Here is a 72,089-nt window from a genome sequence, read left to right on the forward strand (position 1 = left end):
ATTTTTCTACTTCAGCGGCGTAGCATTATAAAAATCCAGTATAATTACGTTTCGAAATTTCAAAAATTAATTACGTGTTATTTTTTATGAATACAAAATAATTTTTCAATACTTTTTATGTAATTTTTTTTTCTCTACAACTTTTGATTAAAAGTTTTTCATGAATTTTTTGTTGTTTGTTAAATATTCGCGACAAATCTGTTTTCGAAGGTATTTTTATTTTTTTTTTTTCTCATTAGCCCTTGGGGTGATGGCTTCTTAATTTTAGGGCGTGATTATGGGTGACGTCATAGACCTTCAATTAAATTAGCACCAACCAGACTGGGATTTTTCATAAGCACCTGACAAGGCCCTTATCAGGTTAACCTTATTCCTAATAAGGTCCGAATCAGGATATCCTCACGAGGAACTGATATGGATGTAACGCTTAAGACCCATGAATCCCTTATCAGGATTACCGTATCAGGTCCTTATCAGAATATCCTCATCAAATCTTATAAGGTTTACCGTCTCAGGTTCTCACCAGGACATCCTCATCAAATTTGTATCAGGGTTACCTTATTTGTAATTATTTTCGAAAAAATATTATATTGCGAAAAAGGAAACGGTTTGTCAATTGACCCTGCGGGCCAGCCCGAAAATTCCCCGCTGCTTTCAAGCTCCTTGAGCTCGAAAAATCGTTGTGAATCCATTTTCGAGCTCAGAAATACTATTATATGCCTTGATTAACGAAAAAAAAAACGTTTTTAACCATTTTTTCCCCAACGATATCTCTTGAACGAATTAACCGATTCAGACGGTTAAGGATATGCATACATTGTTCAGTCACGAGCTTGATTAATTTGAATCAAGCTTCGTGAATTTCCGCTCGGTTCGGGAGTTGCCGAGCTCGCTACTGACTGAAGGTCAGAATAGTGCCGGGTCACTCGCTATTTGGGCCCGGCACATACAAAATCTAACTCAGGATCGTGTCAAGACGTCCTGAGAACCCGCTACAAGCTGAACAATCACAAAATTCGTCTTACAGTGGTCAGCCTATGAGAGAGCTCGCTATCAACTGCTACCTGTTGGCGCGCTTTTAAGCCAATAGGAAAATTCGTTATATGCAGCAAGTCTGCCACGTCGACACCAAGCTCCTCGACGACTCAACGACGCTACCAATTTTTTTCCTACAACGTGTCTTTGCTACTTGCAACCTCGTGCTTGAACCGCTTCAGTAAATAATTTGTGTGAAATTATAACTAAATCGCTACGCTAAATTATCCTCAATATTTAGACAGTATATCAAAACTGCTATTTATTGAGAGTAAATAAATTGTTCTTTCAACAATAATTAATTGTTAATTAATTATCATTGACTTAACCGCTACTGACCACGTGTCAATTTTATACGTGAATTATATCTGTGAGTTTGCATTCGCTATCGCGTATAAGTTATCTAGTCGCATTCGCTATTAATCATAATTCTCATAATTTTTAAGTGTAAATGAGTGTAAATAAATCTATAATTTATTTTGTGATAAAATCTGAGTAATTTTTAATTGTTTAACTAACCTCGCCTAAACCAGATCCAATTAGTTTATTCGCTCATTTTACATACATACATATATACATGCATACATTCAGCCATACATACATACATACATACATACATACATAAATACATACAAACATACATACATACATGCATACAAATATACATACATACATGCATACATACATATATGACAGAGAGATTATTCTTGCCAAGTCTGGTCGCACCTAGTATTATAGTCGAATATTAGGGCGCCACTGGAAGATGGACTCGGCCTTCCAGAACCGGTTATTGTATGATTTTATTTTAATTAAATTATATTAATTATTTACTCAGGGTCGTTTGTAATATTTTGTGAGTGAGAAGAGGAATCGTAGAGTTGGCTGAAATAATGTTAATCCAAATTTTATTATTTTAAGCACCATGCTTTATTTCATTAACCTTGTGACAATAATTATTTCTTATGGCAAACTAATATACTTATGACACACTACTGTGTTCCCTGGACATTACTTATGACAAACTAATTTCCTTATGATAAACTAATATTTTCCTCGTCCCCTGGACGGTTACTTATGACAAACTAAATTTTTTCGTCCCCTGGACGGTTTCTTATGGTAAACTAAATTTTCTCGTCCCCTGGACGGTTTCTTATGGCAAACTCAATTTCCTCGTCCCCTGGACGGTTTCCTATGACAAACTAAATTTTCTCGTCCCCTGGACGGTTTCCACACACACACCCACTTAAATTATCTCGTCCCCCGGACGGTAAACCTTAATCTAATAACTCGTCCCCTGGACGGTAAGCCTTAACATTAATTTAAAAACCATCCCCTGGATGTATAATTATTTAAAATAATCTTAACATGTCCACCGGACCTAAATCACAGACACAGTTTTCCTTTACTTAAAATTATTGACTCTACTTTGACTCTACTTATCTCATGACATCACTTTCTGATACTCAATTAATAACTCGATTTCCCAACACAAAAATTTCACTAATAAAATTTCCAGTATAATATTTTCACAATTAATTAATTTTTATTTCTTTTCAACGATTTATTTAATTCATTTATATTTATTAATTAATTAATTTTGGTGTTATTTTAATTTTTAATTAATTAATTTTTCACTGACAAATTACCCATTAATATTCATTTCCAAAATCTATTTATTTAATTTCCTCAATTTTACTAATAAATATTCTCATTACGCTTTCACCACTCAACTTAATTCACTGACAAAATAATCCGTTCTCAACTTCGTACTCGACACAATTTTATCGTAAATTTTCTAGCGTCCTAAATTCTGATTTCCGATTTTATAATTTTAATTGGAATTATTTTAACATTATTTTACAATTATTTTATGACTAATTTTTACGACTAGAATTACGGTTAGAATTGACTAGAATATTCGGCCGGCGAATTGGCGTCGCAAGGCCTTAATATACGATCTTACACGCGGACAACCTTTGTCTAGAGTGGCCGACAGGCCTGAATAATTTTATTAAATAATTGGATTTAACTGAATTTAATTATGGAATAATTTACGCGGAAAAATTTATTTTATGCCAGCCGAGAGGCCTCGAATAGAATAATTTTTGAGTTACGACAGAACGACGAGTACACGACAAAGATTTTACGGAAAATACGAGAAGCGTGGTTAAACTAGCCGACGGGCCTTGAGATACCAATCTAATTTCACGAAACTAGCAGAAAGATGTTAAGTAATTTATTTATAATTAATTCGGCCCTCTAATAATTAAATCAGAGGCCTTAATTAATTATAAATTTTACCTCGAGAAAACTCCAATGACCAAAGATGAGTCGTGGTTGGAATCCGGTCGTCTACTTCTCTAGCCTTTTTCTTACTGCTTAAAATTTTCCCGTACTCTCTCGTCTCTCAGCTCGTAATTGTAATCTGTCAATGATCAATACGCATTAGTATTTCATTAATTTATTGATTATTATAATTATCGGCCTAAAGGCCTAATAATCAGCAGTCCATTATATCGTTTCACTCCCGTTCACTACTCCGGAAACCCATTCCCACTTTCTTAGACTAAGGAAATGACGAACGGACGGGCCTTAGTGATCCATGCGACACCCGGTGACTAGTCGCATCACTACTCGTAACTTACGAGGTCGTTGGCCGGTTATTGGCGGGAACGAAATTCAAATTCAAATTAATTTAATCATTCATGTTTATTAAAATTTACCCTGTTACACATATTTACATACATACATACTTACATACATACATACATACATACATACATACATACATACATACATACATACATACATACATACATACATACATACATACATACATACATACATACATACATACATACATACATACATACATACATACATACATACATACATACATACATACATACATACATACATACATACATACATACATACACTTAGACATCATCTTAAAATTAGTCAAAATAGCTTCCTAGAACCTCGAAACGTCAAGATCTCTTAGAAATTCGATTTTTGAAAATTGGTTTGAAAACAATAAATTTCCAAATTTTTGAAAATCTGCAATTTTCTTAGCGGGAAGTTAATAAGAAATTTTTAATTCGATTCGGAATGTGATCTATTTTACTTAGAGCATTACTTAGAGAAAGTAAACATCCTTTTTAATGATGAAAAAAACCTGATGACTGCTGGGCTGGAAACCTGCATCTTTCCGATTCAAATTCGTCGATGCTATCCACTGCGCTGATACACATATGTGATACTGTAAGTGTAAATATTATATTCATTATGATATCAAAGAATAACTCATGAAGAAGTAAAAAACCCGTGTTGCAATGATTGACTGAATTTATATATTATGTTGTTTTGTACTTTATTCAATTTTTTGCCTGTAAATAAAATATTTAAAGGGATTGGATAACTTTTTTTATTAAGAAGGATATCCTCATATGGTCCTGATAAGGAACACGTCAGGTTGACCTATAATAGCAAATAACTTTTTATTGAATGATGAAAATCCAAATGTGGTCCTGATAAGAAACACTTTAGGTTGACTTAAAAGCAAATAACTTTTTTTTTTAACTAGGATATCTTGATGAGGTCCTGATAAGGAAATAGTCAGATTTGCTTTCATAAGGCACACCTTACATTAAACTGACCAGGTCTTTATGGTACTTCAGGCAAATCAGGAAAAGAACTAGTCCAACTATAGTTCAATTAAACTAAAATCAGATTAAATTAGTCTACCAAGGAAATATTTTTGTTAATAAGATCTCCTGAATATTTTCATTTAGATTGGGCAAAATCGGTTAATACTACAAACGAAATTATAAATTTCCGTTCTGTCCTCCTGTGCTCTCATTACAATTGAAAAAATTCAATATAATTTCATCAAAGTACGCAGTACTTTTTCGTCCATCTTTGTCATTATCATGATTATCATCATCATTTGCAGCCATTAAACCTTGGTTATTGTTTAAATTCTTTTGTTGTGACTTTTCGCTTTATTCTCTATATTTTAGTGAGAGCATGAAGATAAAACCAGAAGATATAGCTGGTATACATAAAAAGCTATTCCCAAATGCTTTGGAACTATCAAAAGAACCATCACATATTCACGGTCAGTGTTGCCATCATCATTTTCATTCGATGTCTCTCATCTTTATATGATATACATATATATGTATATATATATAGTCAATAGATAATAGATGGAGGCGTCGTACGACATGAGTCCCACATAATCTTTCTTTTTTTTAGATATGAATAGCTCGAAGATCAAACAGCAACCTCAATCGTTGTTTGTTTTTCATCAGCTTGTATGCATCTCTTATGGAGTTTTAAGCTTTTTTTCACAATCCACCTTATTTTTTGTCACATGACGCTTATAATAACGCCAGGAGATATATTTATTTGTTAAAGAATAAAAAAATTCTTAGTAATTACAATACCGTGTGTTGACAAATTTTTTACAACTTTTATTTTTATTTTGACTGACTTTATTTTATTTATCTTCCTTTATTTCAGTCTGACGCAGAGATTAAAGAAAATGAACATTCTGTTATTAATTAATAATTAATAAATCTCGGGAAGGAGAAACAGCCCTACGTGAGCCTTCACAGTTTTTCAAGTTTGTTTTGAGATAAAAACGTTGTTAACAAACATACACGGGAATTAGAAGACGGAAAATACAATTCAACAACTTTTTAACTTTCCGTTATATAAATGGAAAATTTAAAGGAAAATTCGGAAAATTATCGTTTTCGTCCCCGATTTTCAAAAATCGAATTTTCATCAGATGTTGACGTATTGAGATCTTGTACTATCCCTGGTAGGAAGAGACCATTGGACAAGGCTCGGACCAGGCATTGGCCAGTCGTCATGCCAGAGTTCCCAGCCTTGGCTAAGCATTGGCCCAGGCCTAGGATGATAACAATGTCCCCAAGCCTTGACAAACAAAAAATCCAGACTTGGGCCAAGCCTTAGGAAACGAAAAATCAAGCCTCTACCTAACCTCGGGGAGCAAAAAATTTACAGCTCACCCAATGCTCGATCTAAAATATTATTATTTAAATTAATAAATATAATTTAAAAAAAGTTTGATCACACTTTTATCGACATTACACTGGAGTGCAATTAACTAATTACTGAATTAATGGGAAATAGCGAATAAAAGTATTTAGGGGCTACCGGGATTCAAACTGAAATCCTTCGGATTACTAGGCCGGAAAGCTTTCTACTGTGCTAAATCTGATGTTCAGATAATCACGGTTTTTTTGCTTGTTTATCATTCAAATACAATTTAATTCAGAAATATTAGATCGTAAAGATGAGGTGAAATGCAGTTTTATTTAATGAACTTTAAATTGTCTGATGATTAATGACATATATTTATTAATTTATAATTTTATGATTAGATATAAATGAATAAATTAAGAGTAAGATTAAGTAGCACTACTATATTGTTTATTGAACTTTACCATTTATGTTAACTTAAGTTTTGTACATAATAATATCTAATTAAATGAAAATTATAGTATATCAAATAGTTTTACTTTCTAGAAAATTTCAACTCTTGATATTAATCGTATACTGGGTGAACCGTTATGCCCTGGTCTTCTCTATGTACATTTATATAGATACATGTAAAGTTGCTAATTTTAATGTTAAATAAAAATCTAACCCTGGCTGAGGCATTGGCCAATGGTCAGCAGCCAAGGCTCGGCTTGAGAAAAATTAACTATCAGGCCCAGCCTCGGCCGATTCTTGGGCCAGTGGTCAGCGGCTAAGGCTCGATTTAACAAAAATCAAAACATAAGGTCTGGCTCTTGCCGAGGCTCGGGTCAATAATAACTACTCAAGGCTCGGCTCAAGCTAATAAAATTATTGGACCAAGCCTCGGCCTAGACTTGGGCCAGTGGTTAGCTGCTATGACTTGGCTTAACGTAATCAAACCATTGGGCCAAGCCCTAGCCGAGGCTTGGGCCAATGGTAAGCTGCCGAAGCTTGGCAAGTGAAAAAAATGTATATTTTCAAATAAAAATCCTTGATGTGAGTATTTTAGTTATTCAAATCGTGTCGAGCAATCATTTTCTTCAGTGAAGTAAAACATTCATGTTTTTCAAGTATTTTGTTTATTTTCCTAATAGAGGGGGGGGGGGAGGGGCAAAATGGGCTCTAAAAATATTTGGCAACAAAATGAGCGCCCCACAATTTTTGTTCAGTTTGAATGATTTATGAACAAAGAACCTTTGCAAAGTATTTGAGATTGTGGTTTGTTTGAACACGCCTAAATAGAAAAATTTTCTGAAGTAAAATTTGGAAATTAATTTTTTTTTTCAAAGTTTAAAAATAGTCTAGAAGTTGAACCGAGACAATGTCAGTAGCGCGCCGAGTGGTCTTTCAGTTAAGCTATCCGAGCTTATGCCATAGTCCGTTCAATATATTAAATTATCTAAGGAAAAAATTCTTGGCCAAAGAAAATAAGTCATCTCACTCCAAAAATTCAACGTTCTAAACGAAAGAAATCGGTCTCAGTTGACCCTAGCGGGCCAGTCCCAAAAATTCCCACTGTTTTCAAGCTCCTAGAATTGTGAATACATTTTCGAGCTCGAAAATACTTTTATATGCCTTTGTTTTCGAAAAATAACGCTTTTTATCATTTTTTCTCCAACGATATCTCTCAAACGGTTTGACCGATTGAGACGATTAAGGTGGCAATCGACGTATATTATTGAGTTCTTAAGCTGATCAAATTTTGAAATTGATTAATCAAGTTGTTCTTAAATAATTTCAAGAAAACCAAAAAAAAAAAATTTTCTTCGAACTCCTTCGACAACGGTTTCTCTTAAACGAATGAATCAATTTTGATGGTTGAGGTGGCATTTGACGTGGCTTATAAAGTTTTGGAGCTGATTAGGTTGTGGAGTTGATCCATAGAGCACATTAAGAGTATAAAAAAAACATTTTTGAAAAAATTTTATTTTTGGAATATCTTCAAACGCACTCTACCGATCAAGTTCAATTTTTTTGGGCTTTTAGATATTAACAAGCCCTATCGAATGACACCTTAACGATTTGAATCAGTTCATCCGTTTAAGAGTTATAAATAGTTACATACATACGTACATGCGTACACTCGGAAATGATCGTGAAGTTAGTTAGGATAGCTTCCTAGAACTTCAAAACGTCAAAATTTGATAGAAGTTCGGTTTTTGAAAATCGGCCCGAAACTAATAACTAGTGTTTTTTAAATTTTTGTTCACGATTATGTATAATCAAGTCAATGTATTTAGGCAGGCATTACTATAAGTGATTGGAATAAGGATTTCAAATTAGTTACTTAAATTTATTTATTTATTTATTTATTTTTTTTTTTTAAGTGTATTGAAGATTTCATTATATTGCCGATTGGTAATCAGTGCTGTAAATTCGAAGAAGTTTAAATGGCGTGTTTATTTTTTTCGACAAGATGATCCCTCATCGCTCTCCACCTCCAAGTAGTTCATACGGAAAAAAAATTCTTTTCACTTAAAAATTGTCAGTGCATTTTAATATCTTCCTTTCTTTTTCTCTTCACCACCCAAGCATCCTACAAAGCTTTGATTCGCGAGCTTAAGAAGTGAATAATATTAATTAAAATGTTCTTTTGCGGCTCGCGCTTTTTCATTGGATTTCAATTTTTTTTATTTCCATTTTCCAAACATTTCTTCTTTCTTCATCTCATTCTTAGTCATCGTCACAGTCCCTTGTCTGATATTTACTCATTCGTATTTATTTATACCTCAAGGTACTCAGACTTTACTTATTTGCGCCCAGTTTTTCTTCAAATGTCGCGCACTACTTTGCCCCAGCACAAACCCTTTAACATTCACCCTCTTTATATTTTATTTTTTTATTTATTTCCAATTCTTTTTTTCTGTCTCCCCTTGGATTCAAGTGGCCTTTTATTCCTTTATTTTTATTTTTATTTAACGAATGGAATGAATTTTTATTAATTGAATCCCACGCAACGAGTGACACGATCTCTCACTCTTTTGGCGGTTCTCTAACCCCTTTTAATAATAAATACATTTTTTTTTCTTTACATCCAGAGATGACTTGTTGCGAATCGTCTTATTTGTTCTCTTTATTTCATTTTTTTTTTTTTGTATGCCAACTTCTTTGACTTTTTCTTTATTCAACAACTTCTTTAGCTTTATTATTATTATTTATTTATTTTTATTCACCCCTAACTCGTTGATGTAACCAAAAAAAAAACTGTCAATTGACGTTTTCCCATCGATGCTCGCAGAGGGTAATCCCCCTGATATATATATATATACTTTTTTTTTATTCATTTTACCTGACATCTAAAGCTTTTTTTTATGGATCTAAACGTAGGGTAAGATGGTTCATTTGAATAAAAGTCCTGAATTTATTTTTTATAACACACAAAATATCGAGAATTAAATTTTCATGTAGGATAGGAGAGAGTATCCATGTAACTATTGTGTGGTAAAATGAACAGTTTTTAATTACAACATTAATGCAAAGAAAAATAGTGAGTTATCTTTAAATAAAAGGGGCTCCACGCTAAATCGAACACTTTGGAACCCGATCCTCTCCAATTTGGCTGAAATTTTTTTCTAATTTTCTACCCCATCAACAACGTCTCTCAGAATTTTCCCAAATTTTTTTACCCAACCAAAAAAGAGTTATGAATTTAAGAAAAGGCTGTTTTTTCGATGAGCAATAATTTTTTCAAAAATTGATTCTTCAGTGCGATTTTTTTTTCTTTATAATATTGTTCTTAATTGTACTTTGAAAAAAAATTGTTCAACACTGTCTTTTATTCTTTTCCTCACTTTTTCGAAGAAAATCGAAATTATTTCAATGATTAAGGGGGTATTCTGGTCTAGAAGCCGAAATTTTAGGTATTTGTCAAAGTAGGATAAAAAAAAAATGAAGAACATTTTTAGTATCCGTTTTTTCATATGATTTTTATTGATATTTCAGGAATGTAAAAAAAAATTTTTTTAAATAAAAAAATAAGAAAATCCTTGAATTTCAGGCCGGTGAAGTGTGGGCTACAAAAAAAACGGTGCTCCCTGGTTGACATGATTTCAACCTTTGTAGTGGTCTAAAACAAACAAATTCAAAAAATTTTTTATTAGTAAATATGCCGCTATCGCATAGACCTTTGCCAAGAAAAGAAAAATTCTTTTCACAAAATGGCGTCTGCCAAAAAAAAAAATTAATACTTCTTTTAATGAATTTCTTTTTTCTTAAATCAAGGTTCCCTGAACATTCCTACGAATTTCTAGAATGGTGTTGTGAAAAATACACCGAGTTCGAAAATTTTTGATTTTTTTACTTTAAAAAAAAATAAAAACCAAAAGAACACCACAGGAAAAATTTGTGAAGTTGTAAAAAATGTAATTTTTAATAAAAAAAAAAATTTTTTTTTTAATAGTAATTATCAAGAAATTTTTGGTTTTTTTTTTTTTTTTCAAAATTTAAAAGAAAGCGATATATATAACATCAAATAGATTTTTTGCGAAAAGTATATTTAAAAACAAAAATTTGATTTAGTTTTCACAGTAAGTAGACATATCATTTTTCTATTTTAATCCATCTTGTTTCACATTGATCAACGATTGAAAATTTAAAAATAACCGAACTTCCATATGGACTATAATCTTATAAGATTAGTCATCATTATCATATTTACTTAATACTTATCTGTTACTTCAATCCACTGTTTTCATATCAACAATAAACACTCGTATTTATTTGTAAAGAAACAAGAGTAAAAGAAAATAGAAAAACCTAAATTCATATGTAAATAGTGATGAAATGATAAAATACCGCGAATTCGAAATTCCGTGGTAGTAAAGCAGCACTAAATCTTGTACAATCAAACGGCTATTGTTTGTGCAGATCTGTCAGTCGGGATTCGTACCAATTCACGAGCTTACAATACAGTAACGTACATATGTAATACAATCCTCTAACACAACAAAAGACGTAGGATGAGGTGGATGAAGGAGTAGATGGGGTAGGAATAGGGAGATGATGGGCTTGGGGGTGGGGACTTTCAACAAAATACGATGAGTATACATATATATATATATATATATATATATATATATATATATATATATATATATATATATATATATATATATATATATATATGTGTATATATATGAATACATATATAGTTTATCTTGGTGGGTTTTCCTTTCGCTTCTCTCTCATCTCGCCTATCACGCCAATGTGCTTGCTAGATGTCGTTATTTCCATTTCTACAACTCTACGATACAGATTTATACTACTACAACAATAGGAAATTTGACTGGTTTTGATTTAACAGGAAACAATGGCGACAGACGCTACTTATACTTGTTAGTTATTGCTCTATTGTTAATTCAATTACTATCATTAACTCTCAACGGGTTTTATTAACGTTGGATACTAGTATTTTTACGGAGTTTTTTTTTTACAGTTAATGAAAAATAATTAATATTGTATTGTCGAGGCGAAATACATTTTATGGGTATTGCTGGGTTTTGAGAAGCTGAAATATATATTTTTAAATTCCGTAGACTAGGAGTTTTTGTTTGTGTACCTGCATGATGAGATTTCGATAAAAATGTGATAAGATAATTTTGATTTTTTTTTAATCGATTTCATAGAAATCTGGCCATCAAATGCAATCATTTGATCTCATGGTAGAATTTTCCAAAAATTTTGTCATAACCTACCAGAACTCGTTAAGTAGGTTCCAAAAATACTATTAGTTAAAAAATTTATATATATATGGGTGATTCCACTAAATAAAGTTATTTTTACGGGGCGACCCTCGACGATTTGATTCAAACTTTGTGGAGTCTTTCCATGTATTTAAAAAAAAATTCTCTGAAAATCTGAGCCTTTAATATCTAGCAGTTTCAAAGTTATGATTTTTTGAATTTTTAAAAAATTTTTGTTTTCAACTTTTTCATTACTTTTTTTGAAGGAAACAATTAAAAAAAAAAAAATAATCACATATTAGTTTTTCATAGGAAAAATTCTCAGCTTTCCAACGAAAATATTCATTTTTTATTCTAAGTTACAGAAGACCCTTTAAAAGACGTTTAAAATAGGAAAAACGATTTTTATGACTGTGCGGCGCTTGATACATCTAATTTGATATTTTTTTCTGAAAGCTGAGACCTTTTCCGACAAAATATGTAATTTTCACGATGTGCATATTTTTTATTTGAACAAAATTAAATGAAATATAAACTCCCAATGATTAAAAAACTTTAATTCTTAGGTTTTTTGAGGATCTTGATACATTTTTAATACAAGTATATCCTTGGCTATTAACAATAGGTAAGAAAAGGTGTACTGCTTGTGTTTCTTTCATCGTATTTGACTCTAAGTATCGTACGTCTAAAACATTTATTTTCTATAAAAAGTCATTATTCTTTGATTAAAAGAAACGATTCGAAACGATTTGTAATGTTAAATGCTCATAAAAAGGGTGATTAAAAAGTATTCAAAGTATTCAAAAGCATTAAAAAGTATTAAAAATTTTTTTTCCAATCGTTTTAAATCGTTTCTTTCAATAAGAGTTGGCTATAAAAGTGAAATCAACGCCGGTAAAATTTTGAATAGCCTGGATGCATAAATCTTGCGGTGTGAGGATATGTTTTCTAGTATGTATATGCAGTAGAGCTCTGACAACAAAAATTATAAAACTATTTTTCATGATACCAGCATCAAAGCTTCAAGTTTAGGAATTAGTGATTTGAACTTTGATTCTTGGGTTTAGTTCAAAAATGATTTCAGGCTATTGATGTTATCTCCCTCAATGACAGTTCTAACTTTGTCAACAAGTTTTATAAAAATTTGTGTAAATAATAAAGAGCATTTATGGTTTTTATTTAATTATAAATTGCGAATCATAAGCTACGCATAGACTTATGGTTTAACACACCATCGATCTTTAATTAACTTAATTCTAACTGGCTGCTGCCACAAACTAATTTTTAATGCAGGTAATCATGAAAAAAATAGTGTGTAACACGAGATGAAACACGACTTCAGATTGCAGTTATTGTCAGCTTTTGCCTACGGCTTGGGCAGCCTACTTTACTCTTGTCTGATATCGTTTTGTTTCATCTCTTGCCACACAATGAACCAATATAGTTTGATAAAACGATAAAATCAATGACTTGTATTTAAATGATTATTGATTTTGTTCAAACAAAAAATATGCACATCGTGAAAATTTCATCTTTTGTCGGAAAAGGTCTCAGCTTTCAGAAAAAAATATCAAATTAGATGTATCAAGCGCCGCACAGTCATAAAAATCGTTTTTCTATTTTAAACGACTTTTAAAGGGTCTTCTGAAACTTAAAATAAAAAATGAATATTTTCGTTGGAAAGCTGAGAATTTTTCCTACGAAAAATTATTATGTGCTCATTTTTTTTTTAAAATTGTTTCCTTCAAAAAAAGTAATTAAAAAGTTGAAAACAAAAATTTTTAAAAAATTCAAAAAATCATAACTTTGAAACTGCTGCATATTAACGGCTCAAATTTTCAGAGAATTTTTTTTTAATATTTGGAAAGACTCCACATGGTTTGAATCAAATCGATGAGGGTCGCCCCGTAAAAATAACTTTATTTGGTGGAATGACCCATATATATATATATATATTGTAACATGAAGTCATTCGATATAGACCTGTGGTTCAATATTTTTTGAAAAATAATGAATCGTTATTCGATGAGCAAATTCTAGAGCCACCTATTATTCAAAATTTCGACTTTGACCAAGTCGAAATTTTTAATAATAGATGACCGAGTATCGATCCAACGTTTGGATTGTGGGAGAGATCTGATTGAGACGTTGAAGTGAACGGATTGAAGATATTCCCTCTTCATGACTAAAAAAATAATTATGTGCAGATTCATACGCACACACAAGTAGGGAAAGTGTGAGGTATGGCGGGTGGCTACTGAGCTGAGGTGGGGGTACAGAAATTCTTAGAATTATACTCCTCTACACCCCTATAAGCGGATTTATAACGTGACTAGATTGTACTCATACCCTTACGATTCGATAAAAACAAATTTTTTGAATTTTAAAATTAATTTCATTACAAAAATATTTTTCGTCTAAGTCTCCGTTGAAATTTTTTCCAACAATTTTGATAAAAATCTTTTTGTAATTAGTTTTCAAAATTTAGACAAATTGCAAGAAATTAAATATCGATATTAAACGTCACAAATTAAGTCAGTTCATGTCCATGTTCATAAATTAGTAATACTTCACAGGAAATTCGTTGGACAACGAATTTGTTATAGAATGATTCTTTCATTATTTTTGTATGACGTTTCGTTCCTTAGGGAACTTTATCAAGTACTGCAAACAGAAATTCAATATTCAAAATATATAACATTCATTATTGTTCTTAGAAAAGAGGTTAGTAAATTCCATTGGAAGGTTCAATTTTAACTCACTCTTAATAATTAATTTGCACGTCTCTTTTCCTATTGTATGCTTAATGTCATCAAGGATTATTGTAGTTGATAAATTAAATCGGTTTATGTCATTCAAAAATAATAAAACGTCGTACGAAAATAATAAAAGAATTATTTTATAACAAATTTGTTGTCCAATAAATTTCCTGTGGAATGTTATCAATTAATTGTCATATTAATCAAAGTTCACGTCAGTGATACAAATATATAACAATATAGATATTTTCAGGTTTAGTTAGATAAGAGCTTATATTTGAGTACCCATATCAAAATTGAAATTATTATTAAATTCAAAATTATTTTTTATTGCAAATATTTTTTTTGCTTACTTTTCTGTTGAAAATTTTTACGAGAGTTGTAATAGAAATTTTTTACATGTAGAACCATCAAAATTGAGAGAAACCTCAAAAAAATAAATATCAAGATTTTATGTCACTTGAATCAAATTTACGCCATTAACATAAATCTATGATAGTATACATATTTTGGGTCTAGTTCAATGAGAACTTTCAGTTGAGTACCCACATACCTATATTAAAAAAAAAATGTCATTTTGTAATAATTATTCAGTACTTACGTCCCCGCATACTTTATCATTATAACTACATATTTTGTTCAAAAAAAAAAAAAAACACAGAATTTATTTCATAGAAAATAAAAATATATCACATTTTCGGTATAATGCCCATCAAGCAGATTGTATGTTTCATAAAACATAGATTTTCATATTCATTGCATCAATGGTTCTCATTAGAGTACTCACACGACCATACTTCCATCAAAAAAAAATTTTCGACTTTTCATCTGTTATTTACATCAGAAATCACGAGTATCATTTCCTTCAATAAATATTAATTATCAATTTAAAGCTCAAGGATCTGCAGAAGTCAAAGGAAAAATCCCTGTAATAAAATAAATATTTGAAGGTAAATAATTGATTTCTCTGGAAGGAGAAAAAAAATATCTTAAGAAATATCTAGCCAATATCCAAGTTGTCTGAGTGGATCCTTAAGAAGTCAGAGTATTCGTCGAAAAGGGGAATCAAAATTCAGTATTTGTATAGTCGTGAATACTTGGGATTCTCCCGATTTAGCGAGAACCAATGAAGGGAGATCAGCCGTCTCATGTCCTTCTCAATCGAATTCTCCCTCATCTCATCACAACAGTAAATACAACAACAACAACAATAACAACAACAACAACTACCACTATAATACCAACAAACACTGGCAATACTGAGCTTTCTCGTTGGAATTGTCTAGATTCCAAAGACACTCCATTTTCTTTACGTCGTACCGTCTTGTTTGCTTACTAACAATATGTCTTATGATATTGTTATTCCCTATTGGATATTCAAATTCTTCTGACCACTGTAGTAAATTCTTGCCGTTTCATTTTGAAAATACTTATTTGACAGATGACTACTGGACTACTGACTGGACACTTGTAATCTAGTGTTAGAGTTTCTGGTTTTTGTAGCTTCTGATAGATGGAGCCGTATGTTCTATAATCTCAGGAATTCCGCTACAAGGCTCTTGCCGTTAGCTTAAAGAAAAAAAATCATCCAAGGTCTCTGATAATCAGGAGGACTGTGAGTAAAAAATAAGACTAATGAGTCCTAAAAAATGAATGCAATAAAATGAAATTCCACTGTCTACCCTAACGGAAAAACCTAATTAACACTAATGCACACTATTCAAAATTTATTAGTGTTTGTTATTACTCTGGCTATTGAATCACCCAAAATTATTGAAAGTAATTAGTGTTATTGTTTAATTAGTAGCCCGATTCGTAATTCTATATTACTATTGGAAGTGATGTCAGTATCGATCATGTTTCAAATAAAAAAAACTTGAACCTCAAAATTTGACATTTAATCTCTATATAAATACAGTGAAAATTTATAAATTGCTCAGTTATCACGATTAATATTATTTGCATTGTTAAGATTGTTGAGATTACGATGATAAATAGATAGACCGACAGAATAATACTATTGAATCCATAGTTTGGCAGAATGACACAAGCTTTGATTGACATGGTGATATGAAAACCATCGAAGATTTAAGATCATCGAAGATTTGTAGACATCACTGTAGCTATGAAATCATTGATGATCTGTTGAAATCATCAAAGATTATCTGAGATTGATTCCAAATTTTAGATCTACGATTTATGGAAATTTACGGTAATCGTCAAGACCTCTGGTGACCTTAGTTGCCCTGACAAGGAAAACTATTGTTTCTAACTTTGGATCGGCATATATGTATGTAGATATCCATTGATATGATTGCGAAATTTTCAACGATCTGCTGAGATAAGTAGAGATCATTTGAGATCACCATAAATGTGGAATAGCCGAAGATTCATAGTCATTTAAGCTCTTGCAGCCAATCAAAAAATCAACAAATAGTTTCCATGCTGATGTAACAGTAGCTTCAAGCCTTCAAGTAATTTTCTACTAATTCAGTCGTACACAAAATAACTAATTATTACTCCCTTAGCAGACGACATTTCAAGCAAAGATTAAGTTTCACAAATTCAAGCCTGAAATTTCCAGATACTTGGCAGCTAATCAATACTCTCTTAAAATCAAACAGATTTAAAAACTCACTTGCGTATGAAATTCACAAGCCCATAAATTAAACTACCTCCAACATGCCTCACATCCAAGGTAACTATTTCTCTGCAATAACAGCCGATGGGTGAAATCAAATTTCCATTCCGTCGCATACAAGTCGATAGTTCATCAAAGGAAACGTGAACAAGTCTACCGAATAAGAGTGTGATGGTAGCTCTTCGTCATCAGCGAGCTTTGAGATCCCGAGTAAAAGCTTGAGCTGAAGCTAATGCTAATGCCTCGTAGCTTGTGAGAGAGATGAAAATTTAGTACACCGCGGAAAAGCTACAGAGATGAAGATGTAGATGATAGGTACCATGCTCTGGTTCCTCCTGCCAGAAAGAGTACGTCGTATCTTGCGCCCTCGTAAAATGGCTGCTGCGTATAACTGATAAGGCTACAGATCCTGGTTAAGGGCTCGTAAAAAGGCTTCAAGACAAGAGTACTTAACTGATCCTACTGCTCTTGTACGTACTCTGGATTTGCCAACGGATTTATTTGTTAATTTTTTTATTTTACTTTATCTTATTGATTTTATTTTTTTTTTTATTTCTTTCGAATGGGAGAGGTAGCAATGATAATGAATTATATGTTTAAGTGTAAGAGAAAAAAAAAAACAAATGCAACATATAGACATGTGGGATGAGTATACGATAATAGCAGAGCTACTAAACTCACAAGTTTTATTGTCGAATTGCATGACTAAAAATCCTTTGTATACTATACTTTATTTAAATTCATTTTTCATCAGCTCTTTTGCTACTTCTTTGCTCTTCGACTATGATTATCACCCCAGAGCCGGGAAAAAAAATATTTATGGGATATATAATTATTAACGGTTTGTTACTTGATTTTGAGTCGGAGGAGGGAAATTTATTTTGTTCAAATGATAGCGATTATAATAAATCATTATTTATTTTTAAATTTATGTTAAAATTGGACTTAATTTTCATGTTTTCACTCGCACTGGTATTATACTTGAGCATAGTTAGGAATAGCGAAAAAATGATTTTTTATTTACATGTTCCATTCTGTCAAAAAATTAATAATGAGAAGTTTCATGATAATTAAATATATGTCACATTTTCTGTAAAAAAAAATTGATAAATTTTTTTTCCACGTAACCACCTTGATTAAAATCTCCGATGGAATCTGTTTGGAAAAGTCTCATCAGATTTAATCTGAAATTTCCGATTGACTTTGAATCAATTGTAATCGGCAAGTTCCGAATAAATCGGATTTAAATTTAATCGAAAATCGAAAAAAACTATTGTTTTTCAATAAAATCCGATTAAAAAATTTCTATCAGATTTAATAAAAATAATGATTATTTTTTTCCGTTTAAAATTTAATCGGATCCTTGGAACGCATCCGGGTAATTTTGATTGAATGTTTGTTTTTGATGGAATATGATAGAAATCTGATTGAGTTTCAATCAGATTCAATCGAAGATTTTAAATATGGCAGACTAAAAAAGGTAATTTTTTCTAAGTGTCCTAAATTTGATTCAGCTATTTTTTTTTTAACTATAGTAACCTGCGTAGTTCCTAAGTTACAATAAAAATATTTTGTATATTCGTAGATTTTAAAATACTTATACTTAATCCTCATACTCCGATCGATGTTAAGTAGTACATCTATCCCTTACTAGAGAGAAGAAGAAAAATATTAATGAACGCTATTTGGAAACACTATTAAAAAACTAATGAACTAGAATTTTCGCATTCTAATGTTTTAGTGCCATTAGTTCGTTTAGCGTTCTCGGTATTTTAGTGTCAAAACCTATATGCACTGAATTCTTTAGTATCGATGGTCTAACTTGATAAAAAAATGAGATTTAATCATGAATACTTAGATTATTATTTATCTGATATCTAGATGTTTGTTAATTTTTTTATCCATGACAAATTAGTCGTTGTAAACGAGGCTTGAACTTGCATTTTTCTACATTCCACTTGAAACTTGTGCTACTACCTAACCATGGACTCAATAGTTGGGATTATTATTAAGCTTTATCTATTTATCATAGAAATCTCGTACTTGAAAATGCAATCGTGATAATTGAGCAATGAATTTTCACTGTATTCATATAGAGATTAGGTATAAAATTTTAAGTTAGTTTTTCTTTTATTTGAAACATGATCGATACTAAAATTACTTTCAATAGTAAGATTAGACTCATCAATCAAATAACCCGAGGAAAAAGTTTTGGATCTGATCCCATATAATTATATCTGAGCAGATCTGATAAAGGAGATCTGTCCAGATCTCGTCAGAGATAATCTGTTGTTTAGTTTAGATTTGGTACAGATATAGTTCGGTTATATCTGATCAGATCTTACGCCGATCTGACTGGATATACTCATGTCTGATAATGTGTCTAGACTAAATCTAATTGCATCTGATTAGGTCTGACTGGATGTAAGTGGTGGTTAGCCAGATATAATAAGACCTCATCATGTGTACATATTAGATCTGATCAGATATAAATAGATCTGCCAAGATATCATTTTATGTGATTAGATATAATTATATCTGATCAGATCTAAATCATTTTCTCCGGGAACTTATCAATGTTACTGAGAGCGTTATCAAAATTAATTTTTTTTAATAGTGCTGAAGACTCACTAATCAGACTAATGATGACTAATGAAACACTATTCAACACTAATTCAATGTTTGGAGTACTTATGTTCTTTAGAATACTGTACATTACTGTATTGTGCCGTATTTCACCTATTTTATTGCAAATTACCGTATTCCGCCGTAAGTTGCTACATATTGCCGTAAAATGCGACAAATTTGCAGTAGACTACGGTATTTCACGCTAAAATACGGAAATGTACAGTAGTTTAGATCAGCTAGGGCACTAATGAAATTGCGGTTGTGCTTAAAATTACCTCTTCCCCTCACTTTCACTCAGTAATTGCATACAAGACGTACTTTTATATGTATAATCGATTTTTGTAAATGATTCTTACGGTAATAAAGCTACGTAAGCCGCCAGATTTTATATTAGAATCGATGTAACACCGATATGTGTACACACGTCAATAACAAATCACTTAATTAGCTAATTGATTAACTGATAATAGCGTGATTCTAAGTTTTATAATACTGTAAATTCACTAGTTAACAATCTTGAAAGAATAAAAATTCATAAGACCCCAAAAAATATTAGGTCTCATCCTAGTTGTATTAGTGGAATCGTCAGTGAGACACCTCCATCACATCCTGTCTCATACCTGACACTGAAGTTATTAAAAAAATATAAATTGGTTAGACCGAAACGCCACTGTCATCGTACGATTTTAAGTTCAATTAATATTGAGTATTCAATCTTGATTCCAAGTTATTGATAATTGATAAATTAATTGATACCATCTGTGTGCACATATTTCGACTAGCCATTGTCTACATGGCTTCATCATTCATGTACTGTACTGAGTAATGTGTGTTTTGAGTTATAATTTGACGCTTTATCGAAATATTCGGAGAGAGATGGTTTTTGGGAGTACAGCCGAATTTTTAATAGTATTCATTAGTTTTTTTTCCGTTAAGAATCCTATATGAATTTTGTTTAACTCAGCGAAAATCCACAGACATTTATAGAGTCCAAGATATTTTCAGCCAACCCATATAGATTCTTCTATATACTTCCAAAATAATGTTTAATCTGTATTCAATGGCTTATATTTTTTTCTCGAAATTTATGCTCTTATTAGTTACGTAATACTTTAATTAATCTCATCTAACAACATCTAAAATGTAGTAGTCTAATCCGTTGTATTAGTGATTTATTCAAGTTTATACCTACACTCTTTACAATACTCGACTAATGTTAATTAATTTCTACAATAAGTAAGAAAACCCGTAGAGTATAGTTATCGATTATGTGATACAATCTATTAAATTTAAGTATAAGTATAAATGCCAAAACAGTATTCCGCGATTATAATAATACAATAATAATAAAAGAGAAAACGGGGCCAGTGTCGCTAGCTGGTGGTGTGAATCTCACGAAGGCTGAAGAAAATCCGCCTCATGCCCTTCGATTCTCGAGGGTGTTAGCTTTTGCTAACACTTAAAGTTGTTCTTGGGATCCCGTGACGTCATGAGCCTCTTGAATGCCTGGGAAGGAATTTTATGACCCAAAGAGTACGATGGTTGACGGCAAATTTTTTTTGAGAATGGAAGAATACTCCCACAAAAATTACAACAATGTTGGAATTGACCAAACATTTTTTCAAAAATTTAGAACTGATTGAGTTTAATGGCTCTTATATTACTAATGATGAATTTCTTATAAAAGAATGTTGCATAATCAGTTTACCTTTACTTGAATCAGTTGAATTTAAAATACAATATTTTTTATACAGAGAAACTCATAAATATGATAAATTACAAAATATAAAAAAATACCGCATGACTACTACGATCGTCATGAAATCGCATGGAAAACAGGCTCTGTATTGACAATTGAGCAACAAAATCATCTCAACGCGATATTGAAACCGTCAATCATCGGAGTGCAATTGGAATAAAATTCATCGATGCAATTGGATACCAAGATGACTATAATTAATTGATGATTTGTAGCTATCACGACAGTTCAGACGCAAATTGTTCGAAAGATCATTGCGGATGCATAAAAAATTAGTCGCTAGATCATCAATTAGATAACATGCCGTCCTTCGTTAATTTGCCACCTAAAAATATTGACGTTCTTAATAAAATTTACAAGCATAAAGATTCCCATGTATCCACGACTTTGCCCGGGTGAAAATATTTTAAACTGAAAAAAAAAAAAAAAAAAAAAAAAAAAGTTTTTTTTATCGGCCGAAAAAAGGTCCAGATAGTGAATAAAAGGCCGAAACTCGCTAAGCCAAAAAAGGCCGACAATGAACCTTAAAAATGTTTCACGTAAGAGACGAGGGATTATATATATTATATTGTATTTATATATTATAATAATACTATTATTATTATTATTCTATTTGATTACATTCCATAGAAGTAATTGTATTCATCAGTTATTTAATCGTGGTATTTCTCATGTTTGCGCAATAAGCAGAGCTTTTAAAAAATTTTTATAAAAATGCACTGAAACTAGAGATTTCAAGCTAAAAAATGCTTTTTTAAAATTTTAATTCAATCATCTTTTACAAAGTTATAGCCTTCCAAAAATCTCTAAAAAGTTTATAAAATTTTTCTGTTCCTTTAATTTTTTGCGTTAGTATATTTCGAACAATGAATAAAAATTAATTAATATTAACTAAAAAGAAATAAATTGTTTTGAATATTTTAAAAGGGCGAAGTCTACCCAGACTAAAAATAATAACTGAAAAATAAAGTAGTTCAAAATGTATCAATTAAGTAAAAAAGAATATAATTCCATTTGATAAGAACAAAAAAAAACTAACATCAGCAACATAAATAAATACATTTTTTTAGTGTCATTCAAAAGAACTGTAATGTTTGAACAGCTCGTAAACACAATATTCAAATTCATGGCATTTTTAGACGAAATCTGCTCCAAAATTTTGGATCTATCATTTTCTTGGTCTATCACAGTGATGTTCATCGGTTCTTCAGAGGTTTTTGCAAAAATTGGGTTGTTTGAGTCCGAATGTTCGCGTGAAGTAGATGGATTTGATGATATGGCACGTGCAATTTGCTCACCAATTCGTTTTTTATTACCTACGAACCTTCCACGTATTCTTTAGCAACGGAACTGAATTTCCATCCTCCGTGCCTTTTTATTGTAAGAAGATGAGCACCAAAATCTGCTTACAGAGTAGCTGACTCTCTTCTAAAAGTATGGCCTGTGTAAGACTCCGGATTCGCTAATTTCAAATATTTAGCTACTATTTTTGAAATGCTACCGAACGTATTAATGCCAGTATTTTGCCTCGTATACCTGCCGTTTCGATAACCAACGAAGAATCTTTTGGTAGCTAAGTTTGTTGGGCGTCAAGAGGAGTATTTTTTATAAGTTTGATAAAATTCATCCGTCACAACAAAAGATCTCGCTTCGCCGATTTTAGTTTTTGGAATTTTCACTAAAAACATGTCACCTTTGTTGATTATATTGTCTACTGTTAAATCACAAAGTTCTTGACGCCTACACGCACCTTAAGCCCCAAAAATCAAAGCCACCTAAATAATTAAATAAGTATAAAATGTGTATATAAATTAATTTATTCAATAATAAAGAGTATTCAGAAATATTAACATCTACTAACCTTAATTGTCGAGAACTGATTATCAGGAGCGTGGTGCAGAAATTGATTGATTTGCTCAGCGTCTAATGTTTCAACTTTTTTTGATTTGAAACCGTTATTTTTCCGCTTTAAAAAAGCAATTGAACTCGAATAATTAAATACATTAATTTTGTGTTTGATACTCATACTTCGCGAAATTGAGTGAGTGGACCACAAAGTTAACTGTAATTTAGTTTCGGCAAATTTACTAAAGTATCTCAGAAGAATGGGCTCAGAAAAACTATTGACATTTTTACTTCTTCGCCATTTTATGAACTTATTGTAAGCCGCTTCATATTTTGATCTCGATAGTTGAGAAACTAAATTATTAATTACTTTATTGGCTTTTTGCAAGATTTCAGATGGTATGGATTTGTCATTAGAGGTTTCTTCAGTTTCCGATAGTATTTGCGGCTCTATATTATTTTTTAAACTTTTTTAATTTAAATTATGATTTTATTTATTAAATTCAACTGTCTGATGAGTCAACCTCAATTCAGTTTTAATATTTTGTAACGGGGTAGAATTTTGTGATTTATTTTGAATTTAAAATCGACTCGCGCCAAAAGTCAAAGCAACCTCCTCCTACAACAACGGCCGATCAAGTAGACTCCTACTTATCATTGGGATTGCTCCCGTCGAGTGTCGACGAAATTTTATTTTTTAGAAGTTGGTAGGCTGTCAGAGCGAGGGTATGAGGCTCAGAGTCAACGAGCAATCGGTCTCTTGGCTATTGGCAACCACGTTGTGCGGATGTTTTTCCTGATCACACTGCTTTCATAAACTACTTCTACCATCAATTACTACTACGAGTTACGCTATTTTACTTAGCCAAGAGCTCATAAGCCCTCGTTTTGGGGAAGCTTATTTTACTCAGTTTATATTAAATTATTCAAATTTTGGAGAATTGTTGCTGAGTTGGATTTGGAGATTAGATTTGTTGGAGAACTGTAGGAGGATGGGAGGATATTGAATTTGAGAGGAAGTCAGAGCGTCGGAAGGAGTTTGTAAAGTTGAAGTGCGTGGAGTTATTGTCGGTTGAATTTATTGTTAAAATTTGTAATAATTAATCAGTAGAGTCAATAATAATAAAATTTTGTCAGTCGAGTCATGTTGAATATTATAAAATAGTCGAGTCATGTTGCATCAGCCATCTTAAATTTATTGCTCATTCTCATTTATTTAATTGTAAGGCGACTTTGTATGAATAAATGTCAGCTTAAATTAAATTCACATAAATTTACCAATTAATAAATTTTTCCTAAACATTTTCATTAAAAGTATAAGTAATAAAAATATCTCTCTTCTAAATTTTATATTGCGTGGCCCAGTACGGGAAAAATCCAGTCCTGAGGCTGACTAGCTGAGCAATGGTTGTGAAAAACCTTAAGTATTACTAATGTGTGGACCCTTGCTTAATTAAGGCCACAACTTAATTCGTTGAACAAGTGGACCTACTACAATTTCGATTATGTTTTTTTTTTTTTTTTTTTTTTTTTTTTTTTTTTTTTTATTATTTCATTTCATTTTAGCAATTTTATTTTATCTAAAAGTGCGCTTGTCGCACTCAAATAACAGTTTAATTTACGAAACAACTCACGCGTAATTATAAAATGGGCAAACAGCTCTTTTTCAACCGCAATAGCGAGGGCCAAGATACTACTTTTTCCGCATCAGTACCAAAAAATTTTTTACAATTTTGTAAAAACTAATTATTTCATGATAATGTATAAGACATACAATAATTAAAATCTTACAAAATTATAGACGGCAGCAAATGCAATGATTTTATGGCATTTTGTACAACTTCATGAAATTTCATAAGCTCTACAAATTCTCTGCAGTAAAGATTTATGTAATTATATGAAATTTGACAGATTAATACAATCTCGTAACATTTAATAAAAAGATTTTTTCATAGGTGGATTCAAATTCTATTCTATTCCAGGAACTTTATAAAGTATGTTGTATACTTCATGATCTCTACACTTTTGAGATATTTATCATATTAATAATAATATAGCTAACTTGAAAGTGACGTCATAAAAGGAGGTAATACATTCGTTAATGGTTCGAATAATTGAGTAGAAACGTACTCGGTCCATTTCAAAAAAATTTCATAATTAACTATGGAATTTTATAAATATTGTTCAGTAAACTTTTTTAAAATTTTATAAGATTTTACAATTTTGTGGGTAATTATAGAGTTCCTAATTAGTTTTCCAAAAGTGTTCAATTTATGACAGAAAAAAAAAGGAATTCACAATCAATTTTTTTAGTTATACGGCATCTTAAAACATTTTTTTTTTACCACGTTAAAAATTACATGAATTTTCTCTATTAGAACGGTAAAGCCGAATTGGTTTCATGCAGTTGAATAATATGATCATGAATTTCATTCTTACGATCTGATTTTTTTAATTTTAATGACTTTATTAGCGGTGTTAGCCAAAGTCGCATTTTTATTGCCTCTTCGCGAGCACATTCCGTGAAATCTGGATTTTCATGATAGCCGCATCTTTCAGTTCTAGCACTTTCAATCTCAGTGTAACCTAAATCACTTAAACAATTGATTTCTACTCTTTTACCAACAATCGATACTAATAAATCATGTTTCTGCGGATCTCGTACGTAAATGAGCTTAAAAAATTTTAAGTAACGTTTTAAAATTGTTTTTTGTATTTTTTTTCTGTACCAACCGGTTTTCCAATTAATTCCATATTTTTCTATATACTCATTGATTTTATTTTGCTTAACAGAATCCACGTGGTCCAAAATATTACTCTCTTTGAATATAAAAAGTTTTTCGATTGGATTATTGTTGTCCAACATTATACTTATAATAAAGCACTCTTTCATTATAAAATTATTTTCATTATCCAAATAACCGTTGAATTCGATAATGCCATCTATTTTATCTTTAGGATCTATATGATGGATCCTCATTCTTATAAAAATTATTTATTTTAGTACTGCAAATTATTATTGTTACTTGTTTCTTTTATCTAATAATAGCAAATATTTAGAAAAAAAAGTTGAAGGGGTAACAGTTTAATAATTCACTTAAGCCGGTTAAATATCATAAAGACATAATATAATTATTTCATGTAACAGCTATCCTGTTTTATCTAAAAAAAATTCTTAGTGACCATTTATCAACGTCTGTAGTATCATCAAAAAGTAGGCAATGCAGATTTCTAGGTTTCTCACCAGCGTGGCATTAAGAACTAGAACGACAGTCTTTCGAAACCATGTCGCTTGCACTCGTTTCCAGCGTGAAGTAAGCACTCGTCTTGAACTCGTGCGTGAGTGCTGCATTTCCAAAATTTTCCTATGGAGTCCCACTTGATAGGGGTAGATAACATATGAAAATGTTATATAATAAGATGAAAATTAGAACCAGCACTCGTGAGAGATGCATGAGTAATTATTATCATGAAAGTGAGACTCAGCCAGTACATGACTCCTCATTGAGGAATCCAAAGTCAGATGTTAGTCGAACCATGCACATATCTAACAACTTTATTATGCTCATGTATCATTGACTATATGAAGCAAGGAATAACCTATCAGTTATGAACAAAAATGTCATAGAAATATTCTTAAGAAAGAATCATGAATAGTAGATAAGGAGACCAAGAGAAGTGAAGTTCGCGTAGATGAAACAGTGCTAATAGCTCCAATATTAAGACGGCGTATCGATCAATGAAGCAAAGAACGATCTAGATACTGCAGTTGCATTCTGAAGGAAGTGTTGCATGAATTTATCATCGAATTTTAGCGAATCTGCATCATCAGTCTTGGACAAGTCTGACGCAAGATGCTTAACGTAAGATATGTTAGGTAAGCCTGTAGTCATACTTGCGTACGACAAGATACTTGCTTCAGATGCATCAACTCAGACTTGCAGCAAAAAAGCTCAAGATATCTGGGCAAAGCTGTTTCCTTTGTTTTATCCTGAGTCGTCGATCTAGAATTGGTATAGTAAATTCAGTGGCACCCACTTAATGTTCAATACAAATTTATCGAGCAATAATATTATTAACTCGTAACATGTCAAGTTTGAATGAGAACTACTAGGTTTGTTACAGAAATTACGTTAAAACTTAGAGTGATTTGGAGAGAAGGAACCCCGATGTCTTCAGTAGCTCTGCACCAATTCAGCAGTTCTACAGCAACTCTGACTTAACATTGTTATATTGTACGTTTATTGCTTAAGAATAGCAGCAGATAGTTTCTACAGAAGTCTTATTCAAATTTTCCGTAAGAAACTTGCTGGAAGATATTCCTCAACTAGCTTGCTTAAGACAATGCTACTAGAGAATGAAGATTGTGTTACCATATATGTAGTGTCTAAAATACAACTCAGCAATTTTATTTTATTTTATATTTTTAGTTGTAAGATTTTAGTTTTTCGTTTAAACTTAAAGTTGTGAATTTAAGGATTAAGACGGCCATAAAGCAATAAAACAGTCGGACAGACTGTTACCAGATGTTGAAGTAATATCGAGTCCTTTAGTTATATCTCTTAAAATAAGTAAATACAGGAATATTGTAAAGAAAGAAATAGAGAAAAACAGTACGAGGTATGAAGTATGAGTATGAGGGTGAGAAGGGGCAAACAGGCCCAATAGTATTAAGAATAGTTGTAATCTGAAAGTGTTAGATGAACTACCGTGAGGAGCAGACGTGCTCACCAATGTAACCTCGATTTAAATAAATCATCTTGTTATTTCTTAATTACGATAATAAACTTTGAGAATTGCTTTGGAATGTTCCATTCGATTTTTATGACTGCACCAGTCTCTATAAATTGAATGTTTTTCAATAAGTTCACCACGCAAATCCAACGATAAATTCACAATGTAGGACTCTTTGATTGAGAAAGTTTGTGATCGATTAACAAAACCATTAAAATAGATAAAAACAGTCAAGCCTTCAAAATTGGGATGGTTTGGAAGCATTTTATAAATGTTGCAAATATTGTCAATTAATTAAATAACTAATAATACTCGGATATATTTAAAAAAAATTCAAAATTACAGTACGTAATAAATGACTAAATGACAGTTACACCTATAAAATATTTGTATATACTAGCTTTAATGAAACAAGCTCAATATTGTAATGGGGTGCAATGCTTCCACATTACATTTGAATTTGAATTTCGACTCGCGCCAAAAGAACCGGCCTCTTTTTTCAACAACTGCCCAATTATGAGAAAATATAAACACTGACCCGCTGGGGTCGCTTTGGTCGAGCTTCTCGGCGTTCGGTTTTAGGTGTTAGTCAGCCTGAGTGCAGAGAGGTACGAGACCCAGAGACGAGCTGTCGGTCTCTTGGCTCGCAGCAACCACCGTGGACGGCCGTGCTCTACCACTACTACCACTACCATCTTGGTTTTTCAATACAATTACCATTTACTATTACTACACGTGCTGATATTCTATACTTATAATGGGCCAAGAGCATATAAGCCCACCTCAGGTGGAAGCTTATTCATGCTTAAGTTAATTAAGTTTATTGAAATTATATTATATAGTAATTATTGTGCATCGGACCTGGTGGATTTGGAAAGGCTTGGAATGGATTGGTGGATTTGGAAGGAACTGGTTAGAGGTTTTGGTCATGGAGGAAAAGGTTTGATGGAAGGAAGGACTGGGTTGCGATTGGAATCGTTGGATTAAGTGAGTCGTTTTGTAATTGTCGGGTTAACATGTTACGCAGCGATTCAAACGTGAATCGCTGCGTGCGCTTTACCATCTCGCCGTGAATTTGACAACACCTCCTAGCTCAAATCAAGCGCATTTATTTATTATAATTTATTATTATTTAAATATTTATATTATTTTGATGGATTATTTTACTATGATTTAATTATGCATTTATTGATATTATTGTTTATTATATTTATATTTATGTTTTGATAATTATCTTGAGTTCATGTACTTAATCGATATTTTCATTTCAGTTAGTAGCACACGTGCGCGTATATTATAGATAAAAATATCGACCGAAGGGAGAGTAAGTCGATATAGTGGGGATAAAAATCAATATTTTCATCCAGCCACGTGGTGCACTAAATTAATTATTATTTTGTTATTTGAGATAATAATGATTATGTTTATGTTTATAGATAGAAAATGTTATTTAATTTATTATTATGATATAACTCAGGTCGTGTGACAAGTTTACATATTTTATTTTAATTGATAATTTCGGGTCCGAGGTCATGAGAGGGGATAACACGTGAGTGATTACCCTCCCTTGGAAAAATCAATGAAAAATATAGTCAGAGGAACGGGATTTTGTAAAGATAGGACGCATTGTTGTCCGTGGTTATTTTTGAGTCAATTGTTCTGGCCCAGTTGCCGTAGTAAAATAATTACATGGTTAAAGTTTATTTAATTTGGATAATTAGTATCTTGTTATATTAAGTCAAAAGTATAGTTTGAGTATTTTTTTTGATTAAATAGTTCCAGAAGTAAATTATGATCAACGCCGGTAAGTCAATTGTGTCATCATTTGTTGCATCGGCTATCGCTAGTCCTTTAGTAGAGTTGATCGTGGTATTAGTTTCATAAATAATTGAACCTGAGTTATTGTTATAGTAAGTTGAATATATTCGGCGTACGCACAGCATTTGGGTTCATATGTACTAAGACTCGTCAAGTAAATTCCTTAGGAGATTAGACAAGGATAGCGTATGTAGCTCCTTGTCTTACAACAGTATTTGAAATATTATTTCTCTGGGTAAAATTTATTTCATAATTTAATGGTATGCAACCCAGTGTTGCAAAATATGTATTGAGTACCCCCGTCTTTCTCTCCCCAGAGTAAATAATATAAAATAAAGAAAAATGCTGGGAAACCCAAAATTGCATACCTCAATCGCTCATTTTATTTTTAATCATTACTTTTATTATTATTTTTTTTTTTTTATTATGAATTTTTATGCAACTTTTGAGTTATTGATTTGATTTTTTATTTCTTAATTCCAGTCTAATTTTTTTTTTATTTTAATTTCTTCTAAATATCCTGCATTTTTGTTGTTGATGTTGCTCTTTTTTTTTCATTCCTACTGTTTTATGCTAGTGCTGCTACCAGTAGTTGATGAGGAGAAAAAAAGAAAAAAAATTTACTTTTGTAATAATAAAAATAAAAAAAATGGCCGTTAAACTTTTCGTGAATAATCAGTTTTACGTTTTTAATTAATTACAATGAAACTAAAAGGATTTAGGCAGTAATTTTTAATAGGGTTCTTGTGATCAAAAATACAAAGATAATAAAAAAAAAAAAAAAAATAGACCGATTAAGTATTTCCTTCGAGAGTTATCGTGCTTACGAAGATTCATACGTAACAATTGACAGCACTAGTTTCTTGGATTAAAATGATTAATTTAAAATCAATGAATTAACAAATCGACTCAATGTTGAGTTTAAATTATTCCCTAATGAATTATCTGCATGCAAGTACACAATTTAATATATTTTTCGTGCTATGAAAAGGGTGTAGAAATGTTCTTGTTTGAGTGAAATCGTCAACGAGGAAGAACCGTCAGTAAAGCACCCTCAGCACTTTCGCGCATGAGGTGTGCGAAAGATTGGAATTATTTTATTCGTTTACAATCTATATTAATTATATTGAATAAAAAATTTAATAAAAATTCATCACAAAGAATTAATAATAGTAAATTGATATTTGGTATTGTAATCATTTATTGCGATTATAAATATATTTAATTAAATAATTTAGAAAAAGGAATCCAGTGATAGCCAATATTTATTTATTTGTTTCCTGGATATATTAAGTAGTACTTATTCCTTATTATTATTTTTGTTCGTAATATATTCATTTGGTTGTCATTCCGCTTGGTGCAAACATTCTCGCTCAAGATTTTGTCCCGTGATCTCTCCCCAGATTTGTTATTGTTTTTGTCCGTTTTGTAAAAACGGACTGACGCCCTCGTGCACTAACTCAGCCTGAGGAGCTGGTCCAGGCACACCAATATTTTGTTTATAATTATTTATTATTTTTAGTTATATTTATTATTATTATTTATAATTTTTAATACACTTGGGTGACCACATACGACTCCGGATTTTATTCGCGTCCTCGTCGTGAAAATAAAAACGGTTTACGTTATAACTATTTGTTTGTAAAATAATATTTGATTTGTTGAGATGTCGTTAGTTAATAATTTAGTCAGTCGAGTCAAATAATTTAATAAAGTCAAGTCGAGTCAGCTTCATCTATCATTTATAATTATTATTCGTCGTTTCATTCATTTCTTTGTAAAGCGGTTACGTTTGAATAAATGCCACAGTTTCATATTTCAATTTGACATAATTACTTAATTAATTAACAACAACCTTCCTGATAAGTTTAGTGTAAGATCTCTCTCTAATTTTGATACTGTGTGGTCCGTACGGGGTTATCCTCGTCCTGAGATTACTGAGCATAGCTGGACAGATACGTAAGAAACCTTTAAGTTTTACACATGTTTGGGCCCTGTTTTATTGAAACCACAATTTAATTAATATGACAAGTGGACCCATTACAATATAAATAAGTACCCTTTCAAAAAAATGCACATGGGAATTCAACCAAGATTCCTATGTGAGTCCCCACATGGCGTTTTTGAATACGCTCCCATATGGTTTTTCAATAAGAATCTAACACAGATTCTCCCATACTTTTCTATGGGAATCTACACGATGTCAAATCCATATGGGAATCAAGTATAAATTCCCATGTAGTTTTTTATGAACATTTCCCTTGGGGATATGCGCCATCTTGATATCTATATGGGAATCTTACATGGATTAAGAATTAGGAAAATTAACAATAAGCGTCTCGTTATTGATACAAATACCATAAAAAGCGTGTAATTTTTTGATGTGTGCTTTTAAAAGTGAATTGACTATTAAACTCACGATATAGTGTTTCTTTATTAAGATATTTTTTTTTGGTTTATGAAACCATTAAAATCGAGGAATACGGTAATTTTTTCAAAAATAGATTGGTGAGGAGGCATTTCATGTTTTGTCTAACTACCGAATCTTACAAATTACTTTATTCACCTCATGCGCGCTATTTACGTTTTATCATGCCTAAAATCCGAACCCTAAATGGCCGTTTACCGACTGGTGAAAAAATTATTTGTCAAAACGCAATAAAGATGTCTACTATCCTGGCCATTATGACGTAACAAGAATAAACGTAACTATCTTTCGGGCTCTAACTGAATATTGGGTAATTACAACTCTCTGTTGTTACCCATTGAGCAGCTAAGATCATGATGCCAAATATATTTAACGTGGAATTGAAACTTTGACTTATTGAATTTGGATTTCCGTTGGATTAAATCTACATCCTTATAATTGTGTCATATTATTAATATTATAAGTGTTTTTTCATCATGCCAATAAACAACTATTTAGACTTCGCTTTTTAGGCAATCGATCAACCGTAATTAGCGCACATGAGTTGAATGAAATTATGGGTGCAACATGTAGGTTATGTCATAATCCGTCATCCGCGATGTGTAAATCCGTATGGGTATGGGAAGAACTTGCACCCCACCACTAATCTTAGGCAAGCATGTTGACCAAAGCTGGTAGTTTGGTACCACGGGGGACTTTTCCGAGCTCACTGTGACCAGAGTCTCTCTATTTCCTGAGATGGAAGCAGTGTTTGGCCCAAAAAAGGTAGGACTCGTGGTGGCTGTGGTTAGATACCACACTCGATGAGAATTTTTGATTATACTTCCGGTTAACGTCCACTCTTGGCCGATTTTCGACTAAGAGTGTCGTCTGGGTAGTAAATGAGGACACCTCGCAACGCGAGTGTGCCTAAAAGGGTGTGCTATCGGCCTCCCGTCAAACGGAGGTGGACAATCGTCCCGTTACACTAATTAATTTCACTCGCAATGTGTTAGCACTCATCGTCGGTGCGCAGTATGCACTCGCTTTGCTTGTGCCTGCGCACATACTATTTATTTTATCGACATTTGCAGAGTAGCGGTTGATTTACTGAAAAACCAAAAAAAAAAAGTCTTTTTTTTTGTACTCACTTCTAATGGATGTTAAAAATAAAATTTTTTTTTTTTTAACTTCCCGCTAAGAAAATCGACGATTTTCGAAAATTTCGGGAAGTTATTGTTTTCACCCCGATTTTCGAAAATCGAGTTTTCATCAGATGTCGACGTTTTGAGGTCCTAGAAAGCTATTCTGACTATTTTCAGAATGATGTCCGAGTGTGTGTATGTATGTGTGTGTGTGTGTGTGTGTATGTATGTATGTAAACTCTTTGTAACTTTTGAACTAATGAATCGATTTGGATGGTTGAGGTGGCAATCGAAAGAGCTTGTTAGCCTTCAACTTTCCTGAAAATTTCAGATTATTTGATCGAATAGACTCGAAAATATTTGCGAATTACGAAAAAAAAAAAATTTTTTTTTTAGTTTTTTATTGATTTCTCAAAAACGATTTATACGATCGACTTCAAAATCTAATCAGCTCTAGTACTCAATAAAACGCGTCGATTGCCACCTCAAACATTAAAATCGGATAATTCGTTCGAGAATTATGGTGGGAGAAAGAAATAGTGAAAAACGGTTTTTTCTAAATATTTTCGAAACGACTGACGCGATCGATTTCAAATTTTAATCAGCTCTAGAACTCAATAAAACGCGCCGATTGCTACGTCAACTATCAAAATCGATTGATTAGTTCAAAAGATATCGGCGTTAAAAAGTTAAAAAAATAACATTTTATGTTATTTTTTCCGGATAAATCAGAATATAACGTACTAAAATGTGCCTGATATCATACCAACACATCTTTTTTATGGTTTCTTTCGATCATATAATGTCATCGAACTTGGTTTTTAGTTTAAATCATATTATCAACAAAAAAATCGATAAAACGTAGTTTTTAATATTTTTGTCGGATATTTCATATCTTATTGTTTCTTACATGAGTCAAAATTTATTTAAATCTTGATTTTGATCCCCGACATTGATTTCTGCCTCAATACACTTATTTTACTGAACAAAATCAGGAATTAAATTTTAAAAACCGCTTCATTGATGATTTTCGATTCTTAAATTTTTAAACTTCAGCATAACAGGTAAGTTGTTAGAGCTTGAAAAGATCATAAAAAAACAATTGCATGTGATAGCATTTTCGAGCTCGAAGAGCTCGAAAATATATCTACACTAATGTTTTCGAGTTCTTTGAGGTCGAAAACAGCGGGAAGTTTTGGGGCTGGCCCGCAGGGTCAACCGACAGACCGATTTTTTTTAAAGTGTTGAAAGGGTCTTGTAGAGAATTTATTCAAGTTTTTAACACAGCCCTTCAATTTAGCGTGAGTTCATTAATACCTGAAATATCGATGATCAAACCCAAAAGGATCATTTTTTGTTTGAAGGCTGATATCTTAATGACGAATTATCGTACGAATCTAAAAAAAAAAAAATTCATATGAAAGCTGATTAAATTTCCTAATCGACCTATGCGTTGGTTCATTTTTAATTCGCAGTATTTTTTACGTTTGCGCAATGGCTGAAGGTCAAAAAACATTTGATGAAAATGCGCCAAAACTAGAGATTTCAAGCTACAAAATGCCTTTTTTTATTTTTCACGAAGTTACAGTCTTACGAAAATCGCTATAAAATTTCTAAAATTTTTCTGTTCCTTTAATTTTTGGCATGAGTGTATACAACATACATATATAAATTTCTTAACAAATGGTATTTTTGAACTGTACTCAACTAATTATGATAGTCTATGACGAAATTCTTTGAAAAATTGACCATGAGGACAAATACAATAGTTAGATTTTTTAAAAAATCTACCTAAAAGTGCAATGAGGAACCTATCAATGTTAATATTAAGAGCTCTAATTTGAACAGGCATCTTTTCATATCTAAATGAAACTTTTGACTCTGTTTTCGAGAAGAAAAAAAAAATTGTAATTTTTTGAATCACCCTAATATCTATATTATTTTATACTTTTTTAGTTTGTAAGGCTTAATAAATATACTATTGAAATACATTACAAAAAAATCTCATTACATATTTCATACATTTTTAACACACAAATACATCATTTGAATACAAGGTCTTAACTAGTATTTGGGCCTGCGCTGGGTATTATAATTTCAAAAATGGACTATCTAAAACCGAAAAATTTGGAAGTTTTAGATTTTAACTATTGGTTCATTTGACATGGAATAATGACCTATATACATATTATTTTTATTTTCATATTTCTAAAAATGGCCCTAAAGTTAGCCGACACCTGACTTTTTTTAAATTAAAACTTCTGTAATTTAAAAAAAAATTTTTTTTATTTTTTTTTCAAATTGAAAACAGTCCTTATGCTCATTTTTTTGAAGTTTGCACGATTAATATTTTAATCTAGTAAAAGATAATTATCTCCGTTATAATTCAAAAATTGAATTTCAAATCCTTTATTTCTAGGTAATAAATTAAAACGAAAATAAAAAGTTTGCTCCATTTATGTAACATTCTTCAAGATGCATACGAGTATGTTTCGATTTTTATCGATTGTCAATTCTAAGTGCTGGACTTGACCAATATCTGAAATTTTTTAAATAAAAAATTATGTAACTTTTGAAACAGATGTTTTTTTTTTTTAAATTGTTATATTGGTTCATAACTTTGAGATAAATAATTAGAATATTATTTTTCATATTGTAACTTTAATTTGTATATATTTTTTATAATTAAAAATTACTCTTTTAAATTACAAAAAAGTAAACAGGAGTAATTTTTTCAATTTTAAAAAATCAGTCTATCGGTTGACCCTGCGGGGCAGTCCCAAAACTTCCTGCTGTTTCCGCGCTCCTTAGGCTCGAAAACGTTGTCAATACATTTTTGAGCTCGAAAACACCTTTGTCTTCCTTTTTTATGAGATTTTCAATCTCAAAAGGGTTATGTTTTATGTTAAAGTTTAAAAATTTAGAATCCAAAACAATTAATGTACAGTAGACTCTGGTTATAAGTTACATCAGACGCTGTACTCACTCTCACGTCAATTTCATTTTTTCCTGTAAGTAAGATTATAAACAGAAATATAACTTATAATCAGAGTTTACTGTATAAGCGTTTTTTATATATTTATTCACAGATATGTTCAATAATTTGCTTAAAAATAAGTATTTCCGTGATAGGTTGTAACTATATCGAGTAACTATATCGTCAAACAAGCGAACATGACAATTTTTAAGCAGTCACTTCCAACGACTTTCATAAAAAAGAACATATTAGTTTTGAGTTATGTTGTTCAGTAATTATGATGTTATTCAATAAAAAAAGCAGACATAGATTTTACATTTATTATTCTGTTGACGATATCTCTCAAACGGGTAATCTGATTGGGACGTTCTTGGCAGCAACCAAATGCTTTTATTGAGTTCTAGAGCTGATTAGATTTTGGAATTGATCGATCCGAAAGTTTTCAAAATATCCAAAAAAATTGAAAAAAAAAAAAAAAAAAACTTTTTCATCCACTGTAAGACGAGATATTAACAGTCAAAAAGTGCATAATTAACATGCTGGAGGTCTACCAAGTATAAGAAGAACATATAGTTTTCTGAATATCGGGGAAACGGTTCTTACCATTTTTTTAAAAAACTTATCCACTGTTAAATGAAAAAATTAGAAATTTTTTGAAAAAAACTCTGAATTTCTTGACCGATTTGTTTAAAAAATATTGACTTTTAAAATATAAATAATTTTAAAATACTTGACGTGTGGTAAGGTACAGCAATCACAACTCGGCAACGTCGCAGTCGTCATACTTAACCCGCGGAAATTTAAATGTCACTTAGCTAGGTTAATTTTTGAGCATTAAAGTATTAGAGGTCAAAACATTTTTGGAAAATTTTTCGAAATAATTTTTAACAATGTTAAACATTTATTCAATGATTTTAAACAAACAAAAAAATGATTTTTGATATTAACTTATATTAATGATAGCTCGGCTGCCCAATTCCAAAACACAGAAAGTGAAAAATTTTTCAAAATCGATTTTTTAGTATTTTTAGTTCCAATGGAGTTTGTGAACATGATTCTATACACGTTTCAAAAATTTTATTTTTGTCAGTTACAGTGTTTTGAAATTGGTCAGCCGAGCTTTTCAAATAGTTTCAAAATTTTTGAAAATTATGATATTGAAAGTAGCACACATCGAACAATTTTTTTCTTTATATTTGCGATTTTCTTGTAAGTTTAAAAAAAAATTATGAAAATATGCCCAAAAATTAATTCTATCCAAAATTTGTAGTTATCAATAATAACAAACTACATGTATACTGAACTTACACTATATAAAGATTGCTACCTATACGTTTAATCTATAGACTATTCAATATAAATGTTTACAGCGTTGCCACATTTATTATACTGATCAGTGTAATTGTATTAGTGTGTATCTGTATATTTAAAACTAAAATGGATACAGTCTCTCACAAAAATAAAATATTCTCGCATTGAGTATCTCTAACTTTTTGTAGTTACGATTACGCTATACTTTTGGCTACGAATGTTGTGAGTGAACTACCTTAAAAAGATATGAGAGGTTTACATCCACACACACACACACACACACACAGAAATCGCTCTGAAAATGTTTGAATACCATCCTCGCACCTTCAAACGTCAACATATGATGAAAATCCGATTTTTGAAAATCGGAGTGAAATCAATAACTTCTTGAATTTTTCGAAAATCGTCGATTTTCTCAGTAGGAAGTTAAAAAATTCTAAATTATTGTATATACATTTTTTTTCTGGATGGTGTGAACAAAGAAATTGAAATTGTGAATGTCTAAGTCTAGCTCTCTACACGTGTCTCTAAAAAGTGAAAAAGTAAAAAAAAAAAGTTTAAAAATTTTTAATTAAGCTAAAATTCACATTTTTTTAATTAGCAGCGAATCTTATCACCGTGAATGAATAAACGGAGGATGCCTGCATTTGATGTGAAACGTGTTCAAGAACTGGAATCTTAAGTTGAATCTATACATCAATTGTCGGGATGCTGGTCCTAACCAATTTCAGTGCGATGTAAGACAATCTTGTTTAACTGACGTTAAGATTTACCAACCACTTGAATCCTACATCCTTTAACATACTCTTAAGCAAACGTTATCCATATATATTTCAATACTTGTGCTTCCTTCGTAATTCAATACGGGCTCATTGTCCGTGTCTTATCACAATCTCACATAATTAATATCGCAGTATTGTAGTATAGATGGATGGAGGCTGGTTCAGTCACTGATAGCAGTTTTCCTCTTCTGTCCAAATTAAACATGTCTCGCGCAGAATTCGCTTGCAAAAGCATTTGAAATGTGTGCACTACAATTCAATGGAAATTTATTGTTGTTTTAAATCAATGTCAGCAGTATTCATTAGTGATGATAATGTCTTTTGTTTTACTAATACATCAAAGGAAATACACAAGTTCACTAAGAGCTACTGATTTGGAATCAACAATTTTAGATTTGACTGCAGTGACAAAGATTCCCAAAAATCAATTATCATATTTAACTACAGGGGAAGATTTGGACCCATCGTACTTAGGACACATTCGTACAGTAATTATAAAATATGAACGCAAAGTTGTGCTCACATAGGATGTATTCCAGAGACATGATTTCTACAATCGATTTCTCCAGTTTGCATATCAATTTAATTAGAGATTATGTTATATTATTGTTTGGTCGATAGGGCACCTTCGGACAGAAACAAGAGGGAGAAATTAATACACGTAGTTTTTGATCAAAAAAAGATGCTTAATTTTATTTTTGTTTCATGCTTTGAGGGCATTGACGATTATTAATATATGATTGATTTGCTAATTTTATAATTTGCTTATTAAGTAGAATTAATAGCTCATGAATAAGTATGAATTGTTTATTGTTTTCAAAAAAAATGTTAATTTTTATTGACTAGAAGAGCAGTCATTTAATTTCTATTAAATTTGTTCATAAGTTTTATCATCAAATGAAGATTTTTGAGTTTATTTGCAGTTTTGATTTATTCTACGATACTATTCCGCAGTGTCTGAAAGTACCCTCGATGCTGTATCAAAGTACTCCATACATAGTGAACGTTCCTACGAATTCCAAATTAACTTCGAGTTATTATTAAACAATAAATATATGATATAATCAACTGATAATCTGTTTACATTAATTTTAGATACATATACAATTTATAAATACAATCATTTAAATTCTCGATAGAAAACAAAAATGAGTATGTAAAAACGTACAAAGGGTCCCCACTTTCCCCTATATGGCTTAATATAATCATTAGGGTGTCCGCTATTTCTCAAATTAAATTTTTTTAATTGGCCATGATATAAATCATTCATTTGTGATCCAAAAATAATGAAGAAAAAATAAAAAATGTTATTCTAATGCAGTTTAACCTTGCCTAAGTAATGATATTTTCCCATTTAAGTTGAAAAACATAATTTTTTGAATCTATCGCATTTGAGCTTCGAAATCACTTAAATGGTTAAGTTTACGAAGAAAGTGGAAGAAACGCTTCTGAAGTGCGGTAAATTTTTTACAAAAATATGCATTAATCATTGCTGTACATTTATCTCTAAGCAAGTAATATAATTTTTCTCATTGTATTTAGGAATGGGAAAGTATCATTACTTAGGCAGGGTTGAACGGCATTAGAATAAACTTTTTTTTTTTTTTTATTATTTTTGCATCACCAATAAATGATTTATATCATGGCCAAGTAAAAAAAAAAACTAATTTGGGAAATAACAGACACCTGAATAATTATAAATTATTATAACAATCTGTATAATTATATCTAGTCATAGTTATATATAAACATGAGGTTGGCCCAAAAAACAAGCTATAATTTTTTTACGAGTCTCATTGAAAACTTGTTGATTTATCGTGTTTTAAGAATTCTCTCTAGGAATCACCGTGAAGGGAAATTCCCAAGGACTCGCTCGATTTCCAAAAATTTCAATAGTAATTGAAATTGGGTTTCTTATTTTCGAAATTTTTCGTTTTTCGTGTCCGTGCTCGATTTATCTCTGACAAAAATTTGAGTTATTCACTGTAAAAAATCACCGGACTAAGTCCAAGCGGTGTAGGTGTTAAAATCAGCGGTGTTAAATTTCAACACCGAAAGCGGTGTAAAAATAACGCCGCCGCCGGTGTAAATATTCTGTACCGGTGTTAAAACAAATTCTCCGGTATTAAAATAACGCCGTCACCGGTGTAAATATTCTAGACTGGTGTTAAAATAACGCCACCGCCGGTGTAGATATTCTTTACCGGTGTTAAAATATTTTATTTTGTGAATATTTTTACTTACTCGATCACTATACATGTTAATAAATGATATTTTTAATTAATTTTCATAAAGAACTGACATTTTTTGTGTTTTATGATCTTTAAAGTTCATTCTCCAAGCAGACGCAGTTTACCCCGCTTTTACACCAGTTACCTTGCTTTTACACCGATATTACACCGCTTTCACACTGGTTACCCCGCTTTTACACCGGTTCTACTCCGTTTTACACCGGTTACCCCACTTTAACACCGGTATTTTTAACAACGGTGAATTACTCCTCCTAAAACGGTGTAATTTCATTTTTACACCGGGCGGAATTAAAATGAGTCCATTTTTAACACCGCTCTTTTTACAGTGTTGGAATAGATAAAAAAATTTTAAGTCGTTTAAGAATTTATGAATTTAAGAATAATTTAGAAAATTTGATTTCATTCGAATAATTTGGAAGTTCAAACTTTTCACACACCCCTAATAGATTTTTATCAATTTTATCTCGTAAAATTTTACAAAATATTACAGGATTTCCTACAGTTTCCTTAAATTTCATGAAATTTTATAGAATTTTATGAAAAAGTTTTTTTCGGGTAATTATATGCAGTTAGACTGCCAATATTGGAATCAGGTTACATTCAACTAAATTATCCTGAAATAATTACATATAATCAGATCCAACCTTTTTATCTCGTGATCGACTGTTTTTAATTTTGTTTAGGTAACAAAAAATTAATTACAAAAAACAACAAATAATAGTTCCCAAAGAAAAAAAAATAATTGATCTTTAACCTCTAGCTTAATATTAATAATTACGAGCTACTGGCTGTCACGACTCGAGCGATTTAAAGCATAAATATAACACACAAACTTAATTCACCACTTAACTTCATAAATGACGAATTATTTAATCGTGTAATCGTGTATGGACCAAAAAGCATTGCAATTAACGCAAACGAACTTGACAACAACCAACGACTTGTTGTAGATGCCGACAAACCGCTCGAGCTAGTGAATTATATACCCCCTATGTGTAGTCGCCTGTACACGGCAATGCCTTCGAGCACCTTCTTGACTGCTTCTATACCTTCTATACGTCTATTATAGAAATATATATTTTATTTTTTCATTTTTCACCCGTTTATAATTTAACGTGCATCACTGAATTCATATTTAAATTTGAAATGAAAGAATTATTATGAATTTAAAATTAATAAATAAAAAATATCCCACTTAATAAAATTGCTATTTTATTTATATTTTATTTCTTTTAATATATACGCACTTTTATTCTTTATTGACAGAGGGGTTGATAAAGTAAGGGTTCGTTGGTTGTACGTTAAAATGAAAATGAGAATGAGAATGATTGATCGTTTTATAGCATGTTGGCAAGTGCAATTTTATTTCATTTGATTTAACTCCAACAAGGGTAATTGGTGTTCGTTTTATATTTTTTGTGAATGACGGAATGATGCATCGACGTCGGAAACACAATTTTTATTTTTTATTATACTTACTTTTGACTTATATTAAAAATTTATAGACGAACGAGTGTTTCACGCCAAATACGCAATTCGATAACAGAGTGTAAGGCTACTGTATTCATTTCTAGGGATCATATCTTCTATATTTTATATGTATTATGGTAAATTTTCGACTTATTACATAGAAACATGAAGACCCAAATCCTGCAGTAAACAATTTTGACTTTTAATTTGGATAACAATATTTGACGTTACCCACCGGTTCATTCGTGGAAGAAAAATTCCTACATGAATCAAGTAAGAAACCCTTTAAGAAAATAGAACAGATTTTATTTAGTATTTTCTAAATCCTCACCAGAATCATATAAGATTCTTACAGGAATCCCAAAAAGATACTTATAGGTATCCCAGGATATCTTTACTGGAATCCTGTAAGATCCTAATAGCTATTTCAGATTCTCTTCAGTGGAACCCCATCGAATCCTTATAGATGAACTATAAGATAGATACCTCAGAATATCTACACTGAAGTCTTTTGAGAACCTTATAGGCACCCTGCTAAATCCATGTAGATACTGTATAAGGTCCTTACTGACACCTTATGATGTTCTTATAGGAGCTCAATAAGATCCTCTGTCATCCTTATAGGTATCTTATAATAAACAGGACTTTTCCAAAAATAAGATCTACGTTACTGCTAGCAGACCTACGGAGATCAAGGTACATCTCATAAATGACAGAGCTTTTTTTCGAGAGATCTTCAAAGATCTTTAGAAATTTACGTTTTGAGGTTCTAAGAAGCTATCCTGACTATTTTCGGAATAATGTCCGAGTGTGTGTGTGTATATGTGTGTGTGACCGGTTTTTAACTAATGAATCAATCTGAATGGTTCTTGCGGCAATCGAAAGAGCATGTTGGCCATTAAATTTCCTGAAAATTTCAGATCATTTTATCAAATCGACTCGAAAATATTTGCGAATTACAAAAAAAAAAATTTTTTTTTAGTTTTTTATTGATTTCTCAGAAACAAGTCGAACGATTGAGTTCAAAATCTAATCAGCTCTAGAACTTCATTAAACGCGTAGATTGCCGCCTGAACCGTCAGAATCGGTTAATTCGTTCGCGAGATATCGTGAGAGATAGAAATGCTCGAAACAGTTTTTATCGAAAACAATGGCAAACAAAAGTATTTTCGAGCTCGAAGAACGCAAACATGAATTCGCAACAATGTGTTTGAGCTTGAGAAGCTCGAAAATAGCGTGAAGTTTTGGGGCTGGTCCACAGGGTCAACCGATAGACCGGTTTTTTGTTGTCGATTCTCTTAAGATTACTCTGAAACTGTGCATGATAAAGAATTTTTAACTCCAGATCTGAAAACTAGGAACTTGAGGCTACAATTTGATTTTTTCATTTATACTCAACGACCACTTTTTACCGAGTTACAGCATGTTGAACATCACTCAATAACTTTGAATTTTTTTATATCCTTTAATTGTTGTAATCGGTGGCACGCTTAGATATCCGTGGACAAAATGTACGTGATAAAATATCCGCAAAATAATATGCGTCAACAAAATATCCGTTTGACACAATGTCCATCAGACAAAATATCCGTGGACAAAGAATTTATAGCCAAAATATACTTAAAAAGATTCCATTGATCAAATACTTGTCGATAAAACGGTTTTCTCTTTGATAAAAAAGTGAAAATTCACAACATTTGTGAGAAAAGAGCGCTATGTTTTGCACTGTTTTATGTGTGGGTACAGTTTTACACACCCGCAAATGCGTAAAACAAGAGCACGATTTTTTACACTTTTTAAAAAAAATGTCAAACAGAAACTACTTTACAGTCAAAAGTAGGTGGAGCTCCAATTCTAGACCGTTACCGATGTTTCTTTGGCAGCTGATATTTTGCCGTTCAGATTATTTCTCATTGTTAGTTCCTCAACTGATTCTTATCTTTCCGGTTATTTTGTCGCGCGGATAACTTGTCGTGAGGATATTTTGTTCGCAGATATTTCGTCGTGTGGTTATTTTGTCTGCTGATGTATTGTCCGCGGACATGTTGATACGTAACCAAAATTTAAAAAAATTTTATGAAATTATAATAAAATCATGAGATAAATTCATAAAATTTTATGAAATTTCGTAAAATTCCGTGAAAAGCCAGAACTTCAAATTGGTTAAGTTGCATTGAGTTATATCCAATTTCATGTAATGTTATAAAATTTTGTAAAAATAGATAAAATTCCAAAAAATTTAGTTTTACTTAATTCTTATCGAGATCCTGGGAGTTAATGGTATGAAATTTAATAAATCTTTTTAGAATTTTATAAACTTTTCATAAAATTTTGTAAAGTTTCAGAAGAATTTGTTAAATTTTACATATTCATTACCAAGATCCGGAGGAGTTACTGGTATAAATTTTTAAAAATTTTTAAAATATCAGGAAATTATATAAAATTATGCAAAGTTTTATAAAATTTCAAAACTATTTATTTCAAAAACTAAATCAGGATATAGTAGACCAAATTAAATTTATGTTTTTTTATTTATTATTTATTTCAATTACGACGTTTCGTCAGCATAATTCTGACGTTTTCAGGTAATCTATGTGAAATTTAATAAACTTAATTAACAATTACAAGAACTAATTACAAAATTATAATAATAAAAACAAAAATACCATCCCTTACAATTGTCAATAGTTTTTTCCCCTCTTTTATTATATACAGCACAAATATTTAAAAGTTACTAATTAATAAGTAGACTATTATTAATAATAACCTCCAAAACATACATGCTGCTATTGTCCGTTGCTTACTACTGCTACTATACTATAAAAAAAAAAAAAAAATAATGTAAACTACAACCCAAAACGCCAGTGATATAACTTTACTCCGCTGGATGGCGCGAACATTCCCGGTTACATTTGAATTTTTCAATGAGACCAAAATACAAGCAATTGAGATTTTCTGTATCTGTCTTGCAATTCACCGTTTCAAATAAACAAATCTGAACCATCTCGCTAATGTTCCTCTTCAACCAGTTCGACTCATAGTCAATAATTTTAACATTTTCAAAGTCAAAATTATGCTTCGTATAAAAATTATGAGTCGCTAATGCTGTTTGATTTTCTTTATTCTTATTCTTATCTTCACAGCTATATCGATGTTGGTAAACTCTCTTCTTCAAATATTGCTTTGTCTGACCGTTGTAACACAAACCACAGCTGCAATTAATTTTGTAAATAACTTCAGACCTATCTTCAGTCTTTACTTTATCTTTTAGCCTTGTATATATGTCACCAATTTTCATAATGTTGTAAAACACTGGTTTCTAATCTGTTACCCTTAAACATCTCCTGATATTTTGTGACAAGCCTCTGATGTAAGGGAACCTGAATCTATTTTCTTGTTTGTCAGCTATCAACATATCATTCGTACCCCTCATATGTTTGTTATTAAATTTATTAATACAACAATTGATGAATTCAGTGAAATAATTATTTCGTTTCAGAATAACTCGCACTTTGTTAAGATTTTCCTGATGATAAAAACCGTGGCTCAACGTTATAGCACGATACAACAAACCTAGTGCAACATCTTTTTATGGACAAGCTATTCTAATTACAATTGTATCCAGGAATGCCAGCTCCCCATTCTTCTCTTTTTCCATTGTAAGCTGAATTTTATTATAAAACCCGTTGAAACGATCTAATAAAGTATCCACCACATTAACTGGCACAGCAAGTAATGTGTCATCGACATAAAGTTTTAAAAAAGGAACATGAAACGGAACACTATCAAGAATTTTCTTTAATACATAATCCATGACAAGATTGGCTAAAACTGGGCTTGCAGGATTCCCCATACTTGAGCCATCCAACTGAAGATAAAATACGTTAAAAGTGAAGTAACTCGTCTCAAAGCAAATGCTTATTGATGAGCATAACGTGCTTTTTTTTACTTTTACCAATTTTTCAATAATCTCCCATTCCTCATTAATGATTTCCAAAGCAAATGCCTTTGGAATATTAATGACTAAAGACACCATGTCAAGTGAAACCACCGACTGAAGATAGGTCTGAAGTTATTTACAAAATTAATTGCAGCTGTGGTTTGTGTTACAACGGTCAGACAAAGCAATATTTGAAGAAGAGAGTTTACCAACATCGATATAGCTGTGAAGATAAGAATAAGAATAAAGAAAATCAAACAGCATTAGCGACTCATAATTTTTATACGAAGCATAATTTTGACTTTGAAAATGTTAAAATTATTGACTATGAGTCGAACTGGTTGAAGAGGAACATTAGCGAGATGGTTCAGATTTGTTTATTTGAAACGGTGAATTGCAAGACAGATACAGAAAATCTCAATTGCTTGTATTTTGGTCTCATTGAAAAATTCAAATGTAACCAGGAATGTTCGCGCCATCCAGCGGAGTAAAGTTATATCACTGGCGTTTTGGGTTGTAGTTTACATTATTTTTTTTTTTTTTTTATAGTATAGTAGCAGTAGTAAGCAACGGACAATAACAGCATGTATGTTTTGGAGGTTATTATTGATAATAGTCTACTTATTAATTAGTAACTTTTAAATATTTGTGCTGTATATAATAAAAGAGGGGAAAAAACTATTGACAATTGTAAGGGATGGTATTTTTGTTTTCATTATTATAATTTTGTAATTAGTTCTTGTAATTGTTAATTAAGTTTATTAAATTTCACATAGATTACCTGAAAACGTCAGAATTATGCTGACGAAACGTCGTAATTGAAATAAATAATAAATAAAAAAACATAAATTTAATTTGGTCTACTATATCCTGATTTAGTTTTTGAAATCTTAAAATGCTTAGACCTAAGAAAATGAATATTAAAAAATATTTATGAAAATTCATTAGAATTTATAAGATAATTTTTATTAAATTTCATATAAATTAATCATATTTTATAAAATTTTATGACATTTAGTGTACGGCCAAAACTTTAATTTTGTAAAATTATCTGGGTCATTCCATGTTAAATCGACCAATGGTTGGAATCGACCTCTTTTGATTTGGACGAGTTTTCGTCAGAAGTTTCCTATTACCATATAACGCAATTCTGCCAAAGAAAAAAAATTTGAAAATTTTTCTTTAAAATTTATGCGAAATTCAAATTTGCGCGATTTTTCCAATTTTTTAACTTTATTCTTTCAATATCTCGAAAACTATGATAATTACAATAACAATCCCAAGTTTTTTTTTAAGGGAATACTTGAGGCTATGAACAAAAAAATATTAAAAAAAAAAATTTTTTTAAATGACAAATTTGTCGAATTTTGAATTCTTTAAACTCGTCAAAAATGACGATTGAAATTAAATTTTTGGCTCAATTTTTTTCGTATAACACTTTGTACTTATTTCAAAAGATTCTGAAATTTTCAGAACTGTATTTTTTTTGTTTTTGCAAAAATATGAATTTTTGAATTCTAAAAAAAAAAACTTTTTTTTTTCTTGATTTTTTTGTTAAGTAAAGTTAAGTTATCACGCAATTGGGTCAATTTCAGCTGTAAAAATTTCACTTATTGTCATAATAATGTGAAAAAGACCATTATAGATGATTAAATTCTTATTTATTTGATATCTATCAACTGTATTTTTTAATTATTAAAAGATATGAATTTTTTGAACTTTATGAAATAATTTTTTTTTTTTATTTTTTAATTGAGTTAAGTTGAAAAATCAATCAATTTTGTGAATTTCAGCAGTAAAAATTTTGCTTATTGACATAATAATGTGGAAAAAGACTAGTACTGACGGGTATATTCTAATTTATTTGAAATCTATCAAAAAATAATTCTAATATTTCATATAATAATGTGATAAAAGACCATTAGTGACAGTTATATTCTTATTTCTTGATATCTATCAAATAAATAAGAACATAAACGCCAATGATGGTCTTTTTCACATTATTATGACAGTTAATGAAATTGTTACTGTTGAAATTTACTCAATTGCGTGATTGCTGAACTTTACTTAACAAAATAATCAAGAAAAAAAAAATTTCATTTTTTCAAAATTCAAAAATTCATATTTTTGCATAACCAAAAAACACAGTTCTGAAAATTTCAGAATCTTTTGAAATAAGCACCAGGTTTTATAAAGAAAAATTGAGCTAAAAATATTATGTCGATCGTCATTTTTGACGAATTTCAAGAATTCAAAATTTGATAAAGTTGTCATTTTTCAAAATTTTCTTTTGGAATATTTTTTTTTCCATAGCCTCAAATATCCCCTTCAGAAAAACTTGGGATTGTTATTGTAATTATCATAGTTTTTGAGATATTGAAAGAATAAAGTTGAAAAATTAGAAAAATCGCGAATATGTGCTCGTGTGTGTGAATGTGTTCAAATGTGTGCACGTGTGTGCAAATGTGTGCAAATGTGTGCGAGTTTGTGCAAATGTATGTATGTGTGCAAATGTGTGTATGTGCGCGTGCGCGTATGTGCGAGTGCGTGATTATGAGTGCGTGTGTGTGTCCGAATATGTGTGTGGGTGTTTGCGTGCGTATTAGCTTATCAGTAATTTGATACACAAGTTTTTACTTCAATTATATAAAGTGGAGTTATAATTTATTAATTATATTTTTAAAACTCCTCTCCGGAGTGAATTACACTTTGGCTGGAGTGAAATTCACTCCGGAGGAATTAAATTAATAAAAAATTATCTACTCCGTGAAAACTCCCCATTCGGAGTGAATAATTAAAAATGCATCCACTCCATATTCACTCCGCGAATTTTTACCGTATATTGTTAGTGGATTCTTACTATAGGAATCATTTCGGAAATAATGTTTCCTCGAAATTTATTATACGTTTTTGATTTATCAGTAAAATTAAGTACTATAGTGGTAGTTTATGCGCAATGATCAGGCATGCGTTAAAAAAATAATATTTCTAGCAGCCGACTACAGCCAACTAGCACGTAACGGCGTATATTTGAAGTGAAAAAATTTATAGTGAATTGTTCTCATGAAAACTGATAAATTAAACAGTACAATAGTTTTTAACGTAAATTTGTCACGTTCATGATTTTGTGCCATGAAAGACTTTTCGAAAATATGAATGCATTTTTTAATTTGTCTCATATCAATATTTTCGCTTCTTGAGTGGCAAATGTGATTGATTCGTCCGCTGAGAATTTTCATCCTTTTGCGATTCATTTTCTTGTTGCTTTTTTTTATTAGATAATAGGTAATAGATATACCAGTGACACATGTCAACTCCTCTACCTTTAGCACATCTATTGGTATTTGGATTGTTATGCCATTCGCAAACATATTCACTCCCACTAGGATGATAACCTAATTCATTAAGAGCTTCAATTTCTAAATCGTTTCCAACCAATGATCGCAGCTTTTTCTTGATATTTAAATCTGATACATAAATTAATTGGGTCAATCTCAATAATTCTCTCAGATTTTTCTTTTGGTACGATTTTACATGCTTTCCGTTCTCTAAAGGGATCCCGTAGACTCTATGATATTTCTTGATAATAGTTTGTATATCTTCCGGCCAAACTTTATAATTACTTTCTTCTTTATAAATCAAATGTTTTTCAATAGGATAACCAGATAAATCTGACAAGAGACTGACAACGTAACACTCCTTGATGGTAAAGTTTTTATATTTATCTAAGTAACCATTGAAGTCGACGAAAACTGTCATATCTTTGAATAATTTTCGGTACTCTGTCATTTCAGAATTGTTCCAACCAAAAAGAGAAGTGAGCGAGTTTTATATCTAATAATACTCATATTTAATAAAAAAAATTTGAAATTATAGAATTTCTATCGAATTTGATTTGTCAACAAATCATAACTGATTTGGATTTTATCTGATTGAAAAAATCGTGTCACGAGTGCTAAAGACGCATTCCATATGTTTTCAAAAGTGCCTGTCATTAAAAAGTGAGTAATTCTGTATTAGCATCTACAGAAACACAGTAAACAGTGAAAAAATATTACGATAATTTCGATAATAGTTACTGTCATGATAATTGTGACTATGATTTTATTATCACAAATTACTTTAATACTCATCGAAAAGGTGTATTAACAAATTGCCAATTAATTAGGTGTATGATGATCATATTTTGCTGAGACTTATAATTAATGAATTAGTCATTTTTCTATCAATAACCATGAGTTTTTAACTGAATCAGTTCAAATATTAATCTCGATGACAATGATGATGATGATCATGATGATTATCAAGATGCTAATGATGATGATGATGAACATTGATCATGAGCATAACGATAATGGTGGTGATGATCATGGTAATGATGATGATGAGCATGATTATGGTTATTATTGATATAATGATCATAAAAGTGATGGTGTTTATCAACATGATTATCATAAAGGTGATGAAAATTATCAATACAATAAATAATAATTATCAAAACGATGATTATAATGATGATGATGGTGATGATGGCGACCACGATGACTTTTATTTCACATATAAAATTTTTAAGACCACTGATTAAAGAGTGTAGATGGATTCATAAATACCTTTGACATGTAGTTATGGTTACGTATGTTGTTACAGCATAAATTTTGACAGATGGATTCACAAACTCCTCTCTCTTACGTGATAAAAGTTAGAGCAATGTATAAGAAAATTATGTTATTACTTGCCCTTAACGAATGTGTAGAAGGGATAGAAATTTAGCTAATTGGTCAAAAAAAAAAAAAATTTTATTATTTTATTTTTTATCATCATTATTAGTATTAGTATTATTGATTTCATCAAATAATAACAATATCTGAATGGTAAAAGTGATTCCGAATGGAGTCCACCCTCAGAAATCACTTTTGACAATGATTGACCACTTTTTTCTCCACCGTCCATCTTACGGCATTAAATTAAACAGCAGGGTTTTAAACACCATCTTTTTCGGAACCAATAGTAAGGACAAGTAACTCGAGAAATTTGTGTAAAATTAAGCTTATCAAAATAAGAGAAAGTATATAAATACACTACAAGGATACAAAATTATCTTTCTAACTAGTCATAAATTTAAGGATTAAAAAACTCTTCAGGCAACTCACATCTGTTTGTTGTAAAATTTGAGATCAAAACTCCATTCGAACTTATTTTTCACGCGCTTATGACTCTACTATGTTAAACCCAAAAATAGATATATTTTATGAAACCAAAAAAAAACTTAGCTCTCAAGAAACAAGAGATTCTAATTAAGTATTATTTTTCCAGATATTTACCGCTTTTCGATAATTTAAGTAAACATTAAATATTTCAAGAATTGAACACGATAATGAACTAAAAAAACATGATTATAGTTGTAACAAATAGTTTAGGATATTGTTATTTTGTCACATGTATTTTGTCGCAGTTCCCTCTCAATGGTATTTTGGGTTGCGGACATTTGATATTTGGAACAAATGTTACGTAACCAAAATTGATATATATCTCAATTGATGAAATTAGTACTACACGGAGAGAAAATTATGGTAACTGTTCCTAGTACGTTTATGAAATATCATCCCATACCGTTATGGTAATGATCACTTGGGATTATGGGATATAGACCCATACTTTCTGGGAAAAGTTTCCATAAGTATGGGAACAATTCCTACCATTATGGTAACAGTTTTCATATCGCATGTGAAAGAATCATGGTAATGATTGCCATACTCATAGGAATAGTTCCCACAAGCAAATAGTAACCGATCCTATAACCACATTGTAATGGTTTCTAAATGTGTATGGGAATAAGCTCTATATATTATGGTCACTATTCCTATAATATTATGGTAAACATAACCATCATATCATGGTAATGGTTACCATAATATTATGGTAATCATTCCCATAATGTATGCAAATTATTACCATGATATTATGGTAACCGTTACCATAATATTATGGGAATGGTTACCATAATATCATGAGAATGTTTACCATAATAGTATGGGAATGGTTAGCATAATATCATGGGAATGGTTACCATAATGTCATGGTAATAATTCCCATAATATTTAGAAATTATAATAATTTTTTTTTTGTAAGAAGCGTTTTTTTTGTATATTATAAAATTTTAAGTATATAAAAAAACGCTTATTACAAAAAAAAATTTATTATAATTTCTAAATATTATGGGAATTATCACCATGATATTATGGTAACCATTCCCATACTATTATGGTAACCATTATCATAGTTACATGGTAACGATTACCATGATTCCATAGGAACTATTCCGATACCATATGGGAATTATACCCATAATTATAGGAATGATTACCATAATTTATATGGGTGCCGTTCCTATAATCAACATTTGAATTAAAACCGGTTACCGTGCAGTATGGGAACCATTCCTATAATATGTTGTAACTGTAACCATAATTTTCTCTCCGTGTACCAATGTGTTTTACTTTTCCGTTGTAACATTTTAATATATTTGTAAATATAGAAAATCTAATAAAAATTACTAACATCTAATCATTAATTACGCTTTTGAATATTTTAAAGTAATGAAAAATAAATACATAAAAATAGCGTGCTAGAAAGATGAAGGGGTTAACGGGGACGGCGTCGCAAAGCAACAGTAGGTGATGAGGGGGTTAGTAATGAGAGTGGATGACGACCACGAACGTCTGCAGAAGCAGAAACCGTTCGTATTTTATGTTTTTCTTCTTCTTTTAACGGACCGTGTATCGAAACGAGGAAAAAAATATGCTAAAATAAGACAGGAAAAAAAATGAAAAAGCTTCGGCTGGTGATGCCGGCGTGAGGAGAGAGAAAGAGGGAGAGGGTGAGCTGTAAGGGGGATGGGGAGAGCAAAGGCAACGATAGAGAGTGTGAAGGTAAAGGAAACGGGTAAAAGAAAGTTGGGAATGTGAAATAAAAAAATATAAAAATAAAAACAAGTGAACACGATGCATTCTGTGCTTTACGTGCAGACGATGTGACTTAAGAGTAGCAGCTCGTGTAGAGGGGTGGCAGGGTGAGTGAAGTAGGTGGAGTGGAAATGGGGGTTTGAAGGATAGAGGGATCGTTTCCGAGTGCCTTTTCACTGCGACAAAGGGCGTTTTTAGAATATTGATATCGAAGAGGGGGTTCCCTACTTTTTTTTTCTTTCAGTGATTATAAAAAATATGGTGTTTTTTTTCATTTTTATGGTGAAAACTAGTAGATTATTAAGAGTAATCGCTAATCGATCATTATTTCTAAGGGTGTTTTTTTGCGGGGCTTATATATAAATATTTTCTGGCAGTTCTGTAGCATGAAAAAAAAATAAAAAATGAATAATAGTGCTGGTTAAATGTGTATCGAAAAGAGTAGATGATATATGAAGACAATATGGCGCAATATTTCCGTGGCTGTCGTCTAGAAGATTAAGCTTATACTTTTTTCTTCTATACAACTGAATATCTTTGGCAGTTGTCACGTACCTACGGGCATATTTATTTATTTTTCTTTTATTTCTTCTTGCTTTTTATATCTTTTCATTTCTCACTTTGCTTCGCGTTTCTTTTTGTCGATGTATGTTTTTCATTGAGTAGTTTATTGGATTTTTTATTTTGACTTGGGGAGGATTAATTCCCAATTTTTTTTTTTTTTCATGATCATCTTATTGCTTTTTGGTAGTAAAGACAAGAGAGAAATTCTCCGTCTAATCAATTATTGTTATTCGTTAGAGATTGTTAAAAAAAAATTTAGAAAATATGTATTATAAATTTTAACAAGTTATAACTATTCAACGTTTTTTTCTATATTTTTTTCCAAATTTTTGATTCAATTTCCTGCCAAAAATCATAAACTACTCTCTCTTGTTACAGGAGAAAAATAATGAACATTAACAGCCTCTATTAAAAATTCAATAGTGTTGATAAGGGTTTATTAGTGATCATCAGTACTCCGGCTAATGAATTCTAAAACGCAGTTGAGAGTAATTAGTGTTGACTATTGTCTTATTAGTGATCATTGGTAATTCGATTGTTGAGTCTGCATCTCAATTGAAAGTGACATCAGTATAGATCATGTTTTGAATAGGAAAAACTCTAGCTTTAAAATTTTATATTCAAACACTATATGAACATGCAAAAAATTTCTTACTTTCGTAATCATAATAATTAATATCATTCCAGCTATCACTGGTTTCCTTTTACGATATGATTTAATTCGAATATATAAACATATAAAAATCCAGCAAACAATTACAATACCAAATATCATTCACTATACATTACTTCTTGATAAAAAATTTCATCAAATTATAATATGCTTAGTATAGCCGAATGAGAATGATGATTAATTAAATTATATTAGCAATATGCTTATCAAACTAAAAATATCGAGAACACTAAAGCTACATTAAACAGACTAATTATACTGAACTATTAATTCGCGAAAATACTAGACTATTAGATTTCCATTAGTGTTTTCTAATACTTTTCATTAGTATTTTTTGTGGACGTTCTAAAATTCAGTAAACACCTTGGTAATATTCTGTGTGCTACAACAAATATACAATAAGCAAGTAATAACCAATTTTCGAATTACAATTTAAACCAGCAATCGTCCTTGAGTGGCATGCAATATTGATTATAATATCGCATGATCACTATAACGAACAATCACATCAGCATCATGACCGCCATCATCAATGTTAGTAACATGCAACAACGCTCGCTTTCAACCCTTGATAAATTACTTGAAAACGATAGTATCATCTTCCATGCTATTATTATAGAGCATATATAAACATGGTTTAGTGTAACGATTGATCGATTTTCTGCATTATTTATTTCGATATAAATGAATAATAAGTAGTAAGTAATAAGTAATAAATGCTAAATAATAAGCACAAAGGTAGCTTTGTTTCAATTTATAATTTGTTTGTTTTTGTACTACTTCAGGCTTCTTTCTTTTGCTGATAGGATTGAGAGGCACTTAGAGCGTAAACTGGAAACAACTGCGGAAACGGACTGACTCGTTACGCTTCGATTGAGATAAAGTCGTCTTGAATTCTCTGTTTACGTTTTATCATCTTTACAAAATGTTTATATATATATATATATATATATATATATATATATAACTTAATGATTTATAAATTTTACTTTTTTTCTTTTAAACCTTCTACCCCCTTTAGCTCTCGCTGCCACTCCCCAACCTAAGACCGAGATCCGAGACCGTAACCAAAGAGAAAATCCACTCTCTTAGTTTCTTTGTTTTCCATTTCTGTCATTCAATCCTTCTATGCCAGGTTTGATTCAATGCAGAGGAAAAAGGTCTCTATTTTTAATAAATTTTAACCCATTTTCGATTTCTTCTGGAGTTTTAATTGGTAAATTCGTATTGGAATAGTGCTGAGTAGTGAAATATAATCAGAGATGAGTTAGTTTTTTTTTTTTTTTGGTCACCATACAATAATTAACAATGTTTTTAAAATACTTAACTGAAAATAGAATAGTATATTAGTGAAGTATAATGGTGACCAAAAGAACCGGCTTTTTCCCAAGTCTCATTTTAAAATATGTTTGTTTGATATGATTTACGAACCCTCTCAAAAATTAAGTCGAAAAAAAATTTCAGAGGGATCGTTGAATATTTTCTATTTGTCAAATTAATGCCATGCTGGAATAAAATTTATCTCACAGTATAGATTTACAAACGTCACTCAAAAATTTAAAACATTCATCGATAATAAAATTATCAGCTATGATAAAAAAATAAACAGAACAAAAGTTATAATGGTTGAAATTCTCAATACTTTTATTTTAAAAAAACTTTTCAATAGATTTTAATAAAACCAGCGGTGATCGAAAGAGAAAAAAAAGTAGAGGATACGTCTCTTTAAATTTTTCTGAAAAATCAAAGCTAGGGGATGAACAACCCCTAAGCCCATTCACATCGACCATCACGATAGCATCGAAATAAATATTAACTGACCAAGTTTTATAAATTTTGTAATTTTTTTAAGTGTATAATTCAAAATTATACAACTCCTATTTTGTGTATTGAAAAAAATGAAATTCAATTCTATAAATGTTATAAGACTACACAGAAAGATTGAAACCCGATTGATTATTGTTCTGCAACCGACTCAGTACGGTGCTAGACGAAAATGCTCGATTCTGGTGCAGCACCACACTGATTACTGTGCGGAACCTGACTGAGTGATGTGCGCAGACGACTCAGTCAGGTTCCGCACAGTAATCAATGTGGTGCTGCACCAGAATCGAGCATTTATAACAGGGCTATGCTGTTACTCTGGTCGTCCTTAATTCACCTTTTTAAAGGCGCCACTGGAAGTGATAACGGCCTCCCAGAACCGGATCTTAAATCGTCAGGGTCGGTGTAATTTATTTAATTGTAAGAGAAGGATGAGGAAGGATAACTTAAAATAATTTACTTCTCCGATTGACACTTTAAACCTTTTTATTTATTCAATAACCTTTTAAACCTTTTTGACTTTTATAAACCTTATTCACTTATAACCCTTTATGAACCTTATAACCTTATATCTTTTCTAAACCTTATAACATTATACCTTATATAAACCTTATAACCTTATACCTTTATTAAAACCTTATTTTTATTAACCCGCAATATTTCACTTAATCTGATTTAACTAATTGACCCGCAATAATTTCTTTATTAAAATTGGCCAACTACCTTTGGCATTTCCACACACTCACACGCACAATAATTTTAAAAATCGCTTAACCTTCGCGATACTTAATTACCACAATTTTCCGTTAAAATTCTGATTTAATTCATTCACACACTCATTCAGTCCCCTGGACTTTATTCTTTTCACACACTCTGAGTTTAAATTAATTTTCCTGCTAGAAATAAATTAATTAATTTAGAAAATTATATAATTATTAATTTATTTATTAATTGATTTTTTCTCTACTTTTATTTATTGTTATTCCTTTTTATTAATTCTATCACTAATAACTTTTAACTTCAATAACACAACGACTTTTCCTCAGTGAATTCATCACGACGTTCCCACTTCATTTTAACTCAAGTTCCGCCATTTTTTATCAGCTTTTATCCCGTGCTCTTTTTCAGGTACTTGTTCCTCACAATAATTATTCTTATTTTTATTAATACCTTTAATTATTTCCTCTATTTAATTAATTATAATTTCATTCATTAACTTAATTTTTCCTATTTAATTTTTATCGGTGACTTTGGCTGCGGACCTTTTTATAATTTTTCCCGAGACAATTTCTTATTAATTTTATTTACTTCATTAATTTTACTTATGATTAATTAATTTTCCGACTAGCTTCGACTATGACTAGATTCGACAGTTTCCGGTGTGTGAGTTAGTCGACCTACCTGGAAGCTTCTAGAATATTTCTGGCTACCTGCCTGGAAATATTTGACTGACGCAATGGCTCCGGCTACCTACCTGGAGTTAATTAATTACTTAATTTTATATAATTACGCCTGTGTTGAATTTATGAAATTTTATTTACGAAATTATTTATTTAAATTGAGAGTAATAGTTTCCGAATTCGAGACGCGACGCTACCAGACGTATACTATGTATTTAATAAAATTTTCCGGCTTACCGCCTGGAATAAATTTTATAAATACCTGCCTGGTATTTGTTAATAAAAATTGAAAATGTCATCGCTTGGTTCCACAATAAACTCAAGCTATTAATTAAATAATTACCTGGTATAATTAAATTAATGGCATCCGTTATAGCGTCTGTTATCACGTCACTTCGCTGTTCTCTCCCACGTCTCGACAATTCGGATGTTCCGAGGGTTAATGCCCGATTCTCGTTCCGGTCCCAGTTTATAATTGCTCGCGCACTCTAGACTTTGGTTGTCTTTTTCTCTCCTACTTAACTCTAAGTGGGGTTGACGGTCGAGCAAGTGAAATTTCCATTTCCGGGCGACTAGTCGCTACCTACCCGGAATACCCTGAGTGGTAATGTCACATGACCGACAGTATATATAATAGATTTTATTTGGAACTTATTTGAACGCGGTAAATTCGAATTTACCCCGTTACACATTTTCGTCCAGCACCGTACTGAGTCGGGTGCAGAACAATAACCAATGAAGGATAGTTTCCATAGTATTTTACTCAATGTTACAAATGAATACTCCGGAGTCTTGGAAGTTGCGGAATAGAAACCCGGTAAAAACTAATATGGTCATGTATAACCAAATATGTGTCAATTATCGCCATGTATGTGTCATTTATGACTATATATGACCATGTATACCCATATATAGTTGTATATCAGAGTACAACATTTTCTTTTTCTCGTCTTGAAAATTATATATGGTGACATATGATTTGACTAAAACATATATAGCCGTATATGGGCAGTTATAGTTTTTCAGTGATTTTATACGTCGCCATATATGACTATATATAACTATATATGGCTATATATATAAGCATATATTTTCATTGAGGTACTCCAAATATAGCTATGTATAGCCATGTTCGATTATATGTGGGAGTATATTGTCATATATTCAATTAAATAATTTACTAGTTATTCATCTTAGATATTATATATGACCACATACGACTTGGCCAGGGCATATGTAACAATGTAGGGACATGTATAATTTCAAGTGATTTTATATATGGTTATGTATGGCTATGTACGACCATAAATGATCCATATAGTCTTATATAAATATGATTTTTCCATCAAAACCGTAAATGGACCATATATGGTTTATATATGACCTTGTATGGGTTAGTTTAGACATTCCAATTTATTTGATAAAGTCATTCATAGATCACATATGTCCATATAAAGATCACCTATGCCAGTTAGGGTGTCCGTTATATCCCAAATTAGTTCGTTTTACTTGGTAATGATATAAGTCTTTTATTTGTGATCCAAAAGGAAGGAAAAAAATAAAATAGATAATTTCAGTTAGTCTACTTCCCCTACTACGAAGCTTTGTGGCGCAAAATTGTCATACGCAAATAATAAGTGAATAAAATAGAGAAAAATCTGGCGAATTTTACGGTCCAAAACCTTAGCAAAAGAAACTAATTTTTTTTTTTTTATTAACAAAAACGTTTTGCAAGTGAAGTTCAGTCGACTTCAACGGAATACTGGATAAAGATTTTTCGCATGCACGTAATTAAATGTACAAAAAAAAATAATTCAATTTTTTCTGAATCGTTTGGTCACAAACTTTATACGAAAGTGTTGACAATTAATTACGAAAATAATTATTTAATTTTATGATCACTAAAAAATACTAGCCTAACAGCTGCTCTATGTACCCACGTGGTCTGCGCATATCCATAGTGAGGAAAGTTGCGCGCGTCACCTTGACTTATTTAAAATTCCAAGTGCGCGAGTAATTTTATTTCAGGCAATTATTTATTTTAATATTATATATTCGATTAATAAATGAAAAATTTTTATTACAGTTGATAAAATTGTTAATGTTATTAAAATACATACTGATGTCAAAAATGAAATCTCAAAAAAGTAGTAAGCAAATTAGAAAAATTGTTCTCGGAAATTTTTCACGGATATTAAAATTGTAATTTTGGATTAGTATACTAATTAGAAATCTCATTAGCTTAATGGTTTGATAATTTACAATTTTTCTTTCATTCATTGTATCCTCACCTGGGACACCACAGAAAATATGCAAAACACTGTTAATTAATACTGGGATTAGTGAGGTTGAGTTGATTAAAAAGACACTTTATTCCTTTTTTTTCTTGTAATTTTCACTCATTTTTTTTTCTTTTATTAAAAACTGAACTATCACTATATTTACAGTATTTACATGAGCTGTTTAGGAATTATTTTGTACTTGGTGCCACGTGCACACGATGAACCCGCGCAAAATCAACACGTCAATGACAATACTAAATGTTTATAATTACTTGTAGATAATAGTATGAGATGACTCGATAAATACTAGAAAAAGAATATGTATTAATTATGGAAGATATATATTAAGCAGACTGAGAATATCTATTAAACTTTATTTATTGAGATGAGCAAAATAATCAAAGATTACGAAAGATAAAAAAATTGATGGCGTTCGTAAACGTGAACTAGCCTTTTCTTAATGAATAATAGAAACGATAATTAACGTTTCTTTTTCCTCCTCGAGATGGCAACTGCGCAAGTCATTAAATTTTAGCCAATGAGAAAATCGATTGAGAAGTCAGAATTGATTTGTAGCTAGTGAAGATGTCCGTAACAAAGTGGTGTAACGAGATGACCAATAAGGAAATTTGTTAGAAGTTAGCGTGCGCAGAATAGTTGAGTGCATGCGTCAAAGAAATTTCTTTGATTGGCTGAAGGACGTTAGTGAGTTGAGTGAGTCGAGAGGTGCTGCCACCACGATCAACAAGCTGAATGGCGCGGTCTTTGAATAATATATGTTTTCAGCTAAATGCATGTAATACCTCGGACGGAATTGTTGTAGCTGGAAATTTTATATTTTCGAGAATTTATAATTTAAATGGAGATTTGTCATTGTCAGAAAATCGGTACAACATTTACGAGCGTATGGTAAAAAAAACTGAGGTAACTCCAGCTTTATTACCTCTAAATAACGATTCTGCGAAATTCCATAGCTTACGAGTATATTACCAAGTACAACAATGGCTGGGGAATTTCGAATTAGAAGCTTCTGAGTGGGGTTGGCGTATTAATAATGAATTCAATTGGTTGCAACCCATAGCTATGAGTGCACCTATCGCCCCCGAAAGTCTTGAGAAAATTTCATGTGCATGTAAAGCCACGTATAACACGAATCAATGTACGTGTCGAAAAGCTGGGATGCAATGCACTTCAGTGTGCAAATGTTGTATTGGCAAAACCGCACAAATCGCAAATTCAGCTATTTATTGATCTAGATTCCGACGATAAAGATGCTATAATTAGAGAAAAAGAGACGGGAAAAAATTCAGCTGAACACGAGGTCGATAAAGAAGAACTTTTCGTTCAAATTGAGTAAAATATTTAAACACATAGTTCATTATTTTTTCATGAATTCACATTTTTCACCAATTTTTTTTTTTGCTTCTAATACTTTTTTCGTTATTATTGTGAATATAATATGCTTGTAATTACTTTAATAAAATAATCATAAAACGAAGATCTTACCGATTGTTTTAGTTATTGGCTTTAATTATAATCTGACTAGTTGATAATTAATTATTTTAGCTTGAATTATTTCTGAGCATAGTAATTATTGTTTCTCTGAAAAAAATCATTGTTTGTTGATTTGTTCGTAATATAAAGAAAAAAAAATCAATCAATTGTCGCAAAAACTTTGAAATTTTTTTTAAACAATTTGGAAATTATAATTTTTATGAAATCAAAACTTTTTTTTAAATATTGCTACAGTGTATTTTAATAATATTCATAATTTTATCAATCGTAATAAAAAATTTGCAGTACTTAATCGAATTTGAAATTTTGAAAATGTTCGAAAGTAATTCATCAACTTTACACGGACCATGAAGAGATACCCTGAGTCATTAACTTCGCGCGGACCATGGAGACAGACCGCTCGCTCTCAGCACACCAAAGCATTGCAGATGCAGAATCTACCCCCTCCAACCTCAATCCAGACTTCTCACTGACCAAGCCTTAACTTGACCTTCTCTACTCGTAATCCAGCCATATCATTGGAGCGCGGATACCGAATTTTCTCATTCCATGCCAAACATTCTGGAAGCCGGCTTTTGAGTATAAAACAAGCGAAGCTAAGTGCAGGAGCGCATCTGTTCAGTGAATTTTTTTTAAATTTTTACCACGCAAAAATATATGGGGCATTCCACGCCAAATCGGACGGTTTGAAAAATTTTAATTTTAGATTTCCTCAATTTTTTTTTATTTTTTTGTACCTATCAAAAAACTCTTTTTCCAAAATGTTGAAAGTTTTTTGATCACCGGTTCAAAAGATATCAAATTTTTGAGAAAACCGCTCTTTTGATGGTTTTTGTTGAATTCTCCGTACGAAAATGAATCTTAGTTTGTAATATTTTATCTTTATTATTGCATTTTAGTTTAAAATGGTTTGATGAGGAAATGCAGTCCTAACTCTGTTTTATGACCTTAAACATAGGGGTAACACAGTGGGACTCTTGTCCTTTGCGATGCCTTTTATTATATATATACTTGTATAGTTGTTTAATTTTTGTATAGCTAAAACATCTGTAATTTTAAGTATTAGAAGAGAGGTTTAGACCTCTTTGTAAAATAATTTTCTTTAAGAATAAGTTAGTTCGTAACGACTTTCTTAAGCGTAAGGACGTTTCCTAAAAACGCTATCCTTTTAAATAAAGATTGGAAATCAAATATAACTGAAGAATATTATTTCTGAGTTTAATGTTTATTTCACGATTTACCTATCCATAACTTCCTACAGGTTGTGGGCCCAGGCATCGCAAATAATTAAATCGTGAAATTATTTATTTCAAACTTTTAAAACGCGTGTGACATATCTTTCAATCTTGCGTTAATTCTTAGTGTAGTTCAATTTTGTGTAAGTGTATTAACGCAGTTTCGAAACAATGGAAAAGTTAAGTGTAAGAACTCAAAGAGGAATAACTCCTTTTAATCGATTCAATTATAGTATATGGATAAAGAGAGTGCGTCTTCTTTTGAAGGAGCATCATATACTGAGCATAATTGATAAGGAAATTCCTGAAGTTCCAAAAGAAAAGTGGGTTCAGAAGAATGACGTCGCACACAGCATCATCGGTTCGCTTCTAGCGGACTCGTTATTGCATTTTACAGATGTGGCGTATGCTAAAAACATATTCGAAAAACTCGATGCTGTTTATGATCGAAAAAGTCTTCCAACTCGAATGATAATGAGGAAAAGACTTTCCGATTTAAAATTAGCAGCTGAGATGTCTCTTATGGAACATTTTTCTATTTTCGATACCTACGTCAATGATCTGTCAGCATCTGGATTGAAAGTAGATGAAGTGGATAAAGTACTTCATTTATTAAGCACACTTCCATCTTTATATGACGGCATTATCACCGCAATTGAAACTTTATCGGAGGATAAGTTGAATTTGGACTTAGTAAAGTCATGATTATTAAACCATGAAATTAAAATAAAAAGACAAAGCAGTGGTACTAGTGTCAAAGTGTTGGTGACTGAAAATAATGAGAAGAAAAGTGAAGTGAGACGTTTTTCTTATAAAAACGGTAAACCAAAATTTAAAAATGGTCACAAGTCATTTAAAATTTTTAAAAACAATTTTAAGAGTAAATCCAGAATGAAGTGTTTTCAGTGTGGACGTGAAGGACACGTAAAAATAAACTGTATTTAATTTAAGAAAAATCAAAAATATAATGAGCAAAAGTAAAACAAGACTGCTCAAATTGTGCAAGTGATAGAATCAGATTCACAACCAAGAATTACATTTATGGTAGGTGAATGTCAATTAATTGAATCTGATAAGAATAAAATTATATTCTTATTGGACTCTGGAGCATCAGATCACATTATAAACAGAGAGGACATCGCCAGAAATTTTGATAATCTTCAGAAACCAATCAAAATTTCAGTTGCTAAGAGTGGCGAATCAATTTCAACAACTAAGTGAGGCGAAATAAATGTAACAACGAACCAAGGCATCAGGGCAACAATTGGAGAAGTCATCTACAGCTCAGAAGTACCATATAATCTTCTGTCCGTTTCCAAGCTTCAGAAATCAGGCATGGTCGTCGTGTTTGATCAGCAAGGAGTTAAGATAAGTAAAAATGGTATATTTATTATGCAAGGTAAGCCATTAAGTAATTTAACACAAATAAAATTATAGTTAATGGATATTAACAATTAAAAACGATGAGTTCGGTAATCCATATAAGTATAAAGCTCGTTTAGTAGCTAGAGGTTTTAGTCAGAAGTATATGATAGATTATGATGTAACTTTTGCACCAGTAGCTAGGATATCTAGTTTTATGTTTCTTGCTGCATTTGCTAACCAAAATAATCTGTTACTACACCAGATGGATATAAAAACATCATTTTTAAATGGTAAACTAAAAGAAGAAATTTTTATGAATATACCTGAGGGGGTACAATGCAAAAAGGGTCTTGTATGTAACTTGAACAGAGCATTGTACGGTTTAAAGCAAACAGCTGGGTGTTGGTTTGAAGCATTTATGAGACTGAAACTAGCAGCTATACGTGAGCAGCCAAACTCAAATCTCCAGGGACGAAACTGATAATTCGGGGCCCGAGCGTAAACGGAACGGATTATCGCAAGATGGTGTTAGCGGTGTAGATTTGTGGACGATGGAATAAGACTCCATTGATGGTAGGCACAAAAACTTAGCAAAGATCACTAGCCCTACTATACACTCTATGATTTGGGCAGCAGAGAGAGTATATGAATAAAAATGTAGGAAGATAGGTGCGCATGTAGGTGAAATCGAGCAAATTTTAAATGATTATTGAATGGACAAAATACCAGATACAATGGAAATTTTTCAAAAATGCGCAATTGAAATATTCAAAAATAACACATGCAATTTTTAACAAATATGATTTTTGAATTTATTTAAAATAATTACTTATCACATTTGATTAGTCTGCTGCATGGTAAATTCACACTCATGCACGAATAATGAAGATATTTATGAGACTTATAAGTAAAAAAATTAAAAAATTTAATAAGTAATAATAATAAACTAATTCATGAAAATTATCAACAACACCTTTCGTACAAACGATGATTGTCATTACTCAGCACTGTTTATAATTATTGTTCCGCTGATTATGCAAATGAGATATCTTTGGGACATATATTAAAGGTCTTGTAGCGAGTTTCATAATTTTCGGAGCATGCTAACGACCAGCGCATAAAAAAAACTCATAAATTCAAATTTTTAATTTATTTGTGGGGTAAACAATTGTTGATAATAATTGTTCCGCTGATTGTGCGTACAGAATATCTTCGAGACATATGTTAGATGCCCTGTAGTGAGTTTTATAATTTTCGGAGCATGCTAACGACCAACAGAGAAAACAAAACTCAGAAAAATCCGGATTTTCTATTCCTTTGTCAAGTAAACAATTGTTTATAGTAATTGTTTCACCAATTACGAGTGCGGCATGTCTTTGGAACATACATTAGTAGCTCTGTAGCGAGTTTGGAGATTTCCCGAGCATGCTACCGACCAGCAAATAATAAAAACTCAGAAAAATCCACATTTTTTATTTATTTGTTAGGTAAACAATTGTTTATACTAATCGTTCCGCTGATTTTGCGTACAGAATATCTTCAAAACGTATTTTAGACGCTCTGTAGCGAGTTTCATAATTTTCAAAGGATGCTACCGACCAGCAGACAAAAAAAACTTTAGAAAAATCCAGATTTTCAATGTATTTGATAAGTAAACAATTGTTTATACTAATTATTCCGACGATTTTGCGTACAGGATATCATTGAGACATATGTTTGAGGCCCTGTAGTGAGTTTCATAATTTTCAAAGGATGCTACCGACCAGCAGATAAAAAAAAACTCTGAAAAATCCCGAGTTTTAATTTATTTGATCGGTAAATAATTGTTTATGATTATTGTTCCTCCGATTCTGCGTACAGAATATCTTTAAGACATATGTTAGACGCTCTGTAGCGAGTTTCATAGTTTTCTAAGCATGCTACCGACTAGCAGATAACAAAACTCAGAAAAATTAAAATTTTCAATTTATTTGTTAGGTAAACAATTGTAGATAATAATTGTTTCGCCGATTTTGCTTACGGGATATCATTTGGACATATATTGGAGGCCTTCTAGCGAGTTTCATAATTTTCGGATCATGCTAACTACCAGCAGATAAAAAAAAACTCAGAAAAATTCAAATTTTTAATTTATTTGTGGAGTAAACAACTGTTCATAATTATTGTTCCGCCGATTATGCATCTGGGATAACTTTAAGATGTATATCAAAAGTTCTGTAGCGAGTTTCAAAATTCTCGGACTATGCTACCGACCAGCAGATAGAACAACTTAGAAAAATTCAAATTTTTTATTTTATTTGTTGGGTTAACAATTGTTTTTAATCATTGTTTCGCTGATTACTCATACGGAATATTTTTACGATATACATCAGAAGTTCTGTAGAAAGTTTTATAATTTTCCGAGCATGCTAGTGATCAGCAGACATAATAAACTTAGAGAAGTTCGGATTTTTTTGCTGATTTGGCATTTAAATAATTGTTTATTATTATTGGTTTTTCGATTTTATTTACAGGATGTTTCTAAGATATATATCGATTTTTCTAATTTTTCGAAGTTGACTGTTAATCATTGTCATTCATATCAATGTGGATACTATTGAAAGTCAAAATTCTAATGAACTTCTATTGTTACTAGTCTTTAATGTAGAGGTTAATATTTTTTTTTGTATCATATGAATTCTTCTTTATATTTTCTAGGAATCCACCATTTCCATCCCTTCATTTACCGAATTTATACTTCTAGTTGAAAGTTAGTAAACGATATTGATGATAATGGATTTATCAGCATTCTCGGTTTACTGTAGCTAATGCTATGATTCTCAAATAGCGTAGTCATAACAGTCTTTTTATATTCTTAATCACTGAGTTTATTTCATTAATCTATGACAGAGAGATTATTCTTGCCAAGTCTAGTCGCACCTAGTATTATAGTCGAATAATAGGGCGCCACTGGAAGATGGACTCGGCCTTCCAGAACCGGATGTTGTAGGATTTTATTTTAATTAAATTAGATTAATTATTTACTCAGGGCCGTTTATAATATTTTGTGAGAGAGAAGAGGAATCGTAGAATAGGCTGAAATAATGTTAATCCAAATTTTATTCAAATTAAGCACCTTGCTTTTATTTTATCAACCTTATGACAATAATTATTTCTTATGACAAACTAATATACTTATGACAAACTAATGTGTCCCCTGGACATTACTTATGACAAACTAATAATTTTCTCGTTTCCCGGACGGTTACTTATGACAAACTAAATTTTCCTTATGACCAACTAACAATTATCTCGTCTCCCGGACGGTTATTTATGGCAAACTAAATTGCGTCCCCTAGACGTTTTTCTTATGGCAAACTAATATGCGTTCCCTGGACGTTTTCCACACCCACACACCCACAATAAAATATATCTCGTCCCCTGGACGGTAAACCTTGATATTGTCCCCTGGACATTAACTTTAAGTAAATTAATAACTCGTCCCCTGGACGGTAAACCTTAATTTTAATTTAAAAATCATCCCCTGGATGTATAATTATTTAAAAGAAACTTAACCTGTCCGCCGGACCTAAATCACAGACACAGTTTTCCTTTACTTAAAATTACTGACTCTACTTTGAACTCTATTTTATTTTATGACGTCATTTTCTTTTACTCAATTACTAAACTTGATATTTCAATATAAAAATTTCACTAATTAAATTTCCAGTATAAAATTTTGACAATTTGTTCAGTCACAAGCTTGATTAATTTGAATCAAGCTTCGTGCATTTCCGCTCGGTTCGGGAGTTGCCGAGTTCGCTACTGACTGAAGGTCAGAATAGTGCCGGGTCACTCGCTATTTGGGCCCGGCACATACAGTTTCTAACTCAGGATCGTGTCAAGACGTCCTGAGAACCCGCTACAAGCTGAATAATCACAAAATTCATTTTATATTGGTCAGCCTATGAGAGAGCTCGCTATCAACTGCTACCTGTTGGCGCACTTTTAAGCCAATGGGGAAATTCGTTATATGCAGCAAGGCTGCCACGTCGACACCAAGCTTCTCGATGATTCAACGACGCTACCAATATTGCTTCTACAACGTGCTTCGCTACTTGCAACCTCGTGCTTGAACCGCTTCAGTAATTAACTTGTGTGAAATTAAACTAAACCGCTACGCTGAATTATCCTCAATATTTAGACAGTATATCAAGGCTGCTATTTATTGAGAATAAATAAATTGTTCTTTCGCCAATAATTAATTGTTAATTAATTATTGTTGACTTAACCGCTACTGACCACGTGTCAATTTATACGTGAATTATATCTTTGAAATTGCATTCGCTCTCGCGTATAAATTTTCTAGTTGCATTCGCTCTTGATTATTAGTCTCATAATTTTTAAGTGTGAATAAATCTATAATTTATTTTGTGATAAAATCGGAGTAATTTTTAATTGTTTAAGCAACCTCGCCTAAACCAGATCCAATTAGTTTATTTGCTCATTTTACATTTTGGTCCTTCGAGGCGGATCTGGCGAAATTTAAACAATTGAAAATTAGTTAAAAAAAAAAAAATTGTGAGAAAAAGTGTAGTGTCAGTTTGTGTCGTGAAAATCGCTAAGTGCCGTGGGCATTGCTGAGCACTGCTAGAGTGCTGCCCAGGGTGATCTATTTTTACACACCGGTGTAAAAAGACTTTTTTAAAAAAAAAAAGATCGAAAACTTAGCGTCAGTTTCACGTACTGCTTCCATTTTGCGCCACGTACCATCAAGATGGCCGCCGAAGCCTAAGTCGCTCTTCAAAATAAACGCACTGACACGATGCCCAACATGGCTACCCGCTTAACTGATGACGCACTCGCTACACAAAGTTTTGCCGCTATTGATGCTGAACTCACTATTCTAGAAAGTTCATGGACTCGTGTCAAAAAAAGATGCCTTCTATCCCGCTTGGAAATTGGCGAATATTAACGACACAATCGCGTCGATGCATTAGGACGCTACATCGATGAATTCGCTTAGTGACACGCCGCTTATCGTCAAGGTACTGAATAGTTCCAATTTTAATACCTTTTTGAATTCGCTAATTTAGTCTGCTTTCAGCTCATTTACTCAATGTTTTACTCGCTACCGCTATTGTTAAGTTGAACTCGCTAACAGGAAGTACATGTACTGCCCGTATACTTATTGATCAAGGATCGGAGTTATCCTTCGTGACGCATTCGTTAATCAAGAAGCTGGATATTCAACTCAGTAAAGCAGCTGTACCATTACGTGAGATTGGTAATGTGTCAACTGGGCATTCGCTTGGGTCATGCAAGATGACGCTGCATTCGCTACACAACAACGCTTCTATTACTGTCCAAGCTCATGTGCTTGCTCTATTGACAGTAAACTTACCGTCATTTACGCTAACTAAGAAGAAGAAATGGCCGCATATAACTGGGCTACAACTCGCTGATCCAGACTTCTTGACATCATGACCTATTGACATCATTCTAGGTGCAGCACCAGCTGCACATATAATCAACGCTAAAATACGAAAGGGAAGTGACAATGACCCAATCGCTCAGTCAACATCGCTTGGCTGGATCATATATGGATCTGTGGACACCGCTACATCAAAATTGATCGCTTATGGTTATCATGTCGCTGTTGATGATCAACTACAAGACTTGTTAAGCAAGTTTTGGTACCAAGAAGAGCCACAGACAGAATTCGCTACACGCTATACTGAAGAAGAAGAAGAGTGTGAACAACACTTTGTCAATACACACTACAGACATTCTGATGGTCGATATGTCGTTCGCTTGCCGCTAAAATCTTCGCCAAGTCAACTGGGTGATTCGCTTAGAGCTGCACAATACGCCTTACTACGTCTACGCAAACGATTGGAAGCTGATCCAGTCTACAAGAAGTTGTACTTCGACTTCCTGAAGGAGTATGAAGACTTGGTATTCAATGGGTCCTGGAAAACAACATCTGGCGTATCTGTCAACGAGATACTTCATGTGGGCCCAAAGATTCAAGTTGACATCAGTGATGTACTTATTCGCATCCGCTGCCATCGCTATCTATTCGCTACTGACGTAACAAAAAGGTTTTGTCAGATCGCAATTGACAAGGAAGATCAGCATCTACAGTGCATACTCTGGTTTGACGAAGATGACATCCCAATAGTATTTGCACTCGCTACTGTTACTTATGGAACAACATCGGCTCCATATCTCGCTGGAAGAGCACTTTTACAACTCGCTGAAGACGAAGGGAACAAATTTCCGAAGGCTGTCGAATCGCTAACTAACACACGCTACGTTGATGACATCTGTGGAGGTGCAGATGAACTCACTGAGGCAATCCAAGTTGCTCTCGACACAAAAAATATGTGTGCCACAGGATGTTTTCCGCTTGCCAAGCGGGCAAGTAATTCAACTGAATTACTCTCTCAAGTCGCTCCTGTTGAAGCCCAAGAAGATACACCAAGAGAGCTTGGGGATACTACCGTAAAAGTGCTCGGGCTAACCTGAAATTCAACACAGGATAAATTCCAGTTCGGCTATTCGCTTCCAGAAGCATCACCAACTACTAAACGCACAATTTTATCTGAAATTGCTCGCTTGTTTGACCCACTGGGGTTTTTGGCACCGATCATCATGAGAGCCAAGATGTTCATGCAGAAGCTCTGGCTGCAAAACTTTGACTGGGATGCTACGCTATCACCGTCGCTTCTTCAAGAATGGAATTTGTTTCAAGATGAACTACATCATATCTCGAAGATTCAGATACCTCGTTGGAATCATGTAAAAAATGGTGTATCAATCGAATTACATGGATTGGGTTCATTAGTCTTGTTGACTGATGAAAGATTCCCACCATCGAAATGGCCGCTTGCTCGAGTACTCGCATTACATCCAGGCAGAGATGGCCTTACTCGAGTAGTCACGCTGAAGACCGCTACCACGGAACTTGTACGACCAATCGCTAAGCTGTATGTATTACCAGTTCACTCTCCAGAGGACAATCTAGTCGACACCGTCGCCAGCGCTGGGGAGAATGTTCAGTCACGAGCTTGATTAATTTGAATCAAGCTTCGTGCATTTCCGCTCGGTTCGGGAGTTGCCGAGTTCGCTACTGACTGAAGGTCAGAATAGTGCCGGGTCACTCACTATTCGGGCCCGGCACATACAATTTCTAACTCAGGATCGTGTCAAGACGTCCTGAGAACCCGCTACAAGCTGACCAATCACAAAATTCGTTTTATATTGATCAGCCTATGAGAGAGCTCGCTATCAACTGCTACCTGTTGGCGCGCTTTTAAGCCAATGGGGAAATTCGTTATATGCAGCAAGGCTGCCACGTCGACACCAAGCTTCTCGACGATTCAACGACGCTACCAATATTGCTTCTACAACGTGCTTCGCTACTTGCAACCTCGTGCTTGAACCGCTTCAGTAATTAACTTGTGTGAAATTAAACTAAACCGCTACGCTGAATTATCCTCAATATTTAGACAGTATATCAAGGCTGCTATTTATTGAGAATAAATAAATTGTTCTTTCGCCAATAATTAATTGTTAATTAATTATTGTTGACTTAACCGCTACTAACCACGTGTCAATTTATACGTGAATTATATCTTTGAGTTTGCATTCGCTATCGCGTATAAATTTTCTAGTTGCATTCGCTCTTGATTATAAGTCTCATAATTTGTAAGTGTAAATAAATCTTTAATTTATTTTGTGATAAAATCTGAGTAATTTTTAATTTTTTAAGTAACCTCGCCTAAACCAGATCCAATTAGTTTATTCGCTCATTTTACACAATTATTTAATTCTTATTCATTTTCACTGATTTATTTAATTCGCTTTATATGTATTAATTAATTAATTCTGGTTTTAATTTAATTATTAATTAATTAATTTTCACTGATAATTTTCCTTAACATTTGGTTCCAAAATCTATATATTTAATTTACTCAATTTTTCTGATAAATATTCTTACTACGTACTTCAATATTCAACTCAATTTCCTGACAAAATAATCCGTT

Source organism: Microplitis demolitor, chromosome 10 (genome assembly GCF_026212275.2).
Source record: "Microplitis demolitor isolate Queensland-Clemson2020A chromosome 10, iyMicDemo2.1a, whole genome shotgun sequence".
NCBI classification, from domain to species: domain Eukaryota; kingdom Metazoa; phylum Arthropoda; class Insecta; order Hymenoptera; family Braconidae; genus Microplitis; species Microplitis demolitor.